Genomic DNA, 72,089 nt, shown 5'->3' with positions numbered 1-72,089 from the left:
CTTTCCCTGTCAGTCTCTTTCCCTGTCAGTCTGTATCTTTGTCTGTGTCTGTCTCTTTGTGTCTATCTATTACCTTGTCTATGTCTGTTTCTTACCCTGTCTGTGTCTGCCTCTTTCCGTGTCTGTCTCTTTTCCTGGCTGCATTGTGACACGCCAACATTCCATATAAGGGCGTGGCTGCGCATTCTTCTCAAGTTCTGGCTGCACTGTGGCTCCCAGCTCCATTCGCTTTAATGGAGGCAGGTTTTTTTGGCGAATAACTGTAAAGAGCGGGGTTAAAATTTCCCCTCGAAACATAGCCTATGACGCTCTCGGGGTCCAGAAGTGTGAGTGTGCAAAATTTTGTGGCTGTAGCTGCGACGGTGCGGATGCCAATCCCGGACATACACACACACACACACACACACAAACACACACACATACATACACACATTCAGCTTTATATATTAGATATACAGTATATACATGAAAATAAAGAAAACTCTTTGAATGAGAAGGTGTGTCCAAACTTTTGGTCTGTAGTGTGTGTGTGTGTGTGTGTGTGTATATATATATATATATATATATATATATATATATCCATATATCCCCTGGGTACATGCAGGTATATATGTTCCTCCCCCCAGTATACATGTCAACAGATTAGTAAATCATATACAACATGTAGGAGACACTGAAGGCACATACATCACAGGAGAGGCTGGGGGCATATACACACATCACAGAAGGAGCTGGGGACATATACACACATCACAGAAGGGGCTGGGGACATATACACATCACAGGAGGGGCTGGGGACACATACACACATTACAGCAGGAGGGGCTGGGGACATGTACATACATCACAGCAGAGAGGCAGGAGGCTCACAGCAGGGAGGCAGGAGGCTCACAGCAGAGATGCAGGAGACTCACAGCAGAGATGCAGGAGACTCAGAGCAGAGAGGCAGGAGGCTCACAGCAGAGAGGCAGAAGGCTCATGTCGCGGGCGGGGAGGACGCCGTCACTGCTGCGCTCTCGCTAACGCTCGGGTCCGGCGCTGCTGCGGCTGCTGCTGCTGCTCGGTGGGTCGAGCGGTGGGCCAGATCCGGGAACTCAAGCGGCGCTCCTCGCCCATGAGTGAAAGGGGTGGTTGGTTTGGGGGATTTAGTCCGTGACGCCACCCACGGGTCGTGGTGAAGATAGGCACCACCGCTGCTGATGATGGGGATTCCGGGAGCGATGGTAAGGAGCAGCTGGGATGTTGTTTTCCCCCTCTGTGGGTAGGGGTCGGTGGTCCCGGGGCCCGGTGATGTTGTGGGGAGGAGGCAGGGTCGGTGAGGTGCAGGGTTGCAGGGACAGCGCGGCGCGGGGCCGGATGGCACGGGTGTACTCACTCAGCAAGAAAGGTACAAAGTCCTCAGTAAACCAAACGGCTGGATGGATGGGTCCCGCAGCCGGCTGCAGTGCTTCTCTCCCCGGACAGGTGATGGCGGCTGTCTTTCCCTGCACCTTAATGTTCTCTTTCTGACTACTATGGATTCCCAATGGTAGTCCGCTCCCCGGTGTATGGGTACCGGAGGAGCCCGTTTGCCCGCAGGCGCTGGCCCTTGGGTCTCTAGCCTTAGGCGGTAGCTGTATACCCTCACGGTGTGGGCGGTTGCCTTCAATCGGGACTTTTGCTGTTGTGAAACCCCTGGGGTTCCAGTCACATTCGGATCTGACTATTGTTGGTGGCTCCAAGCCTAGTCGGGGTCCGATGGCCCTGCCTGTGTGTGCTGGCTTCACTTCACTCCCCGGTCGGTACCGGCGGGCCGTCGCCCGTCCCCGGTCCTACAGTTCCGCGTTGCTCCACCACTCCTGCAGACGGCCACCACCGTCTGCCAACCTTGCTGTCAGTGCCTGGGCCACAAACCCAGACATCCAAGTGTTCACTCCTCTCACTTCAAACTCCAAACTCTATCTGTCACTTTTCCCACCTCCAGGCCTGTGAACTCCTCGGTGGGTGGAGCCAACCGCTTAGCTCCGCCCCACCTGGTGTGGACATCAGACACTGGAGGGAGGCAACAAGGATTTTGTGTTTGGCTGGTGTCCCTGTCTAATGGGGTGGGGTGTTTGTGTGTTATCTGGAACGACCTGGCTAGGCCAGGGTGCCACATTCCCCCTTGGTGAAATGCAGACCGTCCGCGGGCTGCCCGTCCATCACCGGTTTTATTTTTCAACCGTAAAAAGATATAAATAACATGTAAAACATTTTAAACATGTAAGCATTTCTTGTAAGGACACTTAAACGTTGCACATATATAACATTTTTAATAATAACGGACGGACGGATGTCTTCTGCTCTCCCACCCAAGCAACCTAGCCCTGATGCTGCCCCTAAGAATTGGGCAGCACCACTTGACCCCAGTCCAGGTTCAGGCTGCCCGAGCGGGAACGGGTACGGTTTCTCGCACTCGGCTGTCACTTCAGGGGACCCCACGTCCTTGGGGGACCCCTGACCCCCGGAGGATGGCCACCGGTCCTGGTGGTGGCCGGGCCCCAGCCTGCTCTGCTGCAGGCCCTTCCTCCAATCTGCCTTTCCGGAGGAGGCAACGGTTTCCATCCCTCAACTTATTTACAAGCCCACTAGTTCGTAGGTGGCCTGCCAGTTCTCGGCCATGTCCATGAGTAGTCTCTCATGCAGGTTGTAAACACATAGGGTCCCTCCGGGGACAACTTGCCGGCAATGGCCGGAATAATCACACGGTCAATCAGGTAAAGCTTCGGTTCATTAAAGTCATTCACATATTTACATATTTAACATATGACACCCCTAGATGGTAGTTTCCCTGTACCTAAGCGGGGGTTGGCCTAGGTTGGGGCGTGTGGACCTTCTGGGCCCAATGCTATCAGTGGAGGGCAAGGGGACAGAGGAGACAGTCAGCTCCTCCTCCCGTCTACTGTGTGGGGCCGGCGGAGTCTCAGGGGGACTGGGTACAGGTGCAGCCCTGGGCACTGGTTCACTGGCGGATACTTCCGTCTCCTTTTCCTCCACGGGTTGTGGGAACATTATCACCGGAATGAGCACCGCGCCTGTTCTGTGTAGGCCAGTCCGCTGGGAAATCACCCATTGTGTGGATCACCTCTTTCTCCTTCTCCCCGGTTGGTTTGGGGGTTGGAACTTCAGCTGCTATCTTCAATGGCGATGGGCACCTCTTCAGGTGGACCCTGGACACCGTGGCCGAAGTCTTCCCCTGGTCACGACTAATCTGGTAGACCTTCTCATTCTCCCATTCAGTGGGTTGTATGACATACGGGGTCTTTTCCCACTGGTCGTCGAGCTTATGGGTTCTTCTTTTTCGTTTCAGCACTACATCTCCAGGTTTAAAGGGGCCAGCTGGAGCTCGCTTGTTGAAATACTGTTCTTGCTGTTCCCGGCTCCGACACAGGTTCCTTTCCACGTACTCCTGGACCTGTCGGTACTGCGCTCTCCGCCGAGTGTCCCATCCAACAGTCGAAGGGAGGGCCTCTGGAGCTTCCAAACCCATTTCTAGGTCTACTGGCAGCCGGCCTGGCCGAGCTCTCATCAGGTACGCTGGTGTACATTTGGTCGAGCTGGAAGGGATGTTATTGTACATATCGACCAGGTCAGGCAGTTTTCCTGGCCACAGGTTCCGCTCATCTAGCGGTAACATCTTGAGGAGACCCAGGACCAGATGGTTCATCTTTTCACACATGCCATTGGTCTGGGCATGGTAAGGCGTGGTCCGAATTTTCTTGCAGCCGTACAACTGGCAGAATTCTTGAAACACATCCGCTTCAAAAGCCGGGCCCCGGTCGGTAAGCACCCTCTCCGGGTACCCGTGCGGTCGGCAGAAATAGGCCTGGAATGCACTAGCGGCGGTACAGCCGGTCAGGTCCTTGACTGGGACAACCACCATAAATCTTGAATAGTGGTCCACAATGGTCAGAGCGTAGGTGTACCCCCTTCGGCTAGGGGTGAGCTTCACATGGTTGAGGGCGACCAGCTCCAGCGGCTGATGAGTAATGATTGGGCGCAAAGGGGCCTTCTGGCTGGCCTCATCCCTTCTTCTCAGTGCACAGGGACCACATTCTCGACACCAGGCCTCCACAGACTCCCGCATCCCACTCCAATAGAATCGCTCCCTTAACAGCATCTCCAGCTTCTTCCACCTAAAGTGCCCGGCACCGTCATGGTAAGCCCGTAGAACTGTGGGCACACTAGCTTGGGGAACCACCTGCTGACGAACCTTCTCATGGGTCTTCGGGTTGATCAGTTCCCGATACAGTGTCCCCCGGTCCAGATGCAGCCGGGCTCGTTCTTTCCACAGCCATTGGGCCTCAGGCGGAGCAGCGGGGTCCAGTCCAGTGGAACCTTGTTCAATCATGGTATTGACCAGTTGGACGGCAGGCGCTTGGTCTTGGGCTTCTTGCCATCCCTGACTTGGCAGCGGGTCCAGGCTCGCCTGTTGCTGCTGGACATGCAGCTTCTCGACCGGTGGCCGGTGGAATGCGGGCAGCTCGATTTCTTCGAGATTGTCGCCTTCTGGTCCCTCATCCGATAAGTGGGGCATCCGGGATAGCGCATCCGCGTTGGTGTTCTTGCGGCCGGCTCGATACTTGATCATGAAGTCATAATTAGACAGCCGGGCTACCCACCGCTGCTCCAATGCGCCTAGTTTGGCCGTGTCCAGATGGGTTAACGGATTATTGTCCGTATAGGCGGTGAACTTAGCGGCTGCGAGGTAATGGTGGTATATGGAGATAAGGTATGCACACCAGTGACTATGCAAGGGGAATACATGTAATAGCAGAAACTGCTGTGTGAATACTGACATGAAAAATTCAATAGCTATGTGTAAGAATGAAAGGTGAAAAATGGAACCTGCATTACTGCCATGAATATATGAATAAAGAGAAATTTAGCTACTGAATTGATCAATGCAATAGAGCCCCAACACTACGCCAAAGTATTTCTCTACGTTGGGGTCCCTAGCTTGTGTGTGTCCTCTCATGCAGTTAAAAAACTTACCGTGTATGGGAAGCTGAGACCCAGGCTATATATACGTATTATGTGGATTGGCAATAGGTGTGAGTGGGGAGGGTTCACAAACGAAAAAATACTAACAAATAGGAATAACGTTTGGAACTCCATTCTATGTCTGAACTGGGTGCAAAAAACCATACCCATACACGGTAAGTTTTTTAACTGCATGAGAGGACACACACAAGCTAGGGACCCCAACGTAGAGAAATACTTTGGCGTAGTGTTGGGGCTCTATTGCATTGATCAATTCAGTAGCTAAATTTCTCTTTATTCATATATTCATGGCAGTAATGCAGGTTCCATTTTTCACCTTTCATTCTTACACATAGCTATTGAATTTTTCATGTCAGTATTCACACAGCAGTTTCTGCTATTACATGTATTCCCCTTGCATAGTCACTGGTGTGCATACCTTATCTCCATATAGTGATGTTTTTTTTTAGGTTTTTTGAGGTAATGGTGGAACCGCTCAGTAATGGCCCACACCAGAGCTAGGAACTCAAGCTTGAAGGAGCTGTAATTCTCAGGGTTCCTTTCCGTGGGCCGGAGTTTTCTGCTGGCATAGGCGATCACTTTTTCCCTTCCATCCTGGACCTGGGACAGGACGGCTCCCAAGCCTACATTACTGGCATCGGTGTAGAGGATGAATGGGAGATTATAGTCGGGATACGCCAGGATTTCTTTCCCGGTCAAGGCCGTCTTCAGCTGGCAGAAAGACTCTTCGTGTTTCGCTTCCCAGGCCAACGGGGTTCCAGAGGGCCTGCCACCCTTGGTCTGTCCCACGAGGAGGTCTTGCATGGGGGCGACCATCTTCGTATACCCCTTAATGAAGCGACGATAGTAGCCCACCAGGCCCAGGAACTGTCTCACCTCTCTCACCGTGGTCGGTCTCGGCCAGTCCTGAATGGCAGTGATCTTCTCGGGATCTGGGGCGACGCCTTCCGTGCTCACCACGTGTCCAAGGTACTGTACCCTGGGTTTCAGTAGGTGGCACTTGGAGGGCTTCAACTTCATCCCATATTTGGCTAGGGACGCGAACACTTCAGCCAAGTGTTCCAGATGAGCCGTTGGAAGGTTCCAGGGGCTTTGCACAGCCCAAACGGCATGCTGTTGAACTCGCAGAGTCCCATAGGAGTGGCGAATGCAGTCTTCTCACGGTCCTCTGGCGCAACCGCTACCTGCCAGTACCCGCTAGTAAGGTCAAGGGTAGAGAAGAAGTTAGCAGTTCTCAGTGCAGCTAGTGACTCTTCGATACGGGGGAGAGGGTAGGCACCTTTATGCGTGATCTGGTTGATCTTCCGGTAATCCACACACATTCTCATGGTGCCGTCCTTCTTGACCAGCACCAGCGGGGCTGCCCAGGGACTACAGCTATCCCGAATGACCCCTGCCTCCTTCATGTTCCTCAACATGTCTTTAGTGCATTGATAGTGTGCTGGCGGAATGGGCCTGTACCTCTCTTTGATGGGTGGGTGTAGGCCTGTAGGGATATGGTGTTGAATCCCCTTAATCCTCCCGAAATCTAATGAGTGCTTGCTGAAAACCTGCTCATGCTCTTGCACTACCCTGTATACCCACTCTTTGTGATGTGCGGGTGTGGTTTCAGTACCTACATGTAGTTCCTGGCACCACCCCTCCAACTGAGCAGAGGGTGTATGGCTACTGACAGGGGATGCTGAGGTAGGAGGGACAGCTTCGTGAATGGTGTGAGGGTCTAAGGTGAGCAACTTGGCGAGGGTAGCATAACGGGGGAGCCTGACTTCCTCCTCTCCACAATTCAGTACTTTTACAGGCACTCTCCCCTTTTTAACGTCAACCACCCCTCTGGCTGCCATCACTGTGGGCCAGTGTTCAGAAGGCATGGGTTCCACCATCGCCAGGTAGTCACGCCCCTGGGGGCCTACTGCTGCCCTGCACCAGATCATCATTTCACTCCGGGGTGGCACTACTAAGGGGGCCACATCCATCACCCTCACTCCACCAATCTCTCCACCAGTCGAGCTCACTTGTTGCTGATACAGCAGGGCCCGGATCTCACACTGCACAGCCCTCTGTCGGCCCCCTCCTGCGGTGGCGGCCAACTGCTGCAACAGATTCAGCACCTCACTCATACAATGCTCCCGTTGGTCCCCAAGATTACTTTCGGGATATGGTCACTGGGTTCATTTATTACCACAATCATCCCTTGATTCTTTAACTCCGCATGTCCCACAGTCAGGGTCACTTGCTTGTATCCCACCTGGGTTAGCGGGAGTCCATTGGCTGCAATCAGGGTCAGGCTATCATCAGAGGGGGCAAGTTCGTCAGTGCCCCAATACTGCTGGTACAGGGTATATGGTATAGTGGTTACCTGTGATCCTGTGTCCAAGAGGGCCATGAGCGGGACGCCGTCCACTGCCAGGGGAATGATGGGGCGAGCTCCGACGTACCGGTCTCGCCAATCAGGGGGGCTGTTGGTGTCTACTCCTGAGGATTGGCCCTTGGCCCCAGGGGTTGCTCGTTTAACGGGCACCGCCTAGAGTAGTGGCCAGGATTGCTGCACCTGTAACAGATAGGAGGCCCATACCGTGAGTCATTGGTCCTTCTCCACTGCATCCAGGGGATGTCCTCTGGGCTGTCGGTGAGCTGGATCCCTCCTGGGGGCTTGACTCTCGTCGGAAGCTGGAGTGCGGCGAGGATCTTGGCTAGGTCTCCATCCATGCGGCCGACCTGGGCTGCTAGTTCCTTCTTCATCTCGAGGGGTGCAGCAAAGGCCGGTAGAGCCGGAGGTGCAGGCGCCACCGTGATAGGAGCGGTCTCAGCCGGCCACGGGGCCGCCTCAGGAGTGTCTGGCGTTGGGGCCTGCAGGGCCTTGATGGCCCGCACTTTCAGTACTGCAAAGTCCAGATTGGGGTGTTCCAAGGCCCACAGCCGCAGCTGCTTGCGATCTTCCACGGACCCCAGCCCCTGCAGGAATTGCTCTACTAGCATCTTATTACTGTCCACTAGAGATGAGCGAACCGGTCGAGTTCGAGTTCGGTTGGCCTAACGGACGTCTCGTTCAAGTTCGGTTCAGCGAACGTTCGACGAACCGAACTCGAACCGCATAGAAAACAATGGCAGGCAATCACAAACACATAAAAACACCTAGAAAACACCCTCAAAGGTGTCCAAAAGGTGACAAACAACTCACAACACAACACAAACACATGGGAAAGTGACAAGGACATATACTCATGCGAAAACAAAAGAGCTGGACAAGGAAAAAGAGGAGGACACACAGATATAGGCATGTCACGCCCTTCTAAAATCATGTAAAACACCGCAAGGTGACTCCAAGCGGAGTCTCCCTTTTTTCCAAAAATTGGGCCCCACACACACCCACCCCTTCAGTGGCAGCACTTGTGCCCCAGTTGTACACTTCACAGCTAGATTTGCATCAAGCACATTCAAAAATATGCCATACTTAACCGTCCCCAGGATGACACTGGGGTAGGTAGCAAAGTCTTTGCTGAACCATGACTTGTTCATCTTGGCTCCTTTTAAAAAACACAGCAAGCAAGGGTTACTCTAAGTGGAGTCTCCCTTTTTTCCAAAAATTGGGCCCCACACACCCATTCCTTCAGTGGGAGCACTTGTGCCCCAGTTGTATACTTCACAGCTAGATTTGCATCAAGCACATTCAAAATACACAAGCATTTACTCTCCCCAGGATGACACAGGGGTAGTAAATTCCTTGTGGATCCATGACTTTTTCATTTTGATGAATGTTAGTCTGTCCACATTGTCACTGGGCAGACGCGTGCGCTTATCTTTCAGCACACACCCAGCAGCACTGAAGACACGTTCAGAGACCACGCTGGCAGCTGGACACGACAAAATCTCCAAGGCGTAAATGGAAAGCTCTGGCCGTTTTTCAAGATTTGAAGCCCAAAATGAGCAAGGCTCCATTTGCAAAGTAATGGCATCGATGTTCATTTGGAGATATGTGTCAGACTTGTTGTCTCTGGTGGCCTTGCAAAGGAGGGTCTAAAAAAATGATGAAAAGATTCAATAAAATTGCTGTTACCAGCACCAGATACGGTGCTACTGGTACAGGTAGACTGTTGAAGATGACGAGACCATCCCATGTTTGTCAAGTTACAACTGGGAGATTCACTCCCTGCACCTGCACGGTTGTTTGGTGGAAAAGCCGAGCTAAGATCGAGTAACAGCTTCTGCTGATACTCCTGCATACGTGCGTCCCTTTCTATGGCTGGAATTATGTCACAAAATTTGGACTTGTACCGGGGATCTAATAGTGTGGCAAGCCAGTAGTCATCATCACTTCTAATTTTGACAATACGAGGGTCATGTTGGAGGTAGTGCAGCAAGAAGGCACTCATGTGTCTTGCGCAGCCATGCGGACCAAGTCCACGCTGTGTTTGTGGCATAGAGGTGCTAACCGTTCTTTCTTCCTCTGACATCTCCCCCCAACCTCTTTCAACTGAAATTTGACCAAGGTCTCCCTCATCCGCTGAGTCCTCCATGTCCATGGACAGTTCGTCCTCCATTTCTTCATGTTCTCCTGCACCTTCCTCAACATTTCGCCTGCTACCATGCACCCTTGTTGATCCCTGTCCCCCATGGTCCCATGCCTGCCGCGTTGGTGATGATGAACGTCTGGACCTTGGTGATGTTGTTGTGTCTTGCGCATATGAATCCTCCTGTAGTTCCTCCCCTTCCTGTTGTCCCACCCCCTGACTCCGAATAGTGTTTAGCGTGTGCTCCAGCATGTAAATGACTGGAATTGTCATGCTGGAATTGTCAGCGCTAAACATATTCGTCGCCATTTCGAAACTGTGCAGAAGGGTGCATAGGTCCTTGATCTGAGACCACTCCATCAGGGTGATCTGCCCCACCTCTGCATCTCGTTGGCCCAGGCTATACATCATGACATATTGCACCAGGGCTCGGCGGTGCTGCCACAGTCGCTGTAACATGTGGAGAGTCGAATTACAGCATGTCGCCGCATTTCAGGCGATGAACCGGCAGGCCGAAAGACTTCTGGAGCGATGCAAGTCGCTCAGCAGCGGTGGTTGAACGGCGGAAGTTAGCAGACAGTTTTCGTGCCCTGTTCAGAAGGCCATCTAGGCGGGGATAGTGTGTTAAAAATTGCTGGACAACAAGGTTCAACACGTGAGCCATACAAGGCACGTGTGTCACCTTGCCCAGGCGAAGGGCTGCACCCAGGTTTGCAGCATTGTCGCACACGGCCTTACCAGGCTGCAGGTTGAGTGGAGACAACCATTTATTAAACTCAGTCTCCAGTGCTGCCCACAACTCATCCGCTGTGTGACTCCTATTTCCAAGACATGTCAAGCTAAAGACCACCTGATGCCGTTGCGCTCTGCTACCAGCATAGTAATGAGGGGTGCGTGATTCCTTCTGCGCAGTGAGAACGCTGGTGGCCTGACCAGGCAGGCTTGGGGCGGAGGTGGAGGACCCAGATGAGGTGGAGGAGGCAGAAGCAGTGGCGGAACTTAGACAGACAGAGGATTGACACACAAGTCGTGGAGACGGCAAGACTTGTGCAGCAGACCCTTCACCATCTATCACCATAGTTACCCAGTGCCCAGTCAGCGACATGTAACGTCCCTGTCCATGCTTACTGGTTAGTGGTCCAAGTATCGTTGGTGAAATGCACCCGTTGACACACAGAGTTTCTCAAGGAAGCGGTGATGTTGTGTGCGACATGCTGGTGTAGCGCGGGCACACCTTTCTTAGAGAAGTAGTGGCGACTGGGCATCTGGTACTGGGGCACAGCGACAGACATAAGGTCTCTAAAATCCTGTGTGTCCACCAGGCGGAAAGGCAGCATTTCGGTAGCCAAGAGCTTACAGAGGGATAAAGTCAACCTCTTAGCTTTGTCATGGGTCGCAGGAAATGGCCTTTTATTTGTCCACATCTGAGGGACAGAGATCTGGCTGCTGTGTGTAGACGGTGTTGAGTAGGGTGTCCCTGGAAAAATGCAGGTTTGTGAGGAAAGTGCAGGCGTAGACATGATGTTGCCTTCATCCAACGTTGGTGCTATCAATGTCTGAGAGAGCAGTACACACGCACTTGTTTCCCCTTCCAAACCAACTGACGACCTACCAAGCAATCTGCCTGTTGCGGTTACAGTGGTGGAAGTTGTGCGTGGAAAACCAGGTGTGACAGCTGTCCCCACAGTCCTAGAAGATGAAGAGCGCGCGGATGCACTGGAAGGGGCAGGCGGTGACATATGATATTTATTCATGTGACGATTCATGGAAGAAGTTGTCAAACTGCTGAGGTTTTGCCCTCTACTAACAGAATCACGACAAATTTTACAGATCACATAATTTGGGCGATCTTTTGCTATGTCAAAAAAGGACCAGGCTAGGCAAGGCTTAGAGGGCATGCGACCTGCTGATCCACCCCGACTAGTGCTCAGAGGCACAGTGGTGGCTGAGGATGCAGTTGTAGACGTGCTACCAGTACTCCGACTCTGTCCAGGAAGGCGCAAGGTAACTTCGTCGTCAGTTGCATCCTCCTCCACCGTCTCTGTTGACCTCCTCGAGGGCCTGACTGTGGGTTGACAGTAGGTGGGATCTAGAACTTCCTCATCAATTGTTGTGTTTGCACTCCCCTCACCCTCAGACCGAGCCTCTTCTTGCCCTGACCGAATATTTAAGTTGTCATCCCAATCTGGTATCTGCGTCTCATCGTCATCAGTATGTTCCTCATTGTCTATTACAACAGGTGTTTCAGTTTGTGAATAAGCGTCAACATTATGTTCAGAAACTTGGTCATCACGGCCTGAATCTGAGTCACAAAGGTTCTGGGCATCACTGCAGACCATTTCCTGGTCTGTACTCACTGTAGCTTGGGAGCAGACCTCTGATTCCCAGGCTATAGTGAGACTGAACAGCTCTGCAGACTCAGCCATCTCAGTTCCACCATACTGTGCAGGGCGGATGGAGACTTCAGAGCTGGGAGAAAGCAAGTTTGATTGGGATGACAACTCAGAGGACTGGTGTTTCTTGGATGCGGTAGTTGAGGTGGAGGAGAGGGCACTTGTTGGACCACTTGAGATCCATTCAAGCATTTTCTTTTTTTGGCCATCATCTACCTTTGTTCCAGTTATTCGTGTCCGTAAAAAAGGGAGCACATCGGATTGTCCACGGTAAGTAGTAGACATCTTACTTTTGCTGGAAGATAGTCTATCTTCAGCAGATGTTAATGGAGCTTTGCCACCTTCCCCACGGACAAACCCTTTTTTCCCTTTTCCAACACGCCTCTTCCCCTTTCCACCAGCATCTGTCATTTTGCCACTCATTTTGATTGCGACAAGATTGTGCACTTAAAATGTGGTAGTAAAAATTGAGAGGTGGTGTAGATTGCAGCGGTGGTCTATCTTTATTAACAGCAGAATAAACAACAATAACTATCCCTGACAATGCAACTACGGCCCTTAAACTGGCAGCATAGTTTGCTGGTATAATGGCTTAGTAACATTGAGTTTGAGTGTGCAATGCAGAGGTGCTGCACATAGGTTTGCACCAGTGGGACACTAATGGACGTCCAACAGCCACTTTTAGGATGCCACTAAGTTTACTCAGTGTTTGCTAGTATAATGGCTTTATAACAATGAGTTTGAGTGTGCAATGCAGTGGTGCTGCAAATAGCTTTGCACCAGTGGGACACTAATGGAAGTCCAACAGCCACTTTTAGGATGCCACTAAGTTTACTCAGTGTTTGCTAGTATAATGGCTTAGTAACAATGAGTTTGAGTGTGCAATGCAGAGGTGCTGCACATAGGTTTGCACCAGTTGGACACTAATGGAAGTCCAACAGCCACTTTTAGGATGCCACTAAGTTTACTCAGTGTTTGCTAGTATAATGGCTTAGTAACAATGAGTTTGAGTGTGCAATGCAGAGGTGCTGCACATAGATTTGCACCAGTGGGACACTAATGGAAGTCCAACAGCCACTTTTAGGATGCTACTACGTTTACTCAGTGTTTGCTAGTATAATGGCTTAGTAACAATGAGCTTGAGTGTGCAAAGGGCAGGAGGGTACAGTGGCAGGGTTGTGGGTCAGTGTACAGGAAAGGAAGCCTCACTTTATATCCCTCCTAATGGGGAAATGCAGCGAGGAAGTCCCTGACCTTAGCTACACAGACGCTGTTATCTGTAGCTGTTAAAATCTGTTTCCACGGATCTGACTGTCACCGATGGCTCTGAGCCTGCTGTTATTAGCTCTTACAAGGGCTAATAGAAACTTCTATCCCTATTCTATATAGCGCTGTGTGTAGAGCGTACACAGCAGTATCGGAGACAGGAGCTACGCCAGCGGTGACTGACACCCAGACGCAGAAGAGATAATGGCGTCCGGACGGGCAGATACCCGTTTTTATAATGCAGGGACATGTGACATGGACATCCTATCACACATGCCGTTGCTTCTCTGGCTAAAAGTCCACTTAGCTGTGTGTGTGACTGGGATTGGCTGACATGCTGGCCCGCCCCACTACACGCGCACCCTTAGGGAAGGAAGACAGGGAAAAAAATTAAAAAATGGCGATCGCCATTATCCAAAGAGCAGTGATCTGAATGCCTAAACATCCGTGAAAAACACGTGTAGGAGACTCATTAATTTATAAAATATCAAATTTTTATTATATTTCAAAAAGATAAAATTCATTTTCCATATCATGTACAGATGAGGTAAGGTGGATTCATTACACACCCACCCACCAAGGAACCGCCAAATTTAAGCCATCATGATCCCTAGCAAAAAAGTATAAATAGCCAGTGCAATATATAGGGGAACACCATGTGGTCAAACACTCAAGTCACCAAACAGCAGTTTGCAGACTTACCCATGGTGAGGGCCAATCGATGGTGGTTCAGAGGTGGGTAGGTGAGTATCCTTCAATCCGGACGCGCGTGTCGCCAAAGCTTCATCAGCGTGGTGCAGGCGAATGGATATACTCACACCACATTCCTCTTTTATATCCTGTAAAAGCCCGTGATTGCTGGTGACGTGATCCATGTGTGTAGCGCCGATATAGCGGCGCATGCGCGCAGGACGGGACAACCGGAAGTGACGTCGCCGCACGGCGGCTCTCATCCCCGACACGCACGTCAGAGGGAATTCCCTCAGTGACGTCACCAGACATGCGCGTCGGGAATGCTGAGGCCGCCGAGCAACGACACCCGGAAGTCACGCCCCGCGCGCACGCGCAGCAGCAGCGCCCACACACAAGGAGTGTTAAGGTGACCAGTGCGCGAACGCGCACAGAGAGTCTGACCAATCCAAATGCAAAATTAGATAAGAGGAGGGGACAAAAAACGGAGAGGAAAAAGATGGAAACATAGGCCATCAAAGTGCTTATTATCAAGTAAACACCTGATGAAAGCATGATATATCTAGAACAAAAGCCCATCATCTTAGATACATGCCAAGATGAACCTCACAAGGATGCATCTCCACTTACGCAAAACTGGCACACATTATATACATTCATGTATTTATATGAGAGCAAGCACATAGATCTCCAGCACAGTAAACAAAAATTGAATTAATTATATCCATTTAAATAGATCCAAGGTCCAAACTATATTTATTGCTGCGTTCAATTTCATCCAGGCTCTCAGTATGGTAAAATTATGATTCGTGGTCTAATATAGATGGTCAGTAAATCTTCATATCAATCGATCACTCCTGTATATAAAACACCAGCAGTCCATAGTAATCAAGAGGAGTGTGTACATGGAATTTACTATAATAAAAAAACATTAAGACAACACAATTAAAAGAGACATAGGGCCACACTGCACAGATTATCTCAAAAGCGATTTGTAATTTTTCGAAAATGGTAGTCACTGAGGCCCATTCCGCGTCGGTCCAGATCTCCGCCTCCTGCTCAGCCGCGCCGGTTAGCTGCCCTAGCACTACCGCCTATCAGCCAAGGGGTATAAATCGAGGACCAGGCTAATCTTTTTCCGGAACACCTGCAATGCATCAGGCTTCCCATCGTACTGCGGTAGCCAGGTAGCACCGAGCAGCACATAGGGCAGGGAGAACGGCATTACCTGGGTGACCGCTGGACCCACGGCCCCCCCCCCGCTCTTGTGACCGGAGCAGGGGCTATCCCGTTTCCATCTACGGGTGCGGCGGGAGCTGCAACCGCCACTCCTCCAACAGCTTCGTCGGGCGCAGACATCTTTTTCCCGTCCCCCCTTGGTACTCTTCAGCACTTTTGTTTTTTGGGGGCGGGGCTTCGCTTTTGCGCCTTTCTTGCTCGGAGAAGATGCTTGAGTGGGAGATTTTCGCGCCAAGATGGCGGCGCTTCAAAATTTTCGACCGGACACCGCTGGCGGAGATCACAAGGCGCACTTCTACTGGTAAGTAGATGGGTTAAATCCTGTTCACAGCGCCAAGTTGTCGCGGGCGGGGAGGACGCCGTTGCTGCTGTGCTCTCACTAACGCTCGGGTCCGGCGCTGCTGTGGCTGCTGCTGCTCGGTGGCTCGAGCAGTGGGCCAGATCCGGGAACTCAAGCGGCGCTCCTCGCCCGTGAGTGAAAGGGGTGGTTGGTTTGGGGGATTTAGTCCGTGACGCCACCCACGGGTGGGTGCCTCCTGCCTCCCTGCTGTGAGTGTGGCGCACTGGCCTAGCCAGGTCGTCACAGATAACACACAAACACCCCACCCCATTAGACAGGGACACCAGCCAAACACAAAATCCTTGTTGCCTCCCTCCAGTGTCTGATGTCCACACCAGGTGGGGCGGAGCTGAGCGGTTGGCTCCACCCACCAAGGAGTTCACAGGCCTGGAGGCGGGAAAAGTGACAGATAGAGTTTGGAGTTTGAAGTGAGAGGAGTGAACACTTAGGTGTCTGGGTTTGTGGCCCAGGCACTGACAGCAAGGTTGTCAGACGGTGGTGGCCGTCTGCAGGAGTGGTGGAGCAACCGTAGGATCGGGGACGGGCGACGGCCCGCCGGTACCGACCGGGGAGCGAAGTGAAGCCAGCACACACAGGCAGGGCCATCGGACCCCGACCAGGCTTGGAGCCACCGACAATAGTCAGATCTGAATGTGACTGGAACCCCAGGGGTTTCACAACAGCAAAAGTCCCGATTGAAGGCAACCGCCCACACCGTGAGGGTATACAGCTACCGCCTAAGGCTAGAGACCCAAGGGCCAGCGCCTGCGGACAAACGGGCTCCTCCGGTACCCATACACTGGGGAGCGGACTACCGTTGGGAATCCATAGTAGTCAGAAAGAGAACATTAAGGTGCAGGCAAAGACAGCCGCCATCACCTGTCCGGGGAGAGAAGCACTGCAGCCGGCTGCGGGACCCGTCCATCCAGCCGTTTGGTTTACTGAGGACTTTGTACCTTTCTTGCTGAGTGAGTACATCCGTGCCATCCACACTGTCCCTGCAACACTGCACCTCACCGACCCTGCCTCCTCCCCACAACATCACCGGACCCCGGGACCACCGAACCCTACCCACGGAGGGGGAAAACAACATCCCAGCTGCTCCTTACCATCGCTCCCGGGATCCCCGTCATCAGCAGCGGTGGTGCCTATCTTCACCACGACCCGTGGGTGGCGTCACGGACTAAATCCCCCAAACCAACCACCCCTTTCACTGTATCCAGTGACAGCGGGTAACCTCAGTGGCAGCTCAGATGATCGCGCTATTCCCTTTATTAGCTGCGTGGAGCTGACAGGAGCGGCGGTGTATTCTGCAGCTCCGGTCACCTTCATGCAGCAGAGCTGGAAGCGACGCTTGACCATCCTGGATTACGCCGGACATGGAGGGCTTTTTCGGGCTTATTAAAGTGGTGAACGAGGGTATATGTTTGTGTTTTTTATTTCTAATAAAGGATTTTTTCTTGTGTGTGTGTTTATTTACTGTAACTTACAGATTAATCATGGAAGGTATCTCGGGGAGACGCCTGACATGATTAATCTAGGAGTTATTGGCAGCTATGGGCTGCCAATAACTCCTTATTACCCCGATTGCCAATGCACCAGAGCAAATTGGGAAGAGCCGGGTACAGTCCCAAAACTGTCGCATCTAATGTATGCGGCAATTCTGGGCTACTGCTGACTGATATTGTTAGGCTGGGGGACTCCCCATAACGTGGAGCTCCCCATCCTGAGAATACCAGCCTTCAGCCGTATGGCTTTATCTGGCTGGTTTTAAAATTGGGGGGAACCGCACGCCGGTTTTTTTTATTATTTAATTATTTATTTCACTGCACAGTATAGACACGCCCACCGGCTGCTGTGATTGGGTGCAGTGAGACACCTGTTACTCAGCGTGGGGGCGTGTCTCACTGCAACCAATCATAGGCGCCGGTGGGCGGGGAAAGCAGGGAATACGAGATTGTTTAATGAGCGTCCAGCTTTTTCAAAATAGTAAAAGCCGCCGGAGCAGTGTGAATGCCGTGCAGCGCCGCGCCGGAGATCGGGGATCGGTGAGTATGAGAGAGGGGATAAGAGGGATAGACCGACATGGACAGAGAGAGAGGGACAGAGATAGTGATCGACTGACAGAGATTAGTGAATGACAGACATTGTGAGGAGCTTCAGAACGCAGCTTTTCAGCTGCGCTCTGAAGCGGACCTTTTTTAAGCTGCGGTGCAGAACACACACCTGCGCACATAGCCTCAGACATCAAAATCGTGTGAGGGATGTCACACGTTTCAATTGACTAGGTTCGTGCAACAAAACGTTCAATTCTAGACAAAGATACGATGTGTTTGCGATCAACGGTTTTGCGTTCAATCCTGATCGCACGTAGGTGTCACACGCAGATACCTCACAAACGATGCCGGATGTGCGTCACTTACAACTTGACCCCAACGACGGATTGTGAGATATATTGAAGCGTGTAAAGCAGGCTTTAGTTCTCCTAATTTGTATTTTAATAGTTTATTTAGCTGTTTGTGTATCTATACATGATGGCACAAATATCCCAAAACATTTTACATTTTATAAGGAAGCTATCATTAGAAACTTAGGTAACTTTTTTCAATCCTTTCTTTTTGTTAAATGTAGTTTTTAAAATAGTTTCATAATATTTCTTCTTCATATCACAATCAGTATTAAAAATGAAAATAGAAATATTGCAATTTTTACATTGGCAGTGGACTTTTTAGACCCTAGTTTTCTGTTGTTGAAGATAATAATACACATACATCAGACACATTGGTTAGACCCTGACTATCTTTTGTATCGAAGTGTCTAATGTGCGTGTGCAAAGGTAGGAGGAGCAGGGTCAGCTGTGATATTGCATATTGTGAATGGTGGATCCTCCTGTGTTATCAGTTATGTATAGAGGTGTTATCTGTCATTGTAATCCTGCCTGTGATGATAAGGAATCTATTGTAAACTCTTCTTAAAAGAACAGGAAGTATGAGTCTAAAAAGGCCAAGTGCTCACTGTGAAAATCTCAAGATTACTACTTTTTTAATAAACATTGCCCAAAAAAACTGATTTAACATAAAAAAAAACCTGATTGAAACCACTAGTCATCTGTTTCTGAATAGCTCTCCATTAGTCAAATTAAAGTATTTTTAAGGGAACTTATCATGTAGTTTTTTTTATTAATCCATTCACTCCAGGGCGATTTTTCAATTTTTTTGGTTTTTGCTCCCCTTCTTCCGAGAGTCATAACTTTTTTATTTTTACGTCAATATTGTCATATAAGGGCTTGTTTTTTGCGGGCCGAGTTGTATTTTTAAATGAAATCATCAGTTTTACCATATAGTGTGCTGGAAAACGGCAAAAAAATTCCAAGTGTGGAAAAATTGCAAAAAAAGTGCGATTGTTTTGGGTATTTTATTCACTATGTTCAGTGTATTGTAAAACTCATATGTCTATGTGATGCCTTAGGTTGGTACCAGATCGTATATACCAAACATGTATAGGTTTACTTTTATCTAAGGGTTTAAAAAAATTCAAAAGTTTGTCCAAAACAGTGGCACATTTTTTGCGCTATTTTCTGCGACCAGTAGTGTTCTCATTTTTCAAGATATGGGGCTCAGTGACGGCTTATTTTCTACACAGTTTTGATCGCCTGTTAATGCATTTTGCACAAAATTTGCGACCAACCAAAAACGTAATTTTGGGATTTGGAAATCTTCTGCCGCTACGCCATTTACCAATTAGGTAAATTCTTTTTGTATTTTTAAATATCAAGCATTTCTGAACGCGGTAATTCCAAATATGTGTATTTATTTTTTTTTTTACCATTTAATTTTCAATGGGGCGAATGTGGGTGATTTGAACTTATAAGTTTTTGTTTTTTATTTTTTAAAACTGTTTGATTTTATTTTACTAGTCCCCTTAGGGGACTATAAGGATCAGCAGTCTGATTGCTCATTCATTTCTGTTGATCAGAGCTGCACAGCTCTCATCAGCAGAAATGCTGCGTTCCTGTTACAGCCGCTGCTCTGCCAGCTGTATCAGGGACTACATCATGATAGTAACAGGAGTCATCACATAACCCGTCTCTACCATTGCAACCATAGCAACCATCGGCTCCCCATGATCACGTCACGGGGCCTCTGTTGGTGGCAGTGAAGGTGATTTGACCGCCGTGGCCATTTAAATTGCTCTGTCACATTTTGACAGCGCGATTTAAGGAACTAACAGGCGTGGGTGGATTGCGGCTCCAACTGTACCTGTAAGCCTCACATGTGTGCTGTCCAAACCAGCAGACATGTGCAGGGACCTCCGCCTGCTCACCGCAGCAGCTGGCGGTGATCCCCTCTTCATGATTTAGGATGTACCAGTATGCCCTTGGTCATGAAGGTATTAAGCAATGAAAAAATGTTCTGTGCCCCAAAATATTACCAGTAAAACCCCTAGCTTACTCCCACAAAACAAGCCCCAGTCAGGTCCATCATCTGGAAATATAAGGAGCTTCCACGTTACTGGTAAAACAAGGACTCTGGAAAAGCAATATGGCTCCCATTCCTCAAATAATATCCTTCTGAAGCTCCATGTGCTTAAACCGCAGTTATCAGCCAAGTGTGTGGCATTATTGTAGTGGGGAGAGAGCACTTAACATTTTATGGTGTGCGTGTCTCCAGAAGCATAAGTTGAGCCCAATGTATAGGGGATGCTGCAATATATAGGGCACAATGTGTGGGCACTAAACTGACATAGTACCGTGTTTCCCCGAAAGTAGGACCCCCCGAAAGTAAGGCAGGGTGGGGGTTTCAGGGGGGGTCCGCCAATGTAGGGCACCCCCCGATTGTAAGGCAGGGTAGCAGGGGGCCCGGGGAATGTAAGGCCGCCTATGGGTGGTGGTCGCGGCGTAATGTAAGGCCGCATATGGGTGGGGTCACTGGGGACAGTACAGGAACTTGCCGCTGTTCCCTCGCTCCATCCAGGCCTTCTCCAGTCTCGTGCCACCTGTGGTCCGCCTCCGGTGAATGGCCCCCGCAAGGCTCCCTGCTGGCCATCAGCTCGAGCTGTGATTGGCCAGTCAGCCGGCTCGCAGCTGATTGGCCCTCAGCTCGAGCTGCGATTGGCCAGTCAGCCGGCTCGCAGCTGATTGGCCCTCAGCTCGAGCTGCGATTGGCCAGTCAGCCGGCTCGCAGCTGATTGGCCGAAATCAGCCGCGACGTCACCGCCTGCAGGCTCGCTCCGATTGGTCCAGCGTCCCTTGCATCTGAATCGTCAGCCCGGCACCGCAGAGGAGATCGAAACAGAAGGAAAGTAACGGTAAGTTCCGAAACTCTCTCTGTGTGTGTGTGTGTGTGTGTGTGTGTACGGTATGTGTACGGTATGTGTATGGTATGTGTATGGGTGCCGTATGGGGCTGTATGTGTCAGTGTGTGTGTGTGTGTACGGTACCGGTACGATATGTGTGTGGGTGCCGTGTGGGGCTGTACCGGTACCGTATGTGTCAGTGTGTGTGGTGGCAGAGTGGGGGGCAGAACCACTGTATGGGGAGGCTGCAGGGGGGAGGATGGGGTGGATGCCAGACTCTCAAACAATGGGGAGGCTGCAGGGGGGAGGATGGGGTGGATGCCAGACTCTCAAACAATGGGGAGGCTGCAGGGGGGAGGATGGGGTGGATGCCAGACTCTCAAACAATGGGGAGGCTGCAGGGGGGAGGATGGGGTGGATGCCAGACTCTCAAACAATGGGGAGGCTGCAGGGGGGAGGATGGGGTGGATGCCAGACTCTCAAACAATGGGGAGGCTGCAGGGGGGAGGATGGGGTGGATGCCAGACTCTCAAACAATGGGGAGGCTGCAGGGCGGAGGATGGGGTGGATGCCAGACTCTCAAACAATGGGGAGGCTGCAGGGGGGAGGATTGTCATTTTTTTTCCAATGTATGGCCTCCCCCGAAAGTAAGGCAGGGTGGGACTTTTGGGGGTAAAATTAATGTAAGACAGGGCCTTACTTTCGGGGAAACACGGTAGTAATTTTCCAGAAAAAGAGCGTGGCGTGGATGCTACAAAATAGTCAATGCAGCCAAAGATAAATTATTTCAGAGGTGCAATTTTTACAATGGGGTTATTTTGGGGTTTTCTGCTGTTCTTGCACCACAGGGGCTCTGAAAATTTTGCTCACAAACTATTCTAACAAATATGTGCTCTAAAGACCAAATAGCACTCTTTCCTGCTCAGCCCTGACATGTGGCCAAACAGTAGAGTCTGATGACATGTAAGGCATCACCGCGTTCGGGAGAAATTGAGCAATAAATTTTGAGGTCCATTTTTACCTATTAACCCTTGTGTAACTAACAAATTTGCAGTTAATAAAAAATTACATTTTTACTACTAAAACCATATATTTCCATATCCCAATGTTATAAAATTCTGTGAGACACCTGCGGGTTCAAAATACTCACCACACTCCTAGATGAACTCCTTACTCAGTAATGTTTCCAACACGGGGGTCACTTGTGGGATTTCTACTGATCTGGTACCTCAGGGGCTAGGCTAATTGAGGCCACAATCTATTCAAACGGAATCTGCTTTCTAAATACCAAGGTGTGCTCCTTCCCATCTGATTCCTGCCATGTACTCAAATTGTTATGTACAGCCACATACGGGATACTGCCACATTCAGTAAAATTTTAGTGGGAAAAACGCTACATTTTTCATTTTTACGGCCACATCTAATTAAATTCTGTGAATTCATTATAGGGTTTAGTTTGCCAAATGTTGTCAAATCTGGGTGTTTCTGCACCTTAGAGCCTCTACAAATGCAAATAATGTCCAAATTTGCATTTCAAAAATGAAATAACACTGTTTGCTTTCCCAACCCTGCCATGTGCCCAAACATTTAGATTTTGACCACGTATGGGGTATCACTCTGCTTGGGAGAAATTGTGTAATGAACTATGGGGTTCGTTTTCTCCTATTATCCATTGTCAAAATTACAAATTTTGGCTACAATAATATTTTAGCTGGAAAAAAACCCCACAACTATCATTTTCACATCCACGTTTTAAAAAATTCTGTGATGCATCTTTGGGTTCAAAATGCTCAACACACCCCTACGTAAATTCCTTCATTGGTCTAGTTTGCATATTGGGGTCACTTGCTGTGGATTCTGATGTTTTGGTACCTTAGAGGCTCTGCACATGTGACAATGTGCCCACAATCTATTTCAGCCAAATTTACTTTACAAAATTCAAATATTGCTCTTTCCACTTCAAGCCCTCCCGTTTGTCCAATCAGAACTTTTTGCCTACATGTGGGGTATCTTCATGCTCATGAGAAAGTGGGTAACAAACTGTGGTGTTCACTTTATGGTGGTACCGCTTGTAAAAGGGAGAAATTTGGTGTTAAAACAACAATTTTGTGAAGAAAATGTAACTTTTTCAATATGACTACTTATTGTTATCAAATTCTGTAAAGTATCTGTGGGTTCAAAAGCGTACTATACCCTTGAATAAAATCCTTGAGGGGTCTAGTTTTCAAAATAGGGTCACTTGTGGAGGGTTTCTGCTGTTTAGATATCTTAGGGACCCTGCAAATGTGACATGGTACCTGCAATCTACAGACAAATCTGCTTTGCAAAATTAAAATATTCCTTCCTTTACAAACCCTTCGGTTTGTCCAAACAGAACTTTTTGACTACTTGTGGGGTGTTACTGCATGCATGATAAAATGGGTAACATATTATGGAGTCCACTTTTTGGTGTTACCTCTTCTAAAAGTGAGAAAACAGTTTTGTGAAAAAAATTCAATATGACATCCTATGGTTACCAATTTCTGTGAAGTAACTTTGGGTTCAAAATGTTCACCCTTGAATAAAATCCTTGAGGGGTCTAGTTTCCAAAATGGTGTCACTTTTGGGCAGTTCTGCTGTTTAGCTATTTTAGGGGGCCTGCAAATGTGACATGGCGTCCACTATCTATTTCAACTAAATTTGTGTTCCAAAATTGAAATGGCACTCCTTCCCTTCCAAGCCCTTCTATTTGTCCAAACAGAGGTTTCTGGCCACATGTGAGGTATTAGCACATTTAGAAAAAAACTGGGTAACAAATTTTGGGGTCCATTTTGTCATGCTGGTTGTTGTAAAAGTGAATAAATTGAGGCTAAAGCAACATTTTTATGTAAAATGTAAAAAATAAAAATTTAATTCCACTTTGCATAAATTCCTGTGAACCACCTAAAACGTTAAAGGGAACCTGTCAGCAGAATTTTTACAATTAAACTAAAAGATTCCCCTTCTACACCTCCTGGGCTGCATTCTAGAAAGGTTCCTCTTGCTACTGTGCCCCCTTTGAGACCTAAATAAAATCTTTATAAATTCTTACCTTTTTGTATGCAAATGTGTTTTTATGGTCACGGGGGCGGGCTGTATTTCGTCCCTTATTCACACCCCTGCTGCTGTACGCCATCCCCCATTGCTCATTTACATACATGATGATGCCGCCTGTGAAGATGTAATTTACCCTCTCACTGTATATGCTGTGATACTATGTCATGATATGCATATTTCCCTGGTTGTATTAGTTGTAATTCATGTATTTCCTTGGGGGAGCTACTGGTCTCAATGTGTCTCTCTCATACAATTGCAGTCTTGGCATCTAATGTGATTATGTAAATAGCCTGTCCTCTTCTATCCAGAGTTGTGTATCTAGTCTGTAATTGCATTGGCCAGTGAAGGAATAGTCATTGTTCTGCACAGCAGGGGATCCCTTCATCTACTGTGGCTGGCAGACATATCGGAGCCCTGTGATGGACCAAACCATTGATGATAGGATGTGTGACCCCCACCCCCTGAACATGGTGGGCTGGTCAAGGAGCACAGACAATGCATTTCCCTTTTTGTAACTTCAGAGTGAGCTGAAACTTGAAGGGAGCAGGAGCTCCAGCCTGTGTGGCTGTGGACACGGACGGAGCTAGGCCTGTGTGGCGGCCCGTGGGATTGTGTGGAACTCTTTGGACTACTGTAAGGACGATTGCTTTGTAATCCGGTCCGAGGATTGTCGGGAAGGGCCCCCGAATCTGTTTTACGTGGACTTATCGTGTGCTGTTCCAGTGTTCTTGTGAATAAACCTGTTGGATCGTTCCTCGGCCTGTTGTCTCTCCTTGCTCTGCTGTACACCCCGTCACAAACTGGTTGGCAGCGCTGGGATCAGAGCAGAAGGAATGGAGGACAATGGCTCAACATCAGGAACCAGCACTGCAGAGTACAAGACCTGGACTTTGGGGAGCCTGCAATCAAAGGCCCGTGAAGTAGGAGTTCGTTTCAAAGGACTCTCCAAGGAGCAGCTGATTGAGGCGCTAGAAGGAGTCTGCTCGCAAAATGACGTGGAGGAAGGATCCTCACAGCAAAGGGAGGAAAGACGGGAGCTGGAGGTAAATACCCAAAAAAGTCAATGGATTGTGTGGTACAAGGAAAAGATGGCACTGCTTGGAGATGAGGCCACCATAGAAGATAAGAGGGAGGCCATGCGTGGAGCTGAAGAGAAGGAGCGCAGGATGGAGGAGATGGCATTGCTGGATAAGCAGCTCGCTGTGGAAGCCGCGAGAGGTTCCAGACAGACTGTAACCCCAGCACCCATCATGAGGGAACTTCCCAGAGTGTCCCGCAAAGACTTCAAGCAGTTTAATGAGGCTGCTGGTGACATTGAGGGCTTCTTCCAGGACTTTGAGCATCAGTGTCGATTAATGGAAGTCCCAGAAAGGGAGCGCGTCAGGCATCTGGTTGGGCTCCTAGAGGGGGGAGCTGCTGAAGCCTATAGAGCTATGGACCCTCGGTGGAACTGTGAGTATGCGGAGATTAAACAGACTATTCTAAAACATTATGCTGTGACCCCAGACACTTACAGGACTCAGTTCCGTGCTTTAGCCTGTGATGGGGAAGTGTCTTTTAAGATATATGCTCATAGACTCAAACAAATATGTAATCGCTGGCTGGAGGCAGAGGAGGCCTTATCTTGGGAGACCTTCCTGCAGGTCATCCTAAAAGAACAATTCTTTGCCCAGTGCCCCGCTCAGATCCGGGAATGGGTGCGTGAGAGAAAACCAGCGACAGTGGAGGAAGCTGCTGCTCTCGCTGATGAGGCTCTCACCATCAAGCCTCAGTGGAGGGTTCTGTTGGAGGATGGAGAGACGCCTAACAGCTCCACAACACCGGATGCCCCCAGTTATTCTGTCCCCATTGTTCCCCGTTCCTCTAAGCCACCACATGTTGATACCCGTGTTAATGTGCCTCCAGTTGCTTCTACTGCACTTTCTGGAATACGCCGGGGAGAGGAAGTAACAGAGCGCAGGTGTTATGTTTGTAGGCATCCCGGGCATTTGCAGGCCTCATGCCCAGCCAGGCCATGGAGGAATCATCCTCAAACCCCTACAGCACCTTCAGGTGGGAGCCGGCCTCCAAGTTCCCCTACCCCTTACCCAAGAGGACGCCTTGGATGGAGGGAGACCCAGCTCAGATGCTATCAATGTGGACAGCCAGGGCATCGGCAAGTCTCCTGCCCAGATGTTCAAATGAGGACTGATCCTGCACCCAATCGGATTGTTAATTATTTACAGCCCAGTGCCATGGAGGAAGATGTGGCACCGTTATGTGAGGACTGGCCTAGTGACTCAGCCCCCCATGTTGCACCACCAGGAGTTTACAGGGTGCGACCCGCAGTTATGACGACTTCTGCTCATCGAGGTAAGCACTTGCAGGAGGTTGTGCTGGATGGACAGAGACTTGTTGGATTTTGTGACTCGGGTGCTTTCCTCACACTGGCTGATCCCCGAGTGGTTCGGCCTGAGGCAATCCATAGAGGACCTGGGATTTTCATTGAACTGGCTGGTGGACAATGGAGGACTATTCCCACAGCCACTGTGGATCTGAACTTTGGTTTTGGGGTCAGGCGATGTGTGGTTGGGGTGATGGGTGGTCTGCCTGCAGCTGTTCTCCTGGGCAATGATGTGGGAGAGCTACGATGCCAATTCGTGGCTGCATGAAGCCACATGTAAGTAACGCTCTGCCTGTGTGTACTTAACCAGTGACCTGTAGAGGTCCCTAGTACGTACACAAGTTGGGAGGGGGAGGGATTGTGAAGATGTAATTTACCCTCTCACTGTATATGCTGTGATACTATGTCATGATATGCATATTTCCCTGGTTGTATTAGTTGTAATTCATGTATTTCCTTGGGGGAGCTACTGGTCTCAATGTGTCTCTCTCATACAATTGCAGTCTTGGCATCTAATGTGATTATGTAAATAGCCTGTCCTCTTCTATCCAGAGTTGTGTATCTAGTCTGTAATTGCATTGGCCAGTGAAGGAATAGTCATTGTTCTGCACAGCAGGGGATCCCTTCATCTACTGTGGCTGGCAGACATATCGGAGCCCTGTGATGGACCAAACCATTGATGATAGGATGTGTGACCCCCACCCCCTGAACATGGTGGGCTGGTCAAGGAGCACAGACAATGCATTTCCCTTTTTGTAACTTCAGAGTGAGCTGAAACTTGAAGGGAGCAGGAGCTCCAGCCTGTGTGGCTGTGGACACGGACGGAGCTAGGCCTGTGTGGCGGCCCGTGGGATTGTGTGGAACTCTTTGGACTACTGTAAGGACGATTGCTTTGTAATCCGGTCCGAGAATTGTCGGGAAGGGCCCCCGAATCTGTTTTACGTGGACTTATCGTGTGCTGTTCCAGTGTTCTTGTGAATAAACCTGTTGGATCGTTCCTCGGCCTGTTGTCTCTCCTTGCTCTGCTGTACACCCCGTCACACCGCCCTCATGTAACTGTGTCTTCCCGAGGTCTGGCTCATGCCCAGTGGCACTCTCGCGGGACTGAGCACTGTGCAAAGCGTGAACGCTGGTGAGGTGATTGTGCAGGCGCGAGATTATGGGCGGCGCAGTGATTGTCATCAGCAACGTCATCCAAGTACCCGCCCATAATCTCGTGCCCGCGCATTTCCCTCTGCCATCTTTCAGGGATACAGAGAAATAGAACAGATAAGAGCAACAAAAAAAAAACAGTGTGTGGAGATATACCGTATTTTTCGGATTATAAGACGCACTTTTCCTCCCAAAAAATTGGGAAGAAGTGAGGAGTGCATCTTATAATCTGTAGCTTACAAGGGTGGTGGAAAGGGGTCGCAAGGGGCTGCTGTGCAGGGGCTGTGGTGGCTGGGCTGGTGCGGGGTCTGTGGAGGCTGGTGCTGAGGTGGCTGTGCATTGTCAGTAGCTGCTGTGCGGGGTCTCCGGCTGCTGCAGCGGCTGTGTGGGGTCTGCGCATGGTCTCCGGCGGCTGGTGCTGGGGCTGCTGTGCGAGGTCTCCGGCGGCTTTACTCAAGGTGCGCGTCGGGCGGCGAGGACTTCAAATAATGCAGCCCGGAGTTGGCGCGTGCGCAGTTAGAGCTTTCGGCTCAGGCTCTCATTTGTGCAGGCGCCGCCTCCGGTCCATTGATGTCCCTCCAGCGGACTTCAGGAAAATGGCGCACAGAGGTGGCGCTTGCGCAGATGAGATCTCGGCTTGCCATTGAGCCTAAAGCCCAATCTGCGCTGACTCTGGGCGCCATTTCTTTGAAGCCCTCACCGTCTGCAGCTGCCGCAGCCCGAGCCCCAGCACAGCTGCCCCAGCATGGCAGCACCAGCCTTCACTTCAGCCCGAGCCCCGGCCTCCACCGCAGCAGCTCTCGCAGCCCGTGCCCAAGCACAGCTGCCACAGCACGACAGCACCAGCTTCCGCTGCAGCTCAAGCCCTAGCCTCCGCCGCAGCTCGAGCCCCAGCCTCCACCACAGCCCCAGTCCCACTGGAGCCCCAGCATCCGCTGCAGCCTCAATCTCTGCCGCAGCCTCCACTGCAGCCCCAGCCTAGCCTCCTCCACCACCGCTACTGCTCCCTCTGGTAAGACACCACCGGATTACAAGACGGACCCCACTTTTTTTTAGCCTTTTCTTGCTCTGAATTTGGGGTGCGTCTTATAATCCGGTGCATCTTATAAAATGAAAACATACAATATTGTGGATATTTCATGACAGTGTAGTGGGTGGGCCTACCCCCTACCAGTACCAGCATAGTTAACCCGGAATTGCTAAAGTTGTTTTAATAAAAGTGTATTGTATTATATTGTAGTGTTAGGGCACCCCCTAGTGGCCGGGTGGGATGGCTGTCGCCACAGTAAGAGGAGGAGCCGGCAGAAACCAGGGGAAGAGTGTGTGTATGTGTGAGAGAGAGGTTGTTGGATCCGGGACGTGAGAGTGTGAAGATCAAGGGGCAGAGTGTGGGGGCTGAATGAAAAGGGGACGCCGGAGAGAACGGGAGTGGATGAATCCTCGTGAGTGAAGCAACCGGTGTGGGTCCGGGGTGTGTGTAACCGACAGTGGGAGCCCGGTGAAGCGGAGTAATCAGGGCACAGCCCGACGGGAGGATTTGTCAGGGCAGGTTGTCCCCCAGCCCAGGAAGTTTTACTTGTCTGCAACCGCCGGATTAAGACTGCGTGTGTCAAGTGTGTTAATAAATATGTCTTTTATTTGCATCACATCTGGCCTGAAGACTATTTGTGCCACTATCGACGACAACACGACCACACTCTGCCCCACCAAGTCAGTCCCCAACATTGAAGGAGTGATGGAGCCAGGGGTGTGCCTTGAATTCACTGATGCCACGACTACACAGCCAGGGGCGCCCCTGTCGCCTCACTTCATGTGGCGTAGTCGGCAGGATACGATTCCCCTGCCAGGAACCCAAGAAGCCGGAGACCAAGTGGTGCCGAGTGCACCGTATCCGGGCTACGAGAGAAGATTTCCAGTCCCATGGTGGGAGGAAGAAGTGCCCAAGGCGTTGGACCGGGCACAAGATGGCGACAAGATGGTCGCCGTCTGTGAAGCCGAGGAAGAAAAGGCGCGAAAAGTTGGCGCCAAAAGAAGAGCCTGGGGCTGGCCGGTGCCAAGAAAGAGGTACGGAGTACTCCGAGGGGAGGCGCCAGTCCCCGGACACGAAGGAAGAAATATGAAGTGGGCGGTATTGTAAGGAAAAAGAAGAACCGCCGCGGAGGAGTCAAGATGATGTGTGAGGCTGGGGGTGGAGTCTGTTTAAGAGCGGGAAACATGGGCCCGCCTCTTCTTCCAGCCTCAGCATTGACCTCGCCGCCATTGCATACTATACAGCAGAAGAAAAAGATGGAAGCTTCCGGACGACAACAGGATCTCGCCACCGCCATGGCCCTGACCAGTCTAAGCCGGGAGCGCCCTAAACAAGCTGCCATAGCAGGAGTGTTCTTACCAGAGATCCCGACCGGGTCAGGAGACCCCGCACGCCCGGAGAAGGTGACGTGGCTGACCACCTGGGACGCGACCACCGGGGGCACGACCACTGAAGTCCGGGCAATGTATGCCGCCCAGCTGCCGGTGGGAAACCGCCCCCTGGGGATTACCTATTCCCCTGTGGAGACACCCCAGCCCGCCACCACAGCATCCGCGGCCGCAGCACCAACTGCCCCGAGCGGGAACCGGCCGAAGTGTATGCCGAGCGGCTGGAGCAAGATCCCTGGGGCTTCTTTTGGGACCCTGTAGTCCCGTCCTCTACTCCCTATCCAAGGGCTCCGTCTCCGGTGCCAGATCCAGTCCAGGAGCGGTTGCTTGCAGAGATCACCGCCCGGGAAATGATGTCCGGTCCCGGCGGTGAGGAGCTGGCCCTGCAATTCACCACTGGTATAGTGGTGAAGTTCAACCAGCAGGAGGGCTACGGATTTATCCGCGAGGCAAGCACCGGGGACGATTACTTTTACAATCGGGTCCACCTGGACGTGGAGGGCCTACCCAAGAGGCTCCACACTCTCTACCCGGGCGAGAAGGTACAATTCTTACCGGACGCGGGAAGTCGCGGCCTGTTCGCAGTTGGTGTGACCCGGACGCCGACCGCCCGTGAAGCGGCTCAGTGGCAGCAGGAGCTGGAGTGGGAGGAGCACCAGGAACGACGCCGGAGCCAGCAGAAACCGACGCCGGTAGATGCCTCCCATTCCCGGCGTACTCTGGCGGTCCCACCGGAGGTGAAGCCTGACCCGGAAAAGGGTACCCCGGTCGTGGCGGTTAACCAGAGCGTCACCAACAGACCGGTAATAGTTCTGGACGTGCCCCAACCTGTGCCTCAACCGCCCCGAGTGGCGACTCCATCGCCTCCACCGGAACCTGAAGAGGCCACGCCGTCTGAGCCGTTTGCTCCTGTTTCATTCCGGAGAGTCCGCCGCCAGCCTGGACAGTCCCTGGGCGCCTACATCCAGGCCCAAGCTGCCGAATGGAAGCGGTCCTGGCCTCCGGAATAGGTCGTTCGTGCTGGCTTGTTAAAAAGACCGGTAGTGTTGTTTGACCGGTAAAGTTTAAGAGTTTACAGTTGATATGCCTGTTGCTCGCCTTCACAAGACCGGGAGCGCTGTTGAGCCTCCGGGCGCCTTCACAAGACCGGGAGCGCTGTTGAGCCTCCGGGCGCCTTCACAAGACCGGGAGCGCTGTTGAGCCTCCGGGCGCCACCAAAAGACCGGGAGCGCTGTTAAGTCGCCTGTTGTGGACTGGAGTTGAAGGGTAGTTTTTTTATGCCATGTTCGGTGTTTTACTGTATGGTTATAGTTAAGAGCCTTGCCGGGAGGCTCGGATTTTAAGAGGGGAGGCATGTAGTGGGTGGGCCTACTCCCTACCAGTACCAGCATAGTTAACCCGGAATTGCTAAAGTTGTTTTAATAAAAGTGTATTGTATTATATTGTAGTGTTAGGGCACCCCCTAGTGGCCGGGTGGGATGGCTGTCGCCACAGTAAGAGGAGGAGCCGGCAGAAACCAGGGGAAGAGTGTGTGTATGTGTGAGAGAGAGGTTGTTGGATCCGGGACGTGAGAGTGTGAAGATCAAGGGGCAGAGTGTGGGGGCTGAATGAAAAGGGGACGCCGGAGAGAACGGGAGTGGATGAATCCTCGTGAGAGAAGCAACCGGTGTGGGTCCGGGGTGTGTGTAACCGACAGTGGGAGCCCGGTGAAGCGGAGTAATCAGGGCACAGCCCCACGGGAGGATTTGTCAGGGCAGGTTGTCCCCCAGCCCAGGAAGTTTTACTTGTCTGCAACCGCCGGATTAAGACTGCGTGTGTCAAGTGTGTTAATAAATATGTCTTTTATTTGCATCACATCTGGCCTGAAGACTATTTGTGCCACTATCGACGACAACACGACCACACTCTGCCCCACCAAGTCAGTCCCCAACATTGAAGGAGTGATGGAGCCAGGGGTGTGCCTTGAATTCACTGATGCCGCGACTACACAGCCAGGGGCGCCCCTGTCGCCTCACTTCAACAGCAAGATCATAAGCATACATTGTTTGTAGGTGGGCCATAGCTATGCAGGAAAATAATGTTTCCTACACTGTGTGCAGAATTGTTATGCAAGTGAATGTTTTGATGATATACACTTTTTATGTTTATTTTTTAACTAAGGTGTTTAAACATGAATATTGGTTTGAAGCAGATCACATGATGTGTGCCACATCCAATAAGCATTCAACTTTATACAGCTTGAAAATTGAAAATATACTTAAAAACTATGATATTGACATAATATTCACCTATCAATTCTGAACACTTTGTAGGACTATGGGAATATTTTCCTTCCTCTAAAAAAGCCAAGAGTAAAATTGGGGAGAATTCACTAAAAAATAACAAATGCTGGGTAGGCTTTTTCAGCTGCTATCATATTTTCCACGTGCATATTATGGCGAAGTTCTAAGGCCCACTGAACCCTGCTGGGGAAAGGGGGTGTAAGGGACTTCCATAGTCTAGGAATAATCACTCTCATAGCTATGCGAAAACATCTAAAAACACTTTACTTCATATCTTTAAACGGAATCTGTCGGCAGCTTTTTGATATGTAATCTGAAGACCAGCATGCTGTAAGGGTTAACACAGAGAATTCAGGAATGTATCTTTTATCTAGGTCCATGGTGTTGTTTACCTGCAATGACTGTTTTAGCATCAGAACCTTATTACTGGACTATAGTGCCTTTTTCACAGTAGTATGGCTTTCCCCCTTCTATTATTATCACCTCACTGTCAATGTACAATGTCTATACAGAGCCTGGCGTGGGTGGGGGCAGCTTATTCAGCTTGGCTGAATTGCTAAATCTAAAAACTCTTGATTATATCAGAACAGCTGCATCCAGTAAACTAAGTGATATATCATTGGATTCAGGGCCTCTTTGCCTACATCACCCTGCTCTCAGATGATTTAGCAAAAACCTACTGACAGATTCCCTTTAATAAGACCAGGCAAGATATACAGCAATTTCTAACGTGACCCTCAAGGCATATGAGCACTTTTAAAGAGACGAGATGAGATGGCACCAACACTAAAGGGTGCTTTACACGCTGCGACATCGCTAACGATATATCGTCTGGGTCACGTCGTTAGTGATGCACATCCGGCGCCGTTAGCGACATCGCAGCGTGTGACACAAAGGAGCTACCATCAATGATCGCAAAAACGTCAAAAATCGTTTATCATTGACACGTCGCTCCTTTTCATAATATCGTTGGTGGTGCATGCCGCTGGTTGTTCGTCGTTCCTGCGGCATCACACATCACTATGTGTTAAACAAGAAAATTGGAATGCACAGCAGATATACATCGCTATGTGTGACACCGCAGGAACGACGAACATCTCCTTACCTGCGTCCACCGGCAATGAGGAAGGAGGGAGGTGGGCGGCATGTTCCGGCCGCTCATCTCCACACCTCCTCTGCTATTGGGCGGCCGCTTAGTGACGCCGCAGTGACGTCGCTATGACGCCGAACGCACCTCCCCCTTGAAGGAGGGATTGTTCGGCGGTCACAGCGACGTCACTGAAAAGGCATGTGTGTGTGACGCTGCCATTTCAATGTTCCTACAGCAGCGATCACCAGATGTCGCACGAATGACGGGGGCGGGTGCTATCACGCATGACATCGCTAGCTATCGCTAGCGATGTCGCAGCGTGTAAAGCACCCTTTAGTGTGTTTAATTGTTCCCTTTGCTCCTTGAAATCTCTAACAGAGAAAACACTATGAAGCTAATTTAGGCTTTTGTACCAGCAAGTCATGGTTTTATAGCTAGTTAGGCTCTACCCCAGTCTTTTTGAGAGAATTTTTTTCTCTTTGATTGCATACTTTTAAAGAAAATATATTTCATCCTAATCCCTTTTGTGTTTCAGTTTACACAACAGTAAATCTGGACTGTTGGTAGCTATGCAAGGATTAGTGAGTTACTTGGATAAAAAAAAAGTTCCATATATGAGTTCCTGTCACGCTACAGGTGGATGTCATCTGAATACACATACAAGACACGTGCATTCTGATGCACGACAAAAAACACCACAAAACATACAACAAACAAAGGGGGACACTATAACTAGTGAGAGGGGTAGATGGGACACCTTGTGCACTCACCTGCAGCTGTCCCTATACAGGATCTTTCAACCTGTCACCAAGCCGGATACCTATGCCCTAGGGGCACCTGTAGACACCATGACTAGTGAGCTGGGGGATGAGGATCGTTAGCCCCACTGCTGCACTAATACAACACAAGGGTAGGTAAGACAAACAGGGGTGATAGCAACAAAAATGATGAAGTCCAACTTTGGGTCAGTTCCGCAGCAGAACCTTCCACCAAGGCGGCCAGAATACAAAAGGATTGTATCATTAGCAAGGATTGGTGGGAAACTCCACTAGTTAAACCTAAATGGGCATGGCTACAAAGCATCTGCAGTTGACATAAACTGCAATGAGCTGCTGGCAACAAAACTTTCATTAACTCATTAAGCACCAAAAGAAAGGAAACTTTGTTTAAATGTAGAATCCCAGGTGGAAATGAGAGACTACAGTCCAAAACCCGTCATTCGTCTCTAAAAAGAACACGGAGACGACCGTGACTGTACCCCTATTAGTAAGAGGCCTCAGAACCCTAAACACTGGTCATATCAATCCCCTCTAATGTGAACAGGCCCTTCCGGTTACCAGTTACACATAGTGGAGGCAGTGGTAACGGTGTAGGCTCTGGAGACATACTTGCATCCAAAAAAGTTTTTTAATGGCTTTAAGCATTATTAGATGGTAAATGGATATGCTAGTAAATCCAATGAAAATAGCTATAAATCTACAAAGGTTGTTTTTTTGCCTACATTAGCTCCAATCTGCCCATATTATAAATGAAGTGTAATCTATAGTAACTGTCCATGTACTGAATAAGGCATAAGCGTCAAACAAAAACGTGTTGTTAAGAGTTAATTACTTAATCTATATCTGATGGTTTCTGAAGGAGCATAAAACACAATCAAGGCCTGATACGACTTAATAATATATTGCTATTACTGTTTACTTAAAAGCAATTTTACTTTAACTTTGGAAAGATGATTGCAGCATTCAATGATATACAGCCACTCTTTATCTTGTACAAGGTTCTTGGTGCCAGCGCTGCTCGTACTGGTAATGGGAATAACAACAGATTAGAGAATTGTTCTGTCGTGCGGGATCCTGGCGCTGGATTCTGGGATGCTTGCCACAACACCCATCACATGTGATAAATGTTTTCCTTTTGCCCTGTAAAACCACTTTTCTCTTGCTCACTGTAGATGATTAGAGATTATCAACATGAATCTGAACAGTGTGATTTTATTTATATAGAAATATACTTATGAGAGACTGCTTCCCAGTGACCCTCCGGTAAACAAGGACCGGCTAAAGACCCCGCGCTGGTCATGAAGACTCTCATCAGAGGACCAGACAGTGTAATTCAATATTTTTTCTTTTCTTACTTTTATCCCTGACTTTCAAGAAGCACACATTTTTTTAAATGTATCTATCAGTATAACCGTATAACAGCTTATTATTAGGGGCCAAGTTGCATTTTCTGTTCGCACCATTTAATGTATTATATGTCGTATTAAAAAAATCGACACCGCAAAAATCTTTCTGAGTTGAAATGGAGGAAAACAGCAGTTCCTAGATTGTGTTTTGGATTTTGTTTTAATTTTGTTGTTCATTGCAGCAAAAATTACACATTAGGCCCCTTTCACACGTCAGTGATTCTGGTACGTTTGTGCTTTTTTTTAAACGTACCAGAATCACTGACATACGCAGACCCATTATAATGAATGGGTCTGCTCACACGTCAGTGATTTTTCACTGCACGTGTCTCCGTGCGGCATACCCGCGTGTGCGTGATTGCCGCACGGAGACATGTCCATTTTTTTCTGGCATCACTGATGTTCCACGGACCACGCAGTGGTGTGGTCCGTGAAACACGTGCCAGAAAAAAACGTGCTTTTAAAATAAAAAAACATTTTAACTCACCCGGCGTCCAGCGATGTCCTCTGCAGCCCGTTCTCCCTGCTGCTTCTAAGCCGGCTGATTACTGTCGCGCATATTCATTATGCGCGACACAGCCGACCCGGAAGCAGCTGCAGGGGTCAGCGCCGGCCGGATGCTGCGTCGCGGGAGCGATCAGCACCATGGAGAGCGGGAGCGGGGACAGGTGAGTTGATTTCTAAGTGCAATCACGGGCCACGGGGAACGGAGCCCTGATTGCACTTAGACAACCCACGTGTGCCGTGATTTTCGGCACACGCAGGGACATGTGCGTGTTTTACACGCCAGTGAAAAACGTCTGTGTTTTTCACTGACGTGTGAAACGGGCCTTAAAGAGATGTTTCCAAAATAGCAAATTATTTCCAATCCATGGGATATTTTTCTGATTGCTAGTGGTCTGAAAGCTGAGACCTTCAGGGATCCCGAGAATGGGGCAGCTCTTTCACCCAGGGAGTAGGGTTCTGCAACCAATCCTAAATTGAGCAGAGATACACATGCTCGACTTCTGTTTCATTAATTGTCTATGGGACTATTGGCAAAATATAAGCACAGCACTATGGATGGGGCATAGCAAGGTATTTGAGAATAACCCTTTTACATGATTTTCTGATTATCACAATACCAAACATATAGTTTTAGACAAATATTTTACTCTTCATAGGAGGGGGCTCCGGGCCACTCGAGCACTACACCTCTTTGCTAGGGAAACCCCCTGAGTGGATGTGACTTAGCATGACACTTACTGGTTTCTTCAGGCTGGTGTCCATCACCCCGCTGGCAGTTATCATAGCCGCCCCACCACTGTGCGGAGCTGCCGCCCCACCACAGTGCGGAGCTGCCACCCCACCACTGTGCGAAGCTGCCGCCCCACCATCGTGTGAAGCTGCCGCCCAACCTACACACCACCTACTGTCTCCTCCCCAAAATCCTTTAGAATGTAAGCCCGCAACGGCAGGGCCATCATCCTTCTGTACTAGTCTGTCTATTGTAACTTGTATATGTGTTCTGTATGTAACCCCTTCTCATGCACAGCACCATGGAATCAATGGTGCTCCATAAATAAATAATAATAATAAGAATAAAAAAATAAATAGCCAGTTAGTAACACATGCAGCATTGAAGTTCAGATGGCCAAACATAATTGTTAACTTTTATTCTTTGCACTGTTATGACAGACATTACCTTGTTTCCCTTTCTTTCTGTCAGTGTGGGGTACTGCTCCTCAACCTGTCCCCCTTTCTACCTTGGACCTCGTCCTCAAACTCCTGGGTCTGTGTCTCCTTTCCGTCTATTCCTCACACCTGTCTCTGATACTGGGTTCCTACGACTCTCTAGCCAGAGGACTATCTAAGCATGCCATGGTGAGCCATAGGCTCCAGACCTCTCAAGAATACCTCAGGGTTTCCTGACTGGCCCTAGCAACGAGGCCACGTCATGTCTCACTTGAACCTTAAAGTCTACTATAACCTCTCGAGACCTCCCTACAATTCTCCTTCCCGTATCTGTCACTTCCCCCTCAACCTTATCTTTTCCACTCCACTGCTATCCCTCCCCAACCACTTGGTGGCACCTGTTGGCAACAGTCCTGCTCTACTGCATCTGGAACATGCACCTAGGTAGCAGCATTACATATTAACATTTACAATACAATTGGTATAACACATAGCATACATAGCATAACCATTACAGGGGCAAGTTCACCTCCTACATTAGTATTTAAATTGATTTAGAATTGAGTATGGATGCCGCACACTTACAAAACTTGGCATGCTATCAATGAGATTCTCAATGGTTGTCTGCCATGCTGAATGCATTTAGGCAAGGATATAATTAAGATCTGGTGCTGGCAGCTCCCTTTGCACTGCTGACCAATGATATCTTAGATGTGCTCGATCAGACAAGTCTACCAGTTGCACTCAGGCAAGAGAGAAAAAAAGCTGAAAGATGCAAACAGTGGACATAGGAATGTGAACAAGCATCATTACTTAGAAAAAACATTAACAAAATATTTTTTAAAAAAATGAGATACTTAGCAGATAAAAATGGCCAGTTTTATTTGAGCCCAGTTTCCACATCACGGTGTACCTTTCAATTGTTTCCTAGTCTAGGGAATGCCTCATTTTGTGTCAAAGCTGACCTCTTATATATGGGCTGGAAAGGGACCTGCTAGCAGAAAATTAAAAACACCTAAAGTAACTGGGATGAGTACACAGACAGAGGGCATGACTCCGTAATACAAAACTGGATAAACTGCCAGCACTTCCTAACCTGAAGGTCTGAACTGGGGCATACTGAACATAACATATGCTATCACAATAACAGTTGCACTCAAGCAAGAGGGAAAAAATGCTGACGGATGCAAACAGTGAACACAAGAATGTGTCAGGCATATTTTTTTCGTTTTTTTTCCAAACAGTAATGCATATTCATATTCCTGTGTTTAATGTATGCATCCTATGCTTCAGCTTTTTTCCCTCTTGCTTGAGTGCAACTGTTATAGTGATAGCATATGTTATGTTCAGTACGCACCAGTTCAGACCTTTAGGTTACGAAGTTTACCGATTGGTGGTTGTTTCCTGCCACAGGTTGGTCTATCTGAACAAACAATAAGAAATAATAACAAAGGGGATTATTTATGCCCCTGTACTGGAATTGACTTTCCTCTTAACGATATTCTATTAATCATGATCTTATAGGACAAGCCTAACCTCTGCTTTCTTCTCTTTTTTGTGATTAGCCCAACTTACACATTTTTCCCAAAATGAGTAATTTTATATACCAGCTTTTTAGGTAAACAGTAGCAAATTGAAAACCCAAAAGAATCACAACCTTTTTCCATATTGAAAACTCACATCTTTACATTATTTGATCACATTTGTTTTTTGTGAACTGAAGCTTAGTAAACAATCACCAACAATTAATCTACAATAAAGTGTTCTAAACCTTTTAAAATGTTGGCATTAAATTAGCTAAATTGCAATCCTACAGAATAGGTGCTGTTACTTATGACACCCTGACTATCAAAACTTACTATATGTATTTCCTGTTTGATTCCTGCAGAACACACTGTATGTATGTAACCTTTAAAGTGGGTCGAGGAGGTCTGTTTGCGGTTGATGTTGGCAAAAAGCTTGAAGGTTATAGCATTCCTTGTGGTTGATGGTTACAAATGTTCTTATAAGAAACAAAGGCTTGAACAAAAGTAGATAATTGATAGGCATTGTTAAACAACATTCACTCACTAGACTACATGCAAGTACACAGAAGAGCAAAAGGGTAACAATGTTTTTAACTTTTCAATTTGTGGCTCCATATCTCATCATCCACCTCAACTTTGAGGATGAGACAATCATCTTGATTATATCATACATAAATTTGACTTGCAACTATATAGCACATGTGAGTTCAAGATATTCTTGACTAATAGAGAAAGATGCCTGCTGGTAATGTTAGAAGAGTTTAATGAGTAACTTTTCTTTGGTTTATAGGATTATAGAAAAGTTCAGATATTAGGACTTTTTTTTCTATTTTTTTCCCAACATTTGTCACAATCATCTGTAACAATCTTCATTATCCATTAAAGTATGGCAATCATCTGCCACATATGTGCCAAATAGGCAGAGATGGAAGAGGGTCCCTGTGCCAGCACAGTATATGGGCACTTTGTAGTACAATGGCTTATAATAATGTACAATTTCTGCTTTGGAGATAGAAGTGGGCTCATTGATCTCTTGGGCCTTGTTGGTGGCACCGATGATATGTCTGTCCCTGCCGAATGAAACAAGGTCTCTACATGATAAAACAAGGCTGATATTTTGTAGTCATTAATAGCAGACCCTAGTTGATAAAGTTAACCCATTCATGGGACCGGCCGATTATGCTCTTTCCATTTTTTTTTTCCGCCTTCTTTCTTCCAAGAGCCATAACTTTTTTATTTTTCAATCAATGTGGTCATGTGAGGGCTTGTTTTTTGTGGAACAAGCTGTACTTTTACATTAAACCATGAATTTTACCATATAGTGTACTGGGAAACAGCAAAAAAATTCCAAATGCGGAATAATTGCAAAAAAAGTGCGATTGCACTATTGTTTTTGAGATATTTTATTCCCTGTGTTCACTATATGGTAAAACTGATGTGTGGGTGTGATGCCTGAGGTCAGTGCGAGTTCGTAGACACCAAACATGAATAGGTTTACTTTTATCTAAGGGGTTAAAAAAAAATCAGAAGTTTGTCCAAAAAAAGTGGGGTATGTTTTGCGCCATATTCCGCGAACCATACTGTTCTCATTTTTCGGGATCTATGGCTCAGTGATGGCTTATTGTTTGTGTTTTGAGCTGACTTTTTAATGGTATCATTTGTACGGCGATGCTACGTTTTGATTGCCTGTTATTGCATTTTGCACAAAATTTGTGGCGACCAAAAAACGTAATTTTGGCATTTGGAATTTTTTTACTGCTATGCCGTTTACCGATCAGATTAATTGATTTTATATTTTGATAGATTTGGCATTTCTGAACTCAGCAATACCAAATATGTGTATATTTTTTTTAACCCTTTAATTTTCAATGGGGCGAATAAGGGGTGATTTGAACTTTTAGGTTTTTTATTTTTTTAAATTTTTCAAATCTTTTTTTAATTTTTTTTATTATTATTATTTTACTACTGCCCCTAGGGGGCTATAAGGATCAGCTGTCTGATCGCTCATTCATTTATCCCGATCAGAGCAGCACCGCTCAAACCAGGAGAAATGCTCATCTCTTGAAACCTGCAGTACTCGGCTTATGGTTAGAGGACCTGAGTCATGCAGCTCTCACATCTTGACAGCGCCATTTAAGGGGTTAACAGGCATGGGTGGATAGCGCCACTCGTACCTTCGAGGCGCACATGTCAGCTGTACAAATCAGCTGACATATGCGCGGATCCCCGCCTGAAGCCCACAGCAGCAGGTGGGGATTAACACTATGACCGCAGAGACGTAATATTGCTGCCCACGGTCGTTAAGGGGTTAATATAAGATAATATTATTATTATAGCGCCATTTATTCCATGGCACTTTACAAGTGAAAGAGGGTATACGTACAACGTTAGATCCTAATCAATGCTAATCTGATTTCCAGTAATCCAGTAAATCAGGTGTTTTCACTAGAGCATGATAGCTACATGGATAAAGTAAAAAGCATGGAGTCAGCAGGAGTTTGGAACTCAAAGCTTTTATTAAATTGCTTCAGCAGGTTTAGTCACACAGTGGCAGGCAGGTTAACCATGCCATGGGAAAAACAGCAGCAGATCACGTAAAAGCCTTTCGGTATCTCTTTCTTGTCAGTGGCACTAGTTGGAAGAAGTGTTTCTTTTAACTGGTAGGGTGGAAGGCTCCCCTTTGGTGCCACTGCATATCACGGATGCGCCTCACAGACTGGATCTGGGGGTGTTGGGCGCCAAAATCTGAGCTGTCCTTATAATCCCCCTTCTCAAACAGGTACTGGTAACCTCTGTAACCTGGATACTGATAGCCAACCCACCTGTAAAGACATGATTAACATATTAAAAAGTACTGTACCAAGAATATAAGAATTCATGCAACTGGTACCCAACATCCTGCAGTCTCTCAAAAGTCCTGGCTCCTCTTAATCCTTAACACAAGGATGAAGTGATACTGTCTTGGAGATACGTTCACTTGAAAATCAAATAATGCTAGATGGGGACAGTTTGAAGACAGTGTAAGTAATAGAAGAGGGGTACATGAGTGACATTCAGTCAGTATTGTTGGACCAATACTATCCTTAGGGTTGTGTGACCTGTATGGTTACACAGTGTGTATTATGCGGTGCTTATGAAGTTGATGGTGAAGTCTGTAAAACCCACTTCTCTGACCTAAATCGCACAATTACGTTATATAAAACATGTAATGAATGATCATGTGATCAATAGCTTCCCCATAGTGGTGTCCTCCAGTGGTGTCCTGGGGGTTGCAATAAGGACACCACTATGGGTGAGCTATTGATCACATGATTATTCATTACACGCTATATATCGCCTAATTGTGCTGCATATTTCTATATTATTCTTGGAATTGTTTGATATTGCTAATTGATGTTATAAGTATTCTACCTTTGCTTATTACTCTGTCCACAAATGTGGATATTGACTTGTGGAGATTTGAACCTATCGGTTATGATTTTCCTCCTGAATTAGGGTTGTTTTTTCCTAATTTAGACCTGCATTGTTTAGTGATATTGAGTTAATTAATTATTTTCATTTTAATCCAATATTCATAATAGTTTTGTGATTTTAATATGTTATGCTTTGTTGGTTGTTTTTGGTACTCCCTTTTTTGTGTTATCTAATATTCTGGGGAACTTCGCCGTCATTTCACATTTATTATTTTGGGAATTTCACCTATTTGGTTCCTGGCCCTAACATATAAGGTGTTTTGCATGCACTTTTTCCTTGTGGTTAATTTACCCTTCATGGTACATAATGCAATTTCTACGGAAAAACGTCTCCACTTGTAGGACATATTTTCTCGTCTGTCTTTATATGTAATTCCCAACTACACAAACATGAACCTTTGAATTAAAAAAATGAGTTGCCTCTGATATCTTAAAAAATCCAGTTAGATAAACCCTCTAAAATATACTGCGGAGTGTAACGCTCATTTCTGCGACAGCAGCAAGTTTCCACTGACTCAGTAAAAGAATACTTTAACAGTAAGACTTGAAAATATGACTTTGGTATTTTTTTTTATCCTAAGCTTTATTTCAGCTGAACACATTACAAGTGTGTTCTGTTTGATCTTCTGCAGTACCCGATGGTGAAGACTTATCTGTGATGTTCAGATGTTCCCTAGAGGCCAAATGCATGACATATGTTGCACGACTGGATTTAAACAGCTGTGAGAAGACTGTGCATTTCCCTTCTGCTCTAATTTTTGTTCATAAAAAGAAATAAAATTAAATTGTGGTATTTACCATTTACTATAATCCTGAGCACGGTTAACTTACGTTCCGCTTTGTACTCTCACAGAAGACACTTTTTCCTGGTAGCCATGAGCATGAAAGCTTGGGACATCATCATCAATTATCTCAATCTTCTTCCCAGTGAAGTTTGGGTTTTCATATAGAACAATCTTGTGTTCCTGGCTATCCTGGAAATTGTAATTTATAGCTATAAGGCTATGCTTGCATTGAGAATAAAAAAAAACATTTTCAACAACATCACAAAAATTAGAACAAATAAAGTCAATACAAACAAAATGTTCGGTTTCAATGCAACAGTGTGTACTTGTAGAATGGGGTTCTACAGTGGCTCCCCATAAATTAAGACACTTTTCTGAACACAACTGCAGATACAGTGATACAGAAACCCCTTTTTTGTTACTGGCACTTTTAAAGGCACGATATATTTTTTCTTAAACACTAAGGACTAACTAATCTGATAAACATCTCTCTCAGCCTCTGTTCTTCTTGCAGGGACCACTCCAATACTGATACTTCCCACTGTCTCATTCTCATCTCTCTCCACCACGTCTAAAAAAAATTCTATAGGGTGTTTTGGGGGTTTAAATTAGGGCTAGAGATGAGCGAACCTGAATTGTTCAGTTTGGGGTTCGTACTGAACACAGCCTTTGAAAAAAATATAGTGTCCGAGTTTGGGTGCTGTATGTATCCTAACCACTTAATCGAGCATTGGAGTGCTCGGATACACTCAGTGCTCAGCCCAATGGGAGTTGCTTGCAGTCTTTGGCTCTCACTGGGGGGTAAAAACAACATTTTTGGATGTAGTGTGTACAAAAAAAAACTACCACCCTAACCCGGAGATACTCTATATATAACTGGTTGTATATGGGTGGAGATCTGAACTGCCCAATCAGTGAAATCCAATGGGGTAAAGGCTCCAGGATCAAGTTCACATCAAGGTCGGACCCTAACTGAACTTAATCTAATGTCCGGCTGAACGCGGCAAATCCAATCTTCCACGGATCTGCTCATCTCTACTTAGTAGTTTACTTTTTGTGGGTGCAGATTCTCTCTATCAGTCCCTGTTCTCATGGTTATTGTCTACATGTGATTAAACATAGATCCTGTGGCTGCTCACCAGACCAGTTTATAGACCCAGTATCCCTGAAGTTTCTTTTCACCATCTTACAAGCAATGGGAAGATATGGATCATCTTCATACACTCCCCTATTTCATCCAATTGTATATTTTAGACTACATCAAAGTGAAAAGCTGGCACACTTTCAACGATTGTGGCTCACACTTTTAGTGATAGTGGCTCTAGAGTGATTTAGTAGTTTCAAACACTCAGTAATCAAATGTAACCTTTCTAGGGGTCTATTTACATGGACCAACCGGTGGCCGATCAACAAACTGTTACTTTGTAAATCAGCCCCTTCTGGAACCCTGGTTTACTTTCATCCATATCTGTATCTCCTAATTGGACTTTAAGGTTTTTTTTTTTATCCTAATATATATAAAAAAATTATATTTTAATACTTCTCTCCTTGTCACATACACATTAATAAATGTCTGGTGCAAAATTACTAAACGAGAAAATATTAACAGCAGGAATATTAATTGATGACGCATTGATCAGTCATACAGTATCATTTGTGAAGATGTAAAATGTAAATGTTAGTCACGCAACTGTCCCGATTACAGTACTATATTATTAAATATATCAAATATGTATTCTGTATGATGTACTGGTATATAATATCATTGTAATTATGTAAATATCCATCCTATTGTGTTAGCAATTTATGAAACCATTTGTTGGTTTGTCAGTGGTTTAATACATTGTGTTATGTAAATTCATCTTCAGACCACAAATATGAAATGAATAGTTGTCTACTGTATCTGGTGAATTGTAGCAGATAGGGAAAGTGAGTTTTGACAATTGTGTCAAAGCATGCCAGAACAAAGAGGAGCAGTCTGCAATACTCAACTGGTGGAAGTGAAAAAAAAACTCCAAAGAACCCACTTGAAGAAAATCCAACAGGTAACAAGAGTCCAAATCCCGTCCAAAACCCGAGTGAAAAAATATTACAAAAGTTTATTCTGCCATATAAAAAGGTAACAACATTCCAATCTATCAAAAAAGGTCTTTATCAAGTACAAACATAGAGTAGCATGGCGTGCTTAAATAGAGTGATTTACAGACAAACACCAATTACTAGATAGCTCTGCCAACCAAACACTTTATATATACAGACACACACACACACATATATATATATATATATATATATATATATATATATATATATATATATATATATATATATATATTAAAAAAAGCAAAATTGGACCTATGTCACCTGTAGAGATATGTAGAAAGTGTTACGCCAGCATACTAGGGATGCCGGCATCCCTCTGTACCTTGGGCAGTGTACCTGCTTCCCTCTTCTCCGCCGTACATGTAAAAATGCAGTCCCCAGTTGTTGTTCCAGGTGGATGCCCACGTGATGGTTGGCTCTGCTCCCACCTAGGCTGCAGGCTCTGCACATGTTGTGTGGAGTGTCCTGCTCTCCAGCCTAGGAGGTGGGGGCGCACATTTCCTAATCTTTTATAGGGAGATGTGTGCACCTTGCTAAGGTGTCCCCAGCCTATTGCTGGGAGGCACTAGCTATTTAAGGCTCCTCCTTACGGATAGGAGTGACAGAGCATTATGTGTCTTTGTATGTGCTTCTCCTGAAGGGCTGGTGTCTTCTGTTCCTGAGTCCAGTATACTCCCTGAGTTGGGTCACCTGTCTGAGTCTGGAATCTTGCATGTAGTTAACCATTGTCCCGGTATGCTCAGGTACCTGCGTATTTAGGGAACGACGTATCCAGTTACTGGCAATCCCCTTGGACTCCAGCCTGGTCCTGTATTTGTGTTTCTGCCATGTGATGTACTTTGTTATCCTGCCATGTAATGTACCCTGATATCCTGCCGTATGATGTACCCTGTTATCTTGCTATGTGATGTACCCTGTTATCCTGCCATGTACTCGATGTCTTGAGCCTTACCCGAGGTCCATGACCCGTGCCTGAGGTCCTATTCCTGGTGTCATGTGTCTGATGTCTGCTGATGCTTACCCTGCCCATTCCTCTTCAGGACTTTTGCTTAAAGTTTCTGTTTCCCCAGTCCTGCTGTCACCCTGGCCCACTCAGCTGCCACAGTCACGAGCACCTGCCCTGGGAGTGGCACCTGGCATCCCACCTCGCAGCGGGTGCTTATTCAAGCTTCTCCCTCTGCTAAACGTTAAGTACGGGTTCCCCCTGTGGTCCAGTGGGTCTACCCCTACACCCCAGACGCTCGCCTTCCTAGATCTTCGCTGGTGTGAGCATGACAAAAAGCTTATATACAATTAAATACAGGACAATCCCCACATGTAATCATGATCTCCTATGAATGTTAGCTCACAGCTGGCGTTCACAGGCGGATCGTATTGACAGACACAGAGGTCATCAGCTGACCCCTAGCTGTCATGACAACACATCAGTGCCCCACAAGGCCATCAGCCCGTTCTGATGGAAGTGGGAAATGATGGCAGCATATGTTAAATCCCGCAGTCAGAGATTGTTAGCAGGATTTAACAAGCATCATTTGGTGGAGGTACTTAGATTAAATTTGGAAAATCCAGTCAGTGGAAGGTCTTCTTTAAATAAAATCATAAAAATGTGATATGCTCCCTATACAGAACATAAAATCATCAAGATATGCTCCCTATGCAAAACACTTGCACACATGGGGTCTTATGCATAAAAAGGGAAAAATGTCCCTTAGGCCTCACTCAGAAGCCGTTTGTTTTTTTCAAGTACGATTTTCATCAGTGTTTTGAGTCAGATTTTCTTTTACAGTGTTAATAACAAACAGAACATTTATAGCACAAGGTTGCCATTCAAGTGCTGTCAGTGACTTTCAAAGATGCATAGGCTTCTATGGGTAAGATTGATCCGTGTCTCAGATGAAAAACAGACAAGTCTGTAATTTTTTTTGCAAACACGTGGTCCACAAAAAGCAAGGACATATGTACAGCAACTTGGTATATAATGGGTATGTGTTCTATCGGCAAAAAAAACCCCAGAACATGTATGTGAAAAACAGACATATATTGTCTTTTGGAAACCAGAGTGGCCATTATTGCTAATAAGGAAGGGATTGGACACATGAGGTCTAGTGTGTATAGAAGGGCTCTGTATTAGTATATGCTAAACTTGAGGGAATGATTTGTGGGAGCCAAAATTCTAGCTACCTATAAATCAAAAGTCACGAAGCATAAATTTCTATGCCACAGCAGATTAGGATGCATACCACATCCTAGTTTCATAATTTTAGAATTTTTAAGATTTAAAGGGCCTTAAAAGGGAATCTATCAGCAGGTTTTTGTTACCTCATCTGAGAGCAGCATGATGAAAGCAAAGAGATTCTGAATCTAGTGATGTATCACTTAGATTACTGGGTGCAGTGGTTCTGACACAATTAGAATTTTTAGATTTAGCCATGTAGCAGAGCTGAGAGAGTTACCTGTGTCCACACCAGGCTCTCAATCAAGATTGAACATGACAGTGAGGTGTCAATAAGGAGAGGGTGCGCCGGACTGCCGCACATGTGACATTGTAGTCCGAGCAATGAGAAGTACTGCTGCTTAAACAAACATAGCAAATATACAGCAGATGAGACCTTGACATTCCCTGAATTCCCTATGTTAACCTTTGCAGCATGCTATGTTCAGCTTACATAGCAAAAACTTTCTGACAGATTCCCTTTAAGTCCTTTGAGTTCAACCTATGGCAATAACCCCATGGAGAAGAGCGTAAGCTCCATATTAAATGAAAATTTCTTTACAACTCCATAAAAATATCCTATTCCTTGCCCTAATTATCGAGATAATGACAAATCAACCCCAGTTATAGTTTTATTAATTTGACACATATAATGCTGTATTGCTCCAATAGTGATGTTTATACTATTGTCCCCACACTAATGCCACTTACTATCTACACATTTGTGCCACCTCCTGATATTCCTTAGTTTTGTATCATGAAGAAGAAAAGGCCAAGTATAAGTGCGAGCACTATAGCAATATCAACATAACAATTATTCATAGAGTTCTGCCAAGAGCTGTGCCCACAAAGTAATTACTGCTACAAAAGAACCAATAAAATATGCAAGTTAGGAAATCTGCCTATACAAATGTTCCAGCCGCAGCAGTTTCCATACAAACGTGTTTGTCAGAACAGAACAAATACAGATTTGCCAGTCACTGTGCCCGAGAATACAAGATATTTATCTTTTTCATTATCCTATACTGTAAGACTCTCTCTACTCCGGTAACTGAAACCTAAAGATGTTTCCTAATTTTAAACAAAAATTTGATAAAGGAAAGGACTGTTAGAAAAGGGATATTGTCCTGTTCTTTGGTCACAAACCACTAAGGACGGTGATTGGCAGCAGTGGTCACGTAGCTTACGCGAGACATAATTGTATGAGCCTCTGATAACGTCCTGTCCAGTCACACATGACCACTGTAGGACAATCACAACCCTCAGCAATCAGGTTATTGAAAAATGGGATGTCATCACCTTTTGTCATTACGCAGACAACTGGAGGGGCCAGAGCTGGTGCCGCAGGGGCTAGAATAAGTGAGTATAAATTCTTCCATTATTTTCACCCATCCCTTCATTCTAAAATTTTCCCTTTAGGTGAGTAGAGACAGTATAATTTAAAGAAAAAGATAAGTATCTTACTATATAGGGCACAGTGACTAGTACATTTGTATTTGACCTACTCTGACAAACAAATTTGTATAAGAGAAACTGTGGAAAAAGAAGCGCAATAGGGTCTTGCCCCAATATATTCAGGGTGAGGAAATTAGCAATACTACTCACCAAAAGGGGTTGTGAAAGTCACAACTCCTATAACAGCATGTAACTCCAAGCCACGGCAGCGGTCCCCATAAGGCAGATAACAGAGAGCAGTAGAGATGGGTTTCAAAGCCGCGTCAATGACCAACAGATCATGAAAGCTTAAGAAAGCTTAAGAATAATGTTGCTTTATTTCATGCACAGGTCTACGCGTTTCAGGAGACACAGCTCCCTTCCTCAGGACAAAGAGCCATGACCGGCTCCAACGCTGAAGACACAAGGTTCAGATGGAGTCCTGGAGCTCGGTGGTGATTGGAGGATCCTCTCTCCTCGCGGTGACGTCCTTCATCTTCCGGGACAGTCCCGTCTGTACTGTACTTCGTAGCCTCTTTAGCGTCTCATCAGGTGATGCAGCCTCCATGCAGCTCTCTGCGGCTCATCTCCTGCCTGCAGCGATCAGCAACTGCAAGATGAGGCGCTAAAGAGGCTATGAAGTGCAGTACAGACGGAACTGTCCCGGAAGATGAAGGACGTCACCGCGAGGAGAGAGGATCCTCCAATCACCACCGAGCTCCAGGACTCCATCTGAACCTTGTGTCTTCAGCGTTGGAGCCGGTCGTGGCTCTTTGTCCTGAGGAAGGGAGCTGTGTCTCCTGAAATGCGTAGACCTGTGCATGAAATAAAGCAACATTAATCTTAAGCTTTCATGATCTGTTAGTCATTGGCGTGGCTTTGAAACCCATCTCTACTGCTCTCTGTTATCAAACAAATTTGTATGGAAAGTGCTGTTGCTGAAACATTTTGTAATAAAGCCATGATCATCCATAGGCAAAATATCTGTTCATCTATTTATTTTAGTACCATTAATGTCCCCAGGGCCTTACAGACATCATTATCATTGTCCCCAATAGGGCTCTCATTTATATTTCCTATCAGCATTATTTTGGACTGTGGAAGGAAACTGGAGTACCCAGAAAAACCCACGCAAACTCAAGGAGAACATACAAACTCCTTGCAGATAGGGTTCTTCAAGTCATAACGACAAGACCTGTCACTTTTACACTTGGGAGTCAGACTGATTTTATTAGTTAAATGGTAGGACTGGCCAAGATGTGCAATATGGTTTAGCTAACCCTATACCAAGATACTTTGTTTATAGAGGTTCCCTTGAAGAGGGTTTTCCTATGGTTCTGAAGTTGGTAATCACTTCCATACAAAATGTTAACTCTAGGATAAAAATGTAGACTCACACTGCCACAAAGTCATCAGTTAGTGCATCATATTGGTTCCATTAACACACTGGCCACTTCAGCTAGGCCCATAACACACGGCAGTTGGAGAGATGGTATAACTGTACTCTTGTTCTATTGTTGGGTGTGTAATATGATGAATGAAAACATCAAGCTATGGACAAGGACAGGACAAGCAATGGAAGCATTGTTTCCACTCTCAGAATCACCATTAATAACACGAATAAACTACCATATAAACTAAAGTCTTTGTCCCAGTTTCCAGACAATAAACAAATACAAATGGATTTATAGAACTGGAAATGAAGGATGTCACAAAGAAATATATTCATTCAATGATACACTGGACACCAGTGAACAATTCCAGTGGATATTTCCAAGAACATAAGCTTCACACAATCCACAACACAACTACATTTATAAATCTGCGTTTAGTATCTTGGTGGTCCTTTAAAGAGTAATAGTTGTTTAATTTTCTATTTCATAAATCAATAGTATACATGAGTATAAGCAACTTTGTAATATATCTTATCAGAGAAATAACTTAATCTGCTTCTTTATCCTTCTGGACTTAATCTCATTGGTAAAATCTGTATTCAGTGAGTTACTCTAAAGGTTCGCTCACACGAGAGATGATTTTCTCATCCTAGAAAATCATATTCATTATGGTAATGACACTGATCAGAGTTTGAGGCAATTGCCATTTACTGTGCATTATCTCGCATGAGGGAATCATATCCGAGGTGTGAAACTTACTTTCTCCATCTTCTCCACAAAATGTGTTCATGTAAATCGAACTGCACTCGGATGACATTAGAGTGCAGGCCGATGTTTTGCACGCTCCCATTCACTAGAATGTGTCCAATATATGCTGCAATTTTTTCTCATGCAAAATAAGCATGAGGAAAAAAAACGCACTGCCCCATAGTATAATATTGGTCCTAGGGCTAGCCGATAAAACATTGAACTGCTCTTGTCCTTTTATACATTTATGTCAGTGAACTCTAAGATTCTTTTGAGAAGGGAGAGGGAAAAAGGGAGAGGATTTAAAGGAAGGCACAGACATTCTGCTGCAAGTTCCCCTAAAATGACAGTTACTCATTAACATTTTTTTTACCATAGATTTTAAGTAGCTGTCGCTTCTGGAGAACTTGCAGCAAAATGTTTGTCTATACCTCCCTTTTCCTCCGCTCTTCATAGAATCTTATGACTAGTAACTGTCATCTCATATCTCAGTAATGGGAGAATCTGTCCTCAGTGAATACAAATTTTGAATCCTGTACCTTTAAATTGAGAGTAAACCATCAGCTAAGATAAGGAAATAAGCAGATTTCTCTAATAAGATATATTACAAAGTTGATTATTTTCATATATATACTGTTGATTTATGAAATAAATAAAACAATGGTTACTCTACATACATTTCATATTTTTATAAGGATAAAGACATAAGTCATAAGCATTATGTGGACTGCTGTCTACCATGTGCACTGACCCATACAATGGACTGTATTAGTGATCTAAACTAAAATTGAGCATTAGAAGGCAATGCAATACTTCTCTAATAACTGCATGCAATGGAATGCAGGAAAAATGTATGGACCCACAGACTTTTAATGGACACCATATTGCATATCCATTCTTCTGTTCATTAGTCTTTGGTGTTACCTGCTTATAGCACAAATAATAATCATATCTGAGTTAATGTGGACCTCATCTTGGTGGTAAAGCTGGGCATTTTAAATATACAAAGGAAAAGAAAAAGGAGGAATCCAGCTCTTAAACTTGTGACTCTCTTCTTTATTGTTTAAAATGCATTACAAACAGATCATTGCCGCATGGGTAGTGGAGCCATCAACATGTTTCAAGTGCGCATGGCAGTTTTAATCACGATGTCATGCGCACTTGAAACGCATTGATGGATGAACTACCCATGCGGCAGTAATCTGATTGTAATGCATTTGAAACAATAAAGAAGAGAGTCACATGTTTAAGAGCTGGATTCCTCCCTTTTCTTTTCCTTTGGATTTTTGGCTGTGATGAGGCTGAATCCTGTGCTCCATGATTATTCAGGACAATATAGGTGGTGAGCTGGTTGACATATATTTTAAATAAACCGCATAAATTTTATATAGTCATACTGTATATACAATAAGTAAAAAGATGTTACAATGGTAAAAAAAAGACTAAATAGATTAACCCATGGAGAACTTGTTATTGAATAGAAAACCAATATTTTACAGACTTTTCACTTTCTTACCACTTTGATTGGTCTCAGGGAAGAGATGCTGTCACTTCTTCGGCTATTTGTCCAGGAGTCCCAGCGGGGGTATTCTCCCTTCTCGAAGACAAATTGTTCTCCCTTACAGTTTTGTTGTTCATATCCTACCCAGCTATGAAATAAATAGAAATCATATCTTTAGAAAATAAACTAAAATGTTAAAAAACATAGATTAACATGCAAGATTAAAAAATGGACATCTTTTTTTTAAAAATAGTGGCCCCCACCTTTATGTAGCTGTTTCCAAGAACAAGTGTTTATATGGATAGATTTTTTTTTTTAGGTAAAATTCATAAAACACATGAAAATATTTTCCATAACTTATTCTACATTTCTATGAAATATCCATCATGTGGGTTTTTTTTGTGTCTATGGGTTTTGGTAGGATGTCTTCCAGGCAATGCTCCATAAGAAAAAGTTTTCCTCCTCCTCAAGAAATCCTCTAGCGATAACTATTGTAGGTGGCTATCTTTTAAATTGATGTTTAACTCTTTAAAGAGCCTTGTACCATGATTAGAGGTATTAGGCTAAGGCCACATGAGCGTATGGCATCCGATGCATGTGCATTGGATGCCATATGTTAGCTCCTGCTGTTCTGCAAGTGTAAGCCAAGTGACATGTCACTGTGATCCGATCTTGCGATCGGATCACAGCTGCGGAGGAGAAGGAGGGATTCATCTCCCTATATCCTCCATTGCCAGCTAATGCGATTATCACACTACACTCTGGTGTCATCTAAATGCAGTGCAATGTTTTACTCCCACCCATAGACTTGTGTAAGTGTGAGTGAATATGGATCGGATTCTACCCGCAGCATGCTGTGACTGTTTTCTCGGTCCAATTAGGGCTGAGAAAATAATCACAGATGGGAACGGCCCCATAGAGTAACATGGGTCCAGGTGGAATGCGATTTTTTTTATTTATTACATTCCACTCGGTCCGTTTTACTAGCTGTGTGTCCTAGCCCTTAGCCAACCAAAAACTTATGTGTGAAAAGATCTAATTCAGCCAACTATTATACTATTATTTAGTGGCAAGGAGTCAAGCACTTGTTCATATAGTCTATAGCATGGGTCCCCAATTCCAGTCCTCAAGGGCCGCCAACAGTGCATGTTTTCAGGATTTCCTTAGTATTGCACAGGTGATAATTTAATCACCTGCACAGTTGATGATTACAACACCCATGCAATGCTAAGGAAATCCTGAAAACAAGCACTGTTGGCGGCCCTCAAGGACTGGAGTTGGGGAACCCTGGTCTATAGCATATGACAGGAAAAAATACAGATTTAATAAAAAAGACTGCAAAGAAAATTGGTCCAGTGCATAAAATATATGGCCTTAGGTGGAACCTAATACATAAGTGTGCATGCACAAAACTGCAAAATCTTGCGCCTGCGCAAGAGACCTCATCATTTTGCTATGCGCACATATGTATAAGAGTATGTGCCCATGATCAGGACTCACTACGTCCCGGATGCAGAGGGTCCTGACCTGCAGGTCCACGAGTCTCCTTTGCAGGAGAACACAGGAGACCGCAGCTGCCTGTACCCACGAACAGGGTTCGGGCTGCTGCGGTCTTTCGCTTGTGTTCTCCCTACGGAGGACGAATGCGAATCCGCAGCAAACAATTGACATGCTGCGGTCTGGAAAGACGCACCGCAGGTCAGTGTTTACTGCAGAAAAAACAAGCATAGTGGGCACGGGATTTCCAGAAATCCCGTCCACTATACTTGTACTGGACATTGCAGCGTTTTGGACGCAGCTGAAGCATGCTATGTCCAAAGCGCTGCAAACACTGATCGTGGGCACGCACCCTTAGGGAGGTAGCCATCCTCTTATTGTGATCAAAATTGATATCAGCGCAGAGAAGAGGGACAGGAGCCTCACCGAGCATGCCCATCGGACCGGACCGAAAGATTTACATATCTTTTGAAAATCTCCAGCGCTGTATTTGGGGGAATACAGGGGGAATCAGGGGATAACATGAACCTTTATAGAATGCAGCACAGGCACTGATGAAGATAGTTTTAGTATATACATGAAAAATCTGGTGACAGATTCCCTTTAAACATCGAAAATGATTTTAACTACAGTGTTCTATAAATATTCCAAAGACCATCATTTAAATCCGTATAAAGTAGTACAGCCAATGAATGATGTCACAAATGCTTGAGTTTATATACTGCTCGTAATTAAGCTACAGTAAGCTGATAGCATAAAAAGGATTTCTCTCTGGAAGGTAATAATAATATACACACAACTGACCTAATTCAGTATGATGCACACATACGGTTGCTTTGCACCTGAAGAGCCTGAGGGCCTAAATCATTTCATTAGTCCAAAACCTAGATGTATTATGTATCACATTTATGGATATTTAACCAATGCTGTCTGGTTAACTATTCATTTACATCCATTATGTTCCATATGGTTAATTAATTTTTTACACTTTATTTTTTAATTTCCAAAACATCATTTTTTAAAATGCATGTCCTGAAATAGCATCATACAATAAAAACCTTATAATCCACGCATTTTGAACCTAAGATCATTATTGTCGGGCGAGCACTAAAATGCTCGGGTGCTCATTACTCAAGTCAAGCTATATGTAATGCTTCAGTGCTCGTCTCGAGAAATTAGCATAATGGAAGTCAATGGGCAACTCGAGCATCTTTCCAGTAGACCCTACATGAGGTCTGGGGGGCTAAAAATCACTGAAATTGATGGAAACACCTCTGAAATGGACTGGGAACAGCATAGTGAAGACACCTGGACACATCTTGGACTCCCAGGTCACCGTTGAAAGCAATGTTGTCAAACAGAGTATAAGCCATTTTTCTGGACTGACAATAAAACATATAAACTGAAACTAACATAGATTTCACTGGAAATAAGGTTAAGAAACCTTCTTTCTGAATAGTGACTTGTATATAAGGCAAAATAAAAAAGAGAAAAATAATGCTTTACTCAGGCTATATTCACGCATTTTTTATCGGGGTTTTTTCCACTTTGTCATTGGTTTCAATGTTCAGAAAACACTGCAAAAACCTTAAAATAATTGACAAGCTTCTTCTTTAAAAAATGAAACAGTTTTCCATTTCAGTTATGAATAAAAAGCAATTTTGTGCATTAGATTTATGAAATCTTATAGCTTTTGCTGTTACTGTAAAAATCAGCTTTAAATTTGCATAAAACATTAAAAATTGCAAAACAAATGCTGCAAAAATGTAACGTGTGAAAATAGCCTTCATAACCATCACCTATGACTACAGTAGATGACATAGATAGGGGTAAATAAAACTACACCCACCGGTAGTCACTGGTAAATGTAATTTACCATTTTCTTACCTTATCTAGGCACATGGTGTGTGTGACTTGGCCAGGCACATCCTGTTTAATTTATTAAGGAGGGACTCTGACCCTCAAAAAGCCTATGCAGACAATGCAAGAACTGCCAAAAATTAGAGGGGAAGACTCTTTCTTACTACACCCTGCAGTACACATAAAGGAGGTCTTCATACACATTTTGTTCACATTCTTAGGTAGTGAGACTGCTACACTCATAAAGACTATGCACTAAGTGCAAGGGCTGCCAAAAATTAGAAGGAGGGACTGCAATACCCCCAGGAATACATGTAGAGGATGGCTTCAGACAACAATGTTTGACCATTTTTAAGGAATGGGACTCCTAGACTCGTAAAGCATATGCACTAAGTGCAAAAGATGCCCAAAATTATAAGGAGGGACTGCTATATATATATATATATAGCTAGCAAGAGACGTAGAGGAAAAACTGATTCAATTCTGGTACAATAGTACAAAGAATCTGACTCTGAAACTGGCAATGGCTACGCACTCAGTGCAAGGCCTTGCTAAAACTAAAAGGAAGCATTGAAATACAGCCAACAATAGAGGTAGAGGGGGTACTCTGATTCAATTCAGGTACAATTTTAAAAGCATACTCACTCCCAAAATGGGAAAGCCTATGCACTCAGAAAGAGGCTTTTACAGGGCCGGGAGCATACGAAAGAGACGCACCTAAGACTGCATAAAGTGCGTGGGAGTCACTGTCTGTGGCCATTTTTTCACAGACTCATGTCCAGAGAGAGAATGTTAAAGCCAAGAACTATATACCTTGTTTGGGTGGGAAGGCGTGCATGGGAATACAACACAAAAAATAAACATTTTAGTTGACTTTATGTTCGGCTTCTGTCATCCAGTGGGGTTGAGAAGTCTGGATCACTACAGGACTTGTTTATTTTGATAAGAGTCAGCTTGTCAGCATTGTCAGTTGATAGGCGTTTGCGCCTATCAGTTATGATGCCCCCTGTGACACTAAAAAATTGCTTTCACAAAATGCTAGTGTGGCACCCCTGAGGCTCTGGTTACCACAGGGTACTGCGCCTCAATTAAGGTGTGGTATCTATTTCAGGTAAGGAGGGGGTTAATCATCGGTGTTCCACATTCACACACTACACACAACTTTGGAGCCTTCACACAGAGTGGGTTGGCTCAGGGGGGTGGGCATACAATCATGGACTTCCTGGTCACTGAAGCCAGCCACCTGGGGGTCGGGCTCCACCTGGTGTAGAAATTGGCACAACACACACATGAAAAACAGACCCGTCAGGTCCATAGTTCTAGCAAGACATATCCGGACAACTTGGACTTTATTGGGCACAGGGCTTGGAGCGGGATCTCAGCCAGGGTACCTAACTGCGGAGGGGGACACCCTAGAAATAGGACTCTCACTCCTCCTCTCTCAAAACACCGGGATTGACCTGAGCACATCACGGCAGTGACCAGTGTGACCGGGCTGGCAGCTGAAGTTGTGAATAAACTACACCCTGAACCCGCGGAGACTGTGTTGGCTCGTTCTTACCGGCGGCGCCGACCAGCGCTTAGGCGCCAACGGCCATTGTAACCCTCATCATCTACCAGGGGCCCACTCCGCCTGTGGGGAGTGACACCATCCCAGCTGCCATAACATCTGCCCCGGCGAGGAACCCGGCAGTGGCAGCTACTCCCTGGCCGCATACCACAGGTGGTGTCATGACAAACTTTTCCCAATACCCCACTTCCCTCACCATTAACTATACACCTGGGGGCAACGGAACCGGGCAAGGCCACACCATGACAATGCCAGACCCGACCAGAAATGACCTAGCGACGAGGAGGTTAACCACCTGCCCCATGGAGCGCTACATTAGCAGCATGGCAGGCCAGCACCTCCAAGGTATAGGAGGGACAGTTCATGCCACGTGCCTAGCTTGGATACCCAATAAATGAACAGCAAAGCGTAATCATGGAGGATAATGATACGGTCAGCTAGGTACTCCTACATCATCTTCCAAAACTTCTCTCCTTGTCAGAGTACCCCTCAGGGCCAGGGCACTGTGAAGAACTAATGAAACTGTCCCAGACCTTTAATATTGTTCTCCTGCCTCTGATGGACATGGTGTGTGTCTCTCTCATCTCTCTTCCTTGGTTGCCAAAGGAACTATCACCTCTGCCACCAGCATGGTCAGATGGGAATTTTTTGACCAATTCTTCAACTATGGCCTTCTGGTATTGCACCATTTTAGTAGCACTCTCCGCCGCAGGAAGGAGAGATGGAAAGTTATCCTTGTAGTGTGGTTTGAGAAAGATGAACAACAAGTTATCGGCATTGGCCAAAATGCATATGATGCGGGGTCATGGGAAAGGCAGCGGGACATAAAGTCAGGAATGTGTGCTAAACTGCCAACAGGTAAGATTTATCTGTCCCCAACAGAAGGACAACTCTACATCATCTCCTCCCCCCTCTCTTCCTCCTGCTGAACAAATGGCATGAAGCTGGTGTGGGTAGTACACTCTGTAGTGCAGGCATCCATCTCCTGTTCCTCATCATCATGATCCGCCGCATCCTCATTATCACCCAATCTGTGCTGAGAAAATGGAATGAGGCTGCGCTGGGTAGTATCACCCTGTGTACTTTCTTCCTCCGTTTCCACCTGATTAGTATGCAAAGCTTCCACTTTAACTTTGAACAACCATAATTTGAGTAGACAAAAAATTGGGATGGTTATGCTGATTATGGCATCATCACCACTCACCACTTTGGTTGATTCCTCAAGGTTTTGGAGAACCACACAGATGTCACACATCCTTGGCCAATCTTCAATTCTTATGCGCAGAGGCTGACCGAAATACCAAAGGCATTTTTGTAGCTGATTTTCAAATACTGCCCTGTCCAGCTTACAAAGTATTCCCAACATATGTAATGTTGAGTACCAGCATGTGGTCAGGTCACAAACCAGTTGATGAGCTGCCACTTGCAAGTGCCGCTGCAGCACTGCTAGACCAGCGGCAGCTGTAGCTGACTTGCGGAAATGGGGGAATACATGGTAGCTCAGGCAAATCTGTGTAGGTTTTCAGAAAGCACTGACCCACTAAGCAGAGCACGTGGGCTAGGCATGCTGCATGTGGCAGCTTGCCAAGCTTCAGAGCCACCACCAGGTTACGGCTATTATCATACACGACCATGCCTGGAGGTTCAGCAGTGAAAACCACAGTCTGTCTGGTTTGTTACAACTTATACCTTTCAAAAACTCTGCGGCGGTGTGCTGTTTGTCACCTAAACTAAACAAATTAGTTTCTGCATAGCCTATTGCCGCTTCACCGAGGTAGTGCTGCAGTCCCTCCAGCTTTTGTCTGATATGGATGACAATTCAGAGATGGAGGAGGAGGTGCAGGAACTGGTGTAGGAGATGAGGGAAACTCTGATGGAACTATGGCCCACAATTCTAGGCATCAGAAGCAAATGTGCTGTTCCAGGGTCCGACACAGTCCTGGCCTCCACCAGGATTACCTAGTTTGCCGTCAAGGAAATGTAGTGTTCCTGGCCACAAGTACTTGTCCACATGTCGATGGTTAAGTGGATCTTCAAAGTAACTGTGTTGGTGAGGGCACGGATGATGTTCTGGGAAATGTGCTTGTGTAAGTCAAGACGTGGATGCTACAACGGGAGAAGTAGTTGTGGCTGGGGACCGAGAAGTGTACACAAGTCTAAATGGCAACAGTTCCAGAGCAAGCAGTCTGGAAATGTGCCAGTTTAGTGTTTTGGCCTGTTAGTTGGTGGATGCGCATTTCCACTTGCATTTCAAGGTTGAACGCTGTGCTGTGAAAAGGAAGTGGACATGGTTGCTGATGGTGTTTGCAAATATGTACCAAGAGGTGCAGGGCAGGAGGCATCCATGCTTTTTCCTGAACAGTGGATTGCCCAGCATGTAGCACAGGAGAAGAGGCAGTGGTGTCACCCGCAAACACTGATTGTGGACCCATGCATTTGGCCCACCTAGTTGGGTACTTGGAAGACATGAGCTGAGCATGCTGGTGGTGGTTATGCTGATAGTGGTTTGGCTTCTGCTGACCTTGGTACGGTACAGGTTGCAAATGATTATTTTTTTGTCTTCTGCACCGTCCATAAAAAACACCAGACTGAAGAACACATAACCCTTGGCCTGGGATCTGGCTGTGGTGGGTGCTCTGGGGAACAGTTGCCCACCTTCTCCCTCTAGCCACCCCACTGCCTCTTTCTGCCTGTTGTGGTGCTGAAAATCCCTCCCCTGTGCTGTTGTGCTTACTCTGCATGCCACCTTCCCAGGTTGGTCCATACTTATCATCCACTACCTCGTCTTCCACTTCCTCATTCTGGTCCTCCTCCTGATTTGTTGACTTAACATTATTTTATAGCAACTCTGTCCTATTATCATCATCCACCTCTTGAGACAGTAATTGCCGTTCCCCAAATTAGGCTTTTACTGACCGTGGCTACTCAAATATTTGGGCATCACCGCACACAATCTCTTCATGTCTCTCTTGAAACGGGCATGTCAGGGGCCATAAATGGAAAGGTAATGAGCTTCTCGGAGTGTCCATGTGTGGGGTCACTTGTCTCCTGGGACTTGCCAAGGTGGAAGGTGGAAGGAGGAAAAGGGCAGTATTATTAAAGACTTGAATATATGTAAATTAGCCCTGAAAGAACTTTTGCTTGTAAGTGGCAGCATCAATGCCTGTACCACAATGAACCCTCCAGAAATGCCCTGTGCTATACTATCTAATGATTGGCACATTGCATGTCATATGAAAGCACTGCCCTGTGAAGCAGTCTAAGAGGAGAATGAAGTCTGATCTGGGCATGCGTGCCTAGTCTGCTGTCACACACAGAGGGCAGCCTCACCCCACCAGTAACGTGGCCTGCTCAGTTTGTTCGACTCCGGCGTCCAGACCGAAAAGTATCAAAGTTAGAACATCAATAAACGTATATATGTGCTACAGAGAGATCAGCTTACAGAAGCGGGTAGGTAGCAGAAGTATATTGGGAAAGTGTTAGGACAGATGAAAGGAGGTCATATTAGTAGGGGAAAACTGCTTTAAGATGTATATTCACAATAGGATTTGCTGCTTACTGAATTATATTCAGATACATACGGGCCAGAGTGCACAAGGATTGAGCCAACTTTGTCCATGCCAGCCTCTTTTAGATTGGTACAGGGTCCACTGAGTTCATGGCAGCGACCTTGGAAGTTTTCTTGCTCAAAGATAACAATCTGTAAAAATAAAAGCCTGAATATTAGACAATGTGAATTTTTGTATTTTCTGTAGATATGCCACTCAAGAAATAACATAATGTAAAATAAATCCTGTATTTTGGACTTCAATCATGCATCATATTTGATAGTCAATCAATTTTCTTGGACTATATTGCCCAGTATTCTTGAATCATACAAGGTGTAAAAATGTGAGCCGGGATAACAACTCAGGATACTTTATACATATTTATGTTTTTATTACTTGGGCTAGTTGCTCATTTAAAGGTACTGTACAAATTTCTACATTTCTACATCCGTATAAATTGAAGCACACATGCCAAAAGAGGTTAATGGGGAATGCTGTCATGTGCTGAGCGGTTCCGCCAACGCAGATCACTACAACGGCGTCGGAATTTGTTCACATTGCAGAGTCCGACATGCAGCTGTTTCTCTTACATGTTCAGCTCAGCTGGGCATTGGCTGAGTTGTTTCACGGCTCCCAGCTGTGCGAAAGTTAATCCTTTTTGGAGCAGTGTGCAACTCTTCTGAGAGCTAAGCTGCTAATTACCATTTCCAGGTGGTCTCTTCCTATTTAAGGCTGGGGAGTGTAATAAGACGCCATCAAAGATAGCATCAGCGATCCCGGTCTCAGTCATTCTCAGTTCATGAGACTGGAGACTGGGCCAGGTTTGGGGATCTGGACTTCTCTACCTTCAAGGGTACCTCCAGGGTGAGCGTAGGGGTCCCAGTATTAGGGCCAGCTTAGGAACCCCTGGTCTGTCAGTACCACCCCTGTGACACATGCATGCTCAAAGGGGTTGTTTCTTAAAAAACTACCTTTGTCCCTGTGCCCAATCCAGCAATACAAGCATCCAAAGAGTTCCAGCTCTTTAAGCCGTCATGGATGGAGAGCCGCTCTGTAGAAACAGCTCATGGTCTGGTAGATTTTAGTTGTCTTTGTATTATATGGAAGATTATTAATTTGAATGGCAAAAGAACATTTTGAAAAGCAGGTGAAGAAATACTGTAATTGCTAAGAAACACTACACACTACACATTATATAGTTTTATGTAGCGATACTGTCAGTAAAGGACATAGATCATCATCTTGTACATCTTATATTGCATATTATCCTATTTATTTATATTGCCATTTTAGTTTCCTGTTCTCTTTCAAACTATAAAGGCTGACAATATTGTTATAATTTCCAGGCCTTTAACAGCAAACAACATTAATCTTGGAGAATGCATGAAATTAAACGAAAGAAATAGGGTGCATGCTAAAATCTATTGAGAACAGATTGGAGACCATATCCATATGCCTATATGCTATACATTGGACATGATTCACTCACATGGTAAAAAATGATCTTTATCTGTTAACCTCAATCCTCAACTATGGTTTATATGGCGCTAAAAAATGAAAATTAGCTTTATATCCTATGCCATTTTTGTTTACGAGTTGTGTTTAGTATTTTAGCTCATCCCATACACTTCCAGGTGGTGGAGCTACAATAGACAAGAGTGCCACTACTCCTAGAAAAAAAACCTGATTATTTTATCTAACCGCATACAACCACTAAATTAGCACAATGTTCATACATAACCTAAAAAACTGCAGTGCCTTTGCTTTCCAGATATTGAGCAAAAGAGTAAGAACATATGTAATCAATGTAAATAAGTTATGTGCTGGTGAGATTTATACAAACTTTACCAGCTATCCATGTTAAACTTTCTAAAATAATTTACGTATACTACAGGGATACATTTGGCTATGGGCATTTTCTTTTTTTTCACAATCTCTTGTGAGTATAGTTGAGTTTTGAGGGCTCACTATACTCCCTCAATACAGGTCACCACATTAAAATGAGAAATGTACTGATAAAATACTCACAATCATTGCAATATGCATACTCAGTCCACATTACAACTAGACGTACACGGCCTCACTCAAAGTAGATTGAGCAAGGCAGCCCACGTCTAGTTGGAATGTGGCCAGAACTATATGCTATACGGATTTATACCTCTGCAGACACATAGAGTGACTGTAGACTTTTAGCGTAAGGCTGGACAACCCATTTAAAGTAAGTGCTCGGATTACTTTCTTTAGCACGGAGCACTTTTTTAATTAAGATTCTCAGTACATAGTTAAAAGGGAAGCTATCATCAGAAAATGACCTAATGATTGAATTGTATTTTTAAAACACACTTGACAATGCATTTTGTTTTACGCAGCACAATCTGTATTAAAAATAAAAAGTAGCAATCTTGCAATTTTTAACACTGGCTATTGGGGATTTTTTAAAATCTAACTTCCTTTTGTTTCAGGAATCAACACATGCACATAGTCACAATGGTCTTGACCCTATCTTTTGTATTGCATTGTCTGCTGGGCCTGTGCAAAGGTCATTGTGAAGGGAGGGGGAGCAGGGTCAGCTGGGACATCACCTATTGTGATTGGATCATCCTTTGTCATTGGCTGTGAACATTGAAAGATTGCAACTTTTAATACAGATCATGATATGAAAAATATATTGCCAAATATTTATTTATTTATTTTTAAATACATGTAATACAAAAGCCTTATTTAAACAATATGTCATCTTCTGATGATAGCTTCCTTTTAAAGAGGACCAACAACCAGAATTTTCCTATATAAACCAAAGCCAGTGCTATACTGACACTAGGATTCTGATTCTAAACATACCTTCAGTTGTGAGATCGGATGTATACTTTCTGAAATACAGGCAAGTAAAGTTTATGAAATACACTGTTACTTGATTGATAGGTGCTGCAGAATATTTAATAAGTGGGTGAGATTTTGTCTGCCTACCTGTCCTTCTTCCCCCCTGTCCTTCCTCACCCTGTAACAACAGAGACAGGGGGAGGAAGGACAGGCAGTCAGACAGGGGTAGGAATAACTAGCACAACCCGACCCACCTATTAGATATTCAGCAGCACCAATCAACAAGTAACAGTGTATTTCATAAACTTTACTTGCCTGTATTTCAGAAACTATACATATGATCTCAAAACTAAAGGTATGTATAGAATCAGCATGAGAGCACCAGTATAGCACTGGCTTTAGTTTATATATGAAAATCCTGGTGGTTGGTTCTCTTTAAATGATTACAGTTTGATTACCAGCAGTCACCACTAGAGGCAGCTAATCATTTAACTGCATTGAACGTAAACATTAAATTCAGTAATTAAAGCCTGTTCATTATTCGTCTATCTTCCCTTTCATGGACTATGTACACAGCTAAAGTCTATCACTTAAATATATGCAGTATGTAATCAAATTACAATGTCATAGATTTTATAGGTGAACACTTATTGTAAGCTAACAGTCAAGAAACATAAAGTGTAAGACCAAGAAATCCATTTTTTCAGAACAACATAGGTTTGCTGCACATACCTTGGAGTTAGGTTGCTGTTGTTTAGTGGCTGGAGTCTGATGGTCAGATGCCATTTTTACGCTGGTGTTTTGTTCCTGAAAGATACACATGGTGAATGGAGGCATAGTGAAATTCAGCACTAATGAGTACAGTCTGGACAATTTCTATTTGGAATCACAACCATTTTACATAAAACTCTAGAAAACTGCAATAATCAGACTCCTGCTTAGGCCGGGGCCACACGGGGCACTAGTGCGATCCTCACATGACACTGGGCTCATGCTGGCAGCACAGCACGAGCCCAGTGTCATGCGAGTGTCACTGCGACTGAGGTCCGATCATGTGATCGGACCACAGCTGCGGAGTGTGGGCCGGCCCTGAGGAAGGGCGAGCCACCGCTGAGAAGGGGTGGGCCGGCACAGAGGGGGGGTGGGCCGGTGCTGTGGAGGGGTGGGAGGGATTTATCTCCCTCTCTCCTCCGTAGCCGGCTATTGCCATTCTCGCCCTGCACTCGCGGTACACCGGTGTACCGCGAGTACAGTGCGATTTTTCTCTCGCCCCATAGACTGGAATGGGTGTGAGAGAAAAAAGGAACGTATTACAGTCGCAGAATGCTGCGATTACTTTCTCGGTCCGATTAGGGCTGAGAAAATAATCGTTCATGAGTGCTGACACATAGACGAATATTGGTCCGAGTGGACTGCGATGTTTTATCGCAGTCCACTCGCACCGATTTTCATGTGTTTTAGTCCTTAGTCATTGTGCACTGGATTACTCATGGTATTAATGAATGGGTAACTTGGCATTCTCTTGGCTACGTATATACTGTAAAATCCTATACCATCGATAAAGGTTCTTTCCTGAAAAATCTTATTGATGAAAAAGATGAAATAATTGTCTGTTAAAGGAAGTCAGATATCTGCTGTTAACTAACATCAGAGCCTGAAGACCCCATCCAGAAAGCTAAAAATTCTCATATCTCTGTGACACATGATATATTTATATCTCTTATTAAATAGTAGCAAAACATTGTCAATTAGTGCACAATGCAATATATGACATATAATAATAATGTTTATCTTTCCGTCCATGAACATGTCCATACTAGTCATCAGCAAACATAGTTAACAACCAGCATAGTAATAGATACATGACACTCCTATAGAGAAGATGTGGTGCTCAAGAAGGGTTCCACTCCATTAAAGCAAAAATATAACAATTCTTTGCACTCCAAATTATACATAGAATAGATTTTTATTTCAGCAATCAAAAAAATAAAAATGATTGTAACGATTCTGTCCCAAACCGTGGACCTTCATCAGAAACAGATTGCCACTGTGATACGGAGAAGTCAAGTACAGAGGGAAACAGCGCAGAGAGAAAGCAACCTTTATTACATGGTATAAAGATCACTTTTCCTCAGCCTCATCTTCCTCTGTACCTGACTTTTTGCATCGCAAATCAATCCATGTCTGATGAAGGTCCATGTTTTGGAACAGAAACGCTACATATTTTTTTTTAGTTTGCCGAAATAAAAATCTATTCTATCTATATCTTGGAGTGCCAAGTATAGCTATAGAACCAGATCCTGACCTCTAATAATAATAATAATAATAATAATAGTAATAATAAAGTTTGTTTAAGGTATAAAAGTTCACAAAAAATAGTCAATACATTGCAGATGAAGGAGACTAGGTAAATCTGTCAAAATACAATTATGCTGCCTCTATAGATCCCGGATTACTGATTGAGGTTTTTTTTTTACTCTTTTCAGACTTGTGTAATTGCTGCATTCACTACCGATATAGTCATTCTCCATTATTATATTAAACTTTTAATATACTGCTACAACAGTTTAAATGCCATGCTTTCAAAAGACCAAGTCACTTTATAGTTCAATGCCCACAACAAAACTGCACCATTAAAACTGTTCCAAACGAGAAAAGCATTAAAGCCATCAAGCTGTACTATGCAGCCAAAGTAAGTAAACCTTTCAACTGGTGTTTATTGGCATAAATTATATATGTATGTGAGTGTGAGTGAGTGTGTGTGTACGTGTGTCTTTGTGCATGTGTGTTTGTGCATGTGCCTGTGTATGTAAATGTGCGAGTGAATGCATGTGTGTAAATGTGCATGTGTGTGCATGTGGGAGCACGCGTGTGTGCATGTGTGTGCGTAAGAGTGTGTGCGTGTGTGTATGTGTGTGTCTGTGTGCGTGTTTATGTGGACATGTGTGTGCATGTGTGTGTGTGCATGTGCCTGTGTATGTAAATGTGCATATATGTGCATGTGGGTGCACGCGTATGTGTGTGCGTGCGTATGAGTGTGTGCGTGTGTGTATGTTTGTGTGTGTGTGTGTGCCTGTGTGCGTGTGTATGTGGACATGTGTGTGCATGTGGGATGTATATATATTGATTATACAACTATTTCTCTATCATGAATTGAATCTTGATTATTTTTTATAAATCAAAATGATTGATTTATTCAAATAGCTTTAGCATAATTATTTAATGACTATTCTACAAATTTTATATCCCCATCTGCCATAAGGGAGGTCACCACATGGCTCTCTGACTATGAGAACCTAGCCCATCTTGTACATTTTGTGTCACCTTATAGTTGTACTGTTATAAGATGCTTTATTCAGTCTTTTAGCCACCAGTTTCATTCTATTTCTCTGCATATTGATTGTTTTAAGCAGAATATACAGAAATTCTCTGATGGGAATAACAATTTGAAGCCCTGTTGTAAAAACCCCAGAATTCAGCAGATCTTACCCGTATGCCAGTACCCGATTGTTCCAGTAAAGGGCCTACAGCTCCTGGTCACATTTATACTGGACGGGGGCAGGAGAATAGTGCCAAGACTATTTACAAAATAGTTCCAGCGTGATGCAAAGCGATAATACTGGATTACTGCTCTGATGAAAACCCAGCTCTGCTGATGCGCAGCCTGCATTGTTTTAAGAAGCAGAGTTGGAGAATTATTTCATTAGCTTTCACATTTGGCCGGCCCTCATTGTTTGGGCTGTTGGTGGGGAGATTTGAACTTTGCATGCATCAGCCTTCTGAATGCCAAGACCTGGAACATCTCATTTGAGCAATTATACCAGCCAGCCAGTCCAGCTCCAGGGGTTTTACAGCCGATGATTCTATCCTGTATAACAACCTATACCTAGCACAGGTCAGGAATGTAAAGTCACAATTTCTCAGTGGATCACTGGTAAAATATATCTTTGTACCGTGTTAGCCAGTAGAGATAAAAAATTGTTTAAAAGAACTGAGAGTCCTCAGTGGTTGATACCTTTTAATGGCTAACTGAAAAGATGGTAATAATTGCAAGCTTTCGAGACTACTCAGGTCTCTTCATCAGCCTCAGTATAACACAAAATCTGAAGAGTCACATATTTATACACAACAGGACATAGAATAGTGCAGTAAAAAAAAAAAAAGTTATATAAAACAGAACTCGCTCTATGGCAGGGGGCAAACTGTTGTGGCCATAAATTTTGCTGCAGTTCAGTGTGAAAGTTTTATTGTCCTCTGATCAGGGTCTGGTCCGGGCTGTGACACGCTCGGATGGTCAGAGGAGCACATATCTTAACTGATGTAAAAAGACATGAATCCATGAGACACATTCATTCCTGCTCTGAATGTGTCAAAGGTCATCGTAAAATATATCTTTGTACCGTGTTAGCCAGTCTACTGGCTAACACGGTACAAAGATATATTTTACTTGTATCAAAATGGAGGATACCAGAATGTACCGCATCTTTATGGAACTAAAGACACTTCTGAAGAAACGCGCACAACTGGACAGCGACATATTTTTCTTCTACTGGCTCAAAGGTCATCATAAGTTTGTACTCCCATAGTCTCCTATCTCTCTGGGACTTGAAATTCCTTTCAATACCAGCAATTTTATGTCCATGATGCTGTGGTCTGAGTTACAAAAATGTTTGGCCACAGGTAGATCCATCCTTTTTTCTCTAATTGTGTGGCTGTGAGAATTCATCCTTGTCCTGAGCTGTTTTCCTGTCTCCCCTACATACAGACCCCCAGTTGGACATTTGGTACATATAATTAAGTACACCACATCAGCTGCACCACAACCATTATGGAGTTTGGAGCTTCATTGTAGAATAAGCCATCATTTTATCAATAGAAATGCTCCTTTGACTGTCAAATTTCCATTGGCAGTGGAAAAATCGGGAAAAAACACAAAATCGGACCCCTCGGATGTCATCTGAGTGCAGTCTGATTTTTTCATGAGCCCATTGACTTGCATGGCCAAGTTCGACCAGATGTACAGATACAAATCAGTGATTTTTTTCTATGGACGGACTTGGTCTGAGGATAAAATCAGACATGTGCACTGCGCTATAGAATAATATTGATCTAAGTTTTGTCGGATTGCACTGGGACATACAGGAAATACAGTCGTGTGACCCTAGCCTAACATTGTCAATGGTTGTTTAATCATCTAGTATAATTCACTCTGAGGACAGACATTCATTCATTATTTTTTTGTTTTAGAGATAAAAAAATATTTGCCAAATCCCTCGTTCAACATAAGATTTTGTAGACCTCTTGAATATATAAAACTTATATTATGCAATATTTATGAAACAGATGCAAACAGGGGTGTGACGATTGTGGTCGCAAAGGTTGCAACCGCGACCAGGCCTGAAAGTGCAGGAGCCGACCCCAGTGCGTGCTTCAGCTGCATGTGTAGCCGAGGGCGCACATCCAGCTGAAATGTATTACAGCACAGAAACATATCGGGACACTGCACTATAATACACTCGGCTGGCCAACAGCAGACATTGGCGGTACCATGACTAGGGGCACATGACAGTGACGTTATACATCATGGCGTACAAAACGATGTCAGCTGCCAGTCAGTGCATGCTGGCTATAGAGGACTCTCAGCGGCAAGGGATAGGAGGTAGTTGAGTAGTGTTTTTTGTTTTTTTTTAATGCGTTTGTGAGAGAACAGGGACTGTATTTACCAGGAAGGGGCCCAGGATAAGGATATACATAACAAAATGGACTCAGGATGGGGACATATATAACAGGATGTGCCCAGGATGGGGGCATATATAACAAGATGGGCCAAGGATGTAAACATATATACCAGGATGGGGACATATATACAGTGCCTACAAGTAGTATTCAACCCCCTGCAGATTTAGCAGGTTTGATAAGATGCAAATAAGTTAGAGCCTGCAAACTTCAAACAAGAGCAGGATTTATTAACAGATGCATAAATCTTACAAACCAACAAGTTATGTTGCTCAGTTACATTTTAATAAATTTTCAACATAAAAGTGTGGGTCCATTATTATTCAACCCCTAGGTTTAATATTTTGTGGAATAACCCTTGTTTGCAATTACAGCTAATAATCGTCTTTTATAAGACCTGATCAGGCCAGCACAGGTCTCTGGAGTTATCTTGGCCCACTCCTCCATGCAGATCTTCTCCAAGTTATCTAGGTTCTTTGGGAGACTCATGTGGACTTTAATCTTGAGCTCCTTCCACAAGTTTTTAATTGGGTTAAGGTCAGGAGACTGACTAGGCCACTGCAACACCTTGATTTTTTTCCCTCTTGAACCAGGCCTTGGGTTTTTTTGGCTGTGTGCTTTGGGTCGTTGTCTTGTTGGAAGATGAAATGATGACCCGTCTTAAGATCCTTGATGGAGGAGCGGAGGTTCTTGGTCAAAATCTCCAGGTAGGCCGTGCTATCCATCTTCCCATGGATGCGGACCAGATGGCCAGGCCCCTTGGCTGAGAAACAGCCCCACAGCATGATGCTGCCACCACCATGCTTGACTGTAGGGATGGTATTCTTGGGGTCGTATGCAGTGCCATCCAGTCTCCAAACGTCACGTGTGTGGTTGGCACCAAAGATCTCGATCTTGGTCTCATCAGACCAGAGAACCTTGAAGCAGTCTGTCTCAGAGTCCTCCAAGTGATCATGAGCAAACTGTAGACGAGCCTTGACATGACGCTTTGAAAGTGAAGGTACCTTACGGGTTCGTCTGGAACGGAGACCATTGCGGTGGAGTACGTTACTTATGGTATTGACTGAAACCAATGTCCCCACTGCCATGAGATCTTCCCGGAGCTCCTTCCTTGTTGTCCTTGGGTTAGCCTTGACTCTTCGGACAAGCCTGGCCTTGGCACGGGAGGAAACTTTCAAAGGCTGTCCAGGCCGTGGAAGGCTAACAGTAGTTCCATAAGCCTTCCACTACCGGATGATGCTCCCAACAGTGGAGACAGGTAGGCCCAACTCCTTGGAAAGGGTTTTGTACCCCTTGCCAGCTTTGTGACCCTCCATGATCTTGTCTCTGATGGCCTTGGAATGCTCCTTTGTCTTTCCCATGTTGACCATGTATGAGTGCTGTTCACAAGTTTGGGGAGGGTCCTAATTAGTCAGAAAAGGCTGGAAAAAGAGATAATTAATCCAAACATGTGAAGCTCATTGTTCTTTGTGCCTGAAATACTTCTTAATACTTTAGGGGAATCAAACAGAATTCTTGTGGTTTGAGGGGTTGAATAATAAATGACCCTCTGAATAAACTTTTGTCAATTTAAAAAAAAAAAATAAAAAAGAAATAACATTCTTTTTTGCTGCAGTGCATTTCACACTTCCAGGCTGATCTACAGTCCAAATGTCACAATGCCAAGTTAATTCCGAATGTGTAAACCTGCTAAATCTGCAGGGGGTTGAATACTACTTGTAGGCACTGTAACAGGCTGTGAGACTTATATACCAGGATGAGGACATACATACCAGGATGGGCCCAGGATAGGAGACATATATACCAGGATAGGGGACATATATACCAGGATGGAGAGGATACAGTACAGACCAAAACTTTGGACACACCTTCTCATTCAAAGAGTTTTCTTTATTTTCATTACTCTGAAAATTGTAGATTCACATTGAAGGCATCAAAACTATGAATTAACACATGTGGAACAAAATACTTAACAAAAAAGTGTGAAACAACTGATAATATGTCTTATATTCTAGGTTCTTCAAAGTAGCCACCTTTTGCTTTGATTACTGAATTGCACACTCTTGGTATTCTCTTGATTAGCTTCAAGAGGTAGTCACCGGAAATGGTCTTCCAACAGTCTTGAAGGAGTTCCCAGAGATGCTTAGCACTTGTTGGCCCTTTTGCCTTCACTCTGCGGTCCAGCTCACCCCATACCATCTCGATTGGGTTCAGGTCTGGTGACTGTGGAGGCCAGATCATCTGTTGTAATACCCCATCACTCTCCTTCTTAGTCAAATAGCCCTTACACAGCCTGGAGGTGTGTTTGGGGTCATTGTCCTGTTGAAAAATAAATGATAGTCCAACTAAACGCAAACCAGATGGAATAGCATGCCGCTGCAAGATGCTGTGGTAGCCATGCTGGTTCAGTATGCCTTAAATTTTTAATAAATCCCCAACAGTGTCACCAGCAAAGCACCCCCACACCATCACACCTCCTCCTCCATGCTTCACAGTGGGAACCAAGCATGTAGAATCCTTCCGTTCACCTTTTCTGCGTCGCACAAAGACACGGTGGTTGGATCCAAAGATCTCAAATTTGGACTCATCAGACCAAAGCACAGGTTTCCACTGGTTTAATGTCCATTCCTTGTCTTCTTTAGCCCAAACAAGTATCTTCTGCTTGTTGCCTGTCCTAAGTAGTGGTTTCCTAGCAGCTATTTTACCATGAAGGCCTGCTGCACAGTCTCCTCTTAACAGTTGTTCTAGAGATGTGTCTCTAATCTGAGCTGCTGTTAACCTGCGATTTCTGAGATTGATGACTTGGATAAACTTATCCTCCGCAGCAGAGTTGACTCTTGGTCTTCCTTTCCTGGGGCGGTCCTCATTTGA

The 72,089-nt window shown here is 45.5% G+C and overlaps 1 protein-coding gene across 1 annotated transcript; it reads right to left on the bottom strand.

Annotated features, from left to right (window-relative positions):
- Positions 1-41,053: 41,053 nt before the first annotated feature.
- CRYBB2 (crystallin beta B2) lies at positions 41,054-67,164 on the bottom strand. Its single transcript, XM_075341727.1, has 6 exons — positions 66,972-67,164; positions 64,215-64,289; positions 60,696-60,814; positions 52,203-52,335; positions 42,843-42,985; positions 41,054-41,360 (listed from the first exon to the last, which is right to left on the bottom strand). The coding sequence occupies exons 2-6, from the start codon at positions 64,266-64,268 to the stop codon at positions 41,192-41,194; spliced, it is 618 nt and encodes a 205-aa protein (XP_075197842.1). The 5' UTR covers positions 64,269-64,289; positions 66,972-67,164; the 3' UTR covers positions 41,054-41,191.
- Positions 67,165-72,089: the final 4,925 nt, after the last annotated feature.

The sequence above is a fragment of the Anomaloglossus baeobatrachus genome, chromosome 1 (assembly GCF_048569485.1).
Source record: "Anomaloglossus baeobatrachus isolate aAnoBae1 chromosome 1, aAnoBae1.hap1, whole genome shotgun sequence".
Taxonomy (NCBI): Eukaryota; Metazoa; Chordata; class Amphibia; order Anura; family Aromobatidae; genus Anomaloglossus; species Anomaloglossus baeobatrachus.
Note: the sequence above shows the minus strand (reverse complement) of the source record. Positions and strands in the feature narration are given on the sequence as shown.

Excerpts from the sequence above, each read along its gene's own strand:
- CRYBB2 (XM_075341727.1), bottom strand. The coding sequence starts at position 64,268 with ATGGCATCTGACCATCAGACTCCAGCCACTAAACAACAGCAACCTAAC. Across the intron at positions 52,336-60,695 it reads ATCCTTGTGCACTCTGGCCC|CTGGGTAGGATATGAACAAC; the intron begins GTATGTATCTGA and ends TTTATTTCATAG. Across the intron at positions 41,361-42,842 it reads GTGAGAGTACAAAGCGGAAC|GTGGGTTGGCTATCAGTATC; the intron begins GTAAGTTAACCG and ends ATGTCTTTACAG.